This window comes from Argopecten irradians, unplaced genomic scaffold (genome assembly GCF_041381155.1).
Source record: "Argopecten irradians isolate NY unplaced genomic scaffold, Ai_NY scaffold_0327, whole genome shotgun sequence".
Lineage (NCBI taxonomy): Eukaryota > Metazoa > Mollusca > Bivalvia > Pectinida > Pectinidae > Argopecten > Argopecten irradians.
Window position 1 is genome coordinate 1 of NW_027187794.1, and position 62,347 is coordinate 62,347.

The 62,347-nt window shown below is 37.5% G+C and overlaps 2 long non-coding RNA genes across 2 annotated transcripts; one reads left to right on the forward strand and one right to left on the reverse strand.

Annotated features, from left to right (window-relative positions):
• The first annotated feature begins 25,796 nt into the window (after positions 1-25,796).
• Positions 25,797-30,823, forward strand: LOC138312461 (uncharacterized). The gene is made up of 2 exons (XR_011206956.1): positions 25,797-28,884; positions 29,484-30,823. It is a non-coding gene; the product is annotated as an uncharacterized lncRNA (long non-coding RNA).
• Positions 30,824-31,926: 1,103 nt separating this feature from the next.
• Positions 31,927-32,943, reverse strand: LOC138312460 (uncharacterized). The gene is made up of 2 exons (XR_011206955.1): positions 32,543-32,943; positions 31,927-32,121 (listed from the first exon to the last, which is right to left on the reverse strand). It is a non-coding gene; the product is annotated as an uncharacterized lncRNA (long non-coding RNA).
• Between the last annotated feature and the right edge of the window lie 29,404 nt (positions 32,944-62,347).

Sequence of the window (62,347 nt, forward strand, 5' to 3'; positions counted from 1 at the left end):
ATAATTGTAACATTTCAATGTTTAACACATTCAGTCGTTTTTAATACAGAAGTCCTTACATATGCATTCATGCTGTTATGTTACATTTAAGTCTATGTGTTGTAAATTATCCTTTAGGGATTCATCTTAATGAAAACATATCTTGTACTTATATTCTCAGACTGAATGTATATCTGTCATTTTATTATCTTTCATAAAAACTTTAAATGCCGTGCCATTTTAATTGCTTTAATGTTTTTGTATCAATTTGATTTTCAAGACCTTAAGATATCAACGTTTAGATGTATTTGTATCATTCAAACTGATAACCTTGAGCTGATAATGTTTATATCAAATTAATGTCCCAGCAGTACTTAATGTAAGTAATAAATACGGCAGGCTACAAAACAAACAAAAACAAACAGAAAAACAAACAAACTAGTAATAATAAGACTTCATTAAAACAACTGCCCTAGATCATTGATACCCTGATTTTACCTAATATGTAAAAATATCAGGAAGCATTATCTTTTCCTTATCAAACAAATTATGATTCAAATAAGAGAACATCTGTGTCAAGAAATGTTTCATTTAATTTTTTAGGGAAACAAAATTATTAAACTTGAAACTGGAAACTGAAGATTTGAAGTAGAACAGGAGTAAGTAAACAAAGAACACTCGAGCTGTGAGCAGTTGGGTCACTAACTGCTGTGTACAGATGGTACCAGCCAACACTTATCCATCCACGGGAACCCATTTACCAATTTCAAATGGCTTTTTATTCTTGTTGTGGTTTTTTCACTCAATTTAGTATGAGAATTTTCCCAAGCACCTGCAGTATGCATGTTTTACACCAAGCGTGCCTTCCTAGGCAGAGAAATACCCAGAATCTGTGTTTATATTGCACCAGAGTGTGCATCAGAGGCTAATATATAACATTTATCGTATTTGTTGATATAAGCACCCTCTCAGTGTTTCTTTGGATGCCATTATTCAGCAGTACTCAGCTGCAAGCCGTAAACTAGATTACATGTATTCTATATTAACACCACAAAAACTATATTATAAAAGTCTTAAGTCAAAGTAGTAATATTAATACCAAGAAGCTATAGGTAACTATATCTATATTATCTGTTAACACTTTTGCATATTGACTTCATGCATAAGATCTCTTGTCAAGACCTTAATTTTTTATCTCCATGATCATCATGTTGTTTAATATAAATTATGAATACTATACTTCAACTGGGCATAAAATGGTCCGATACCTTACTGGTACCAGTAGCTCTACTGGGCATCAAGTGGTCTGATACCTTACTGGTAACAGGAGCTCTACTGGGCATCAAGTGGTCTGATACCTTACTGGTACCAGTAGCTCTACTGGGCATCAAGTAATCTGATACCTTACTGGTACCAGTAGCTCTATTAGGCATCAAGTGGTCTGATACCTTACGGGTACCAGTAGCTCTACTGGGCATCAAGTGGTCTGACACCTTACTGGTACCAGTAGCTCTACTGGGCATCAAGTGGTCTGATACCTTACTGGTACCAGTAGCTCTACTGGGCATCAAGTAATCTGATACCTTACTGGTACCAGTAGCTCTACTGGGCATCAAGTGGTCTGATACCTTACGGGTACCAGTAGCTCTACTGGGCATCAAGTAATCTGATACCTTACTGGTACCAGTAGCTCCACTGGGCATCAAGTAATCTGATACCTTACTGGTACCAGTAGCTCCACTGGGCATCAAGTGGTCTGATACCTTACTGGTACCAGAAGCTCCACTGGGCATCAAGTGGTCTGATACCTTACTGGTACCAATAGCTCTACTGGGCATCAAGTGGTCTGATACCTTACTGGTACCAATAGCTTTACTGGGCATCAAGTGGTCTGATACCTTACTGGTACCAATAGCTCCACTGGGCATCAAGTGGTCTGATACCTTACTGGTACCAATAGCTCTACTGGACATCAAGTAATCTGATACCTTACTGGTACCAGGAGCTCCACTGGGCATCAAGTAATCTGATACCTTACTGGTACCAGGAGCTCTACTGGGCATCAAGTGGTCTGATACCTTTCTGGTACCAGTAGCTCTACTGGGCATCAAGTGGTCTGATACCTTACTGGTACCAGTAGCTCCACTGGGCATCAAGTAATTTGATACCTTACTGGTACCAGTAGCTTTACTGGGCATCAAGTAATCTGATACCTTACTGGTAACAGGAGCTCTACTGGGCATCAAGTAATCTGATACCTTACTGGTACCAGGAGCTCTATTAGGCATCAAGTGGTCTGATACCTTACTGGTACCAGTAGCTCTACTGGGCATCAAGTGGTCTGATACCTTACTGGTACCAGTAGCTCTACTGGGCATCAAGTGGTCTGATACCTTACTGGTACCAGTAGCTCCACTGGGCATCAAGTAATCTGATACCTTACTGGTACCAGTAGCTTTACTGGGCATCAAGTAATCTGATACCTTACTGGTACCAGGAGCTCTACTGGGCATCAAGTGGTCTGATACCTTACTGGTACCAGTAGCTTTACTGGGCATCAAGTAATCTGATACCTTACTGGTACCAGTAGCTCCACTGGGCATCAAGTAATCTGATACCTTACTGGTACCAGTAGCTCCACTGGGCATCAAGTAATCTGATACCTTACTGGTACCAGGAGCTCTACTGGGCATCAAGTGGTCTGATACCTTACTGGTACCAGTAGCTCTACTGGGCATCAAGTGGTCTGATACCTTACTGGTACCAGTAGCTCCACTGGGCATCAAGTGGTCTGATACCTTACTGGTACCAGAAGCTCCACTGGGCATCAAGTGGTCTGATACCTTACTGGTACCAATAGCTCTACTGGGCATCAAGTGGTCTGATACCTTACTGGTACCAATAGCTTTACTGGGCATCAAGTGGTCTGATACCTTACTGGTACCAATAGCTCCACTGGGCATCAAGTGGTCTGATACCTTACTGGTACCAATAGCTCTACTGGACATCAAGTAATCTGATACCTTACTGGTACCAGGAGCTCCACTGGGCATCAAGTAATCTGATACCTTACTGGTACCAGGAGCTCTACTGGGCATCAAGTGGTCTGATACCTTTCTGGTACCAGTAGCTCTACTGGGCATCAAGTGGTCTGATACCTTACTGGTACCAGTAGCTCCACTGGGCATCAAGTAATTTGATACCTTACTGGTACCAGTAGCTTTACTGGGCATCAAGTAATCTGATACCTTACTGGTAACAGGAGCTCTACTGGGCATCAAGTAATCTGATACCTTACTGGTACCAGGAGCTCTATTAGGCATCAAGTGGTCTGATACCTTACTGGTACCAGTAGCTCTACTGGGCATCAAGTGGTCTGACACCTTACTGGTACCAGTAGCTCTACTGGGCATCAAGTGGTCTGATACCTTAGTGGTACCAGTAGCTCCACTGGGCATCAAGTAATCTGATACCTTACTGGTACCAGTAGCTTTACTGGGCATCAAGTAATCTGATACCTTACTGGTACCAGGAGCTCTACTGGGCATCAAGTGGTCTGATACCTTACTGGTACCAGTAGCTTTACTGGGCATCAAGTAATCTGATACCTTACTGGTACCAGTAGCTCCACTGGGCATCAAGTAATCTGATACCTTACTGGTACCAGTAGCTCCACTGGGCATCAAGTAATCTGATACCTTACTGGTACCAGGAGCTCTACTGGGCATCAAGTGGTCTGATACCTTACTGGTACCAGTAGCTCTACTGGGCATCAAGTGGTCTGATACCTTACTGGTACCAGTAGCTCCACTGGGCATCAAGTTATCTGATACCTTACTGGTACCAGTAGCTTTACTGGGCATCAAGTAATCTGATACCTTACTGGTACCAGTAGCTCTACTGGGCATCAAGTGGTCTGATACCTTACTGGTACCAGTAGCTCTACTGGGCATCAAGTGGTCTGATACCTTACTGGTACCAGTAGCTCCACTGGGCATCAAGTGGTCTGATACCTTACGGGTACCAGTAGCTTTACTGGGCATCAAGTAATCTGATACCTTACTGGTACCAGTAGCTCTACTGGGCATCAAGTGGTCTGATACCTTACTGGTACCAGGAGCTCTACTGGGCATCAAGTGGTCTAATACCTTACTGGTACCAGTAGCTCCACTGGGCATCAAGTAATCTGATACCTTATTGGTACCAGTAGCTCCACTGGGCATCAAGTGGTCTGATGCCTTACTGGTATCAGTAGCTCCACTGGGCATCAAGTGGTCTGATACCTTACGGGTACCAGTAGCTCTACTGGGCATCAAGTGGTCTGATACCTTACTGGTACCAGTAGCTCCACTGGGCATCAAGTGGTCTGATACCTTACTGGTACCAGTAGCTCTACTGGGCATCAAGTGGTCTGATATCTTACACTTGCACACCATATGGTGACTGAAAGGCAGTTATCAAATGCTATGTTGGGCTGGAATCTGAACTGAAATTAGGTAAGTTATCAATTTGTCTAGGGACACCCAACTACTAACAAATGGTTTTGATTCCCGGTGTAGCAGCCATTTCTTTCCCCCTCTGATAGTTTCCCCGGGGAAAGAATTGGCTAGCTGATTTCTTCCCCGGGGAAAAAACTGGCTAGCTGATTTTTTCCCCCGGGGAATGAATAGGCTAGCTGATTCTTTCCCCCCCTAATTACTTTTATCCCCCGGGGAAAGAATTAGCTAGCTGATTCTTTCCCCCCTCTTGATTAGTTTTAGGGGGAAAACCATTGACTAGCTGATTCTTTCCCCCCTCTCGAACTTGTTCCAGGGGGTGGGGAGACTATTTGCTAGCTGATTATTCCCCCCTCTTGATTAATTCTAGGGGGAAATAATTGGCTAGCTGATTCATTCCCCCTCTCGATTATATCTAAGGGGGAAACTTATTGGCTAGCTGATTCATTCCCCCCTCACAAATTATATCTAGGGGAGAAACTATTGGCTAGCTGATTCTTTCCCCCCTCTCGATTATATCTAGGGGAGAAACTGTTGGCTAGCTGATTCATTCCCCCCTCTCGATTTATTTCCAGTGGGTGGGGGAAACTATTGGCTAGCTGATTATTCCCCCTCTTGATTATATCTACGGGGAAACTATTGGCTAGCTGATTCTTTCCCCCCTCTCGAATTATTTCCAGGGGGTGGGGGAAACTATTGGCTAGCTGATTATCCCCCCCCCCTCTTGATTGATTCTAGAGGGAAACTATTGGCTAGCTTATTCTTTCTCCCCTCTTGATTAATTCTAGGGGGAAACTATATATATATATATTGGCTAGCTGATTTTTCCTCCCCTCTTGATTATATCTAGGGGGGAAACTATTGGCTAGCTGATTATTCCCCCTTCTTGATTATATCTAGGGGGGGAAACTATTGGCTAGCTGATTCTTTCCCCCCTCTTGATTAATTCAAGGGGGAAACTATTGGCTAGCTGATTCTTTCCCCCCTCTCGATTAATTCTAGGGGGAAACTATTGGCTAGCTGATTATTCCCCCCTCTTGATTATATCTAGGGGGGGAAACTAGTGGCTAGCTGATTCTTTCCCACCTCTCGATTAATTCTAGGGGGAAACTATTGGCTAGCTAATTATTCCCCCCTCTTGATTATATCTAGGGGGGAAACTATTGGCGAGCTGATTCTTTCCCCCCCCCCCTCTCGATTAATTCTAGGGGGGAAACTATTGGCTAGCTGATTCTTTCCCCCCTATTGATTATATCTAGGGGGGAAACTATTAGCTAGCTGATTCTTTCTCCCCTCTTGATTAATTCTAGGGGGAAACTATTGGCTATAGCTGATTTTTTCTCCCCTCTTGATTATATCAAGGGGGAAACTATTGGCTAGCTGATTCTTTCCCCCCTCTCGATTAATTCTAGGGGGAAACTATTGGCTAGCTGATTCTTTCTCCCCTCTTGATTAATTCTAGGGGGAAACTATTGGCTATAGCTGATTTTTTTTCTCCCCATCTCTGATACTTAAGTGAGAGATGTCACCCTTCCATCTCTGATACTAATGTTAGAGATATCACCCTTCCATCTCTGATACTAATGTTAGAGATGTCACCCTCCCGTCTCTGATACTAATGTTAGATATGTCATCCTCCCATCTCTGATACTTATGTTAGAGATATCATCCTTCCATCTCTGATACTAATGTTAGAGATGTCACCCTCCCATCTCTGATACTAATGTTAGAGATGTCACCCTCCCATCTCTGATACTAATGTTAGAGATGTCACCCTCCCATCTCTGATACTAATGTTAGAGATGTGACCCTCCCATCTCTGATACTAATGTTAGAGATGTCACCCTCCCATCTCTGATACTAATGTTAGAGACGTCACCCTTCCATCTCTGATACTAATGTTAGAGATGTCACCCTCCCATCTCTGATATTAATGTTAGAGATATCATCCTCCCAATTCTGATACTAATGTTAGAGATATCATCCTCCCAATTCTGATACTAATGTTAGAGATGTCACCCTCCCATCTCTGATACTAATGTTAGAGATGTCACCCTCCCATCTCTGATACTAATGTTAGAGATGTCACCCTTCCATCTCTGATACTAATGTTAGAGATGTCACCCTCCCATCTCTGATACTAATGTAAGAGATGTCACCCTTCCATCTCTGATACTAATGTTAGAGATATCATCCTCCCAATTCTGATACTAATGTAAGAGATGTCACCCTCCCATCTCTAATACTTATGTTAGATACGTCACCCTCCCATCTCTGATACTTAAGTGAGAGAGACGTCACCCTTCCATCTCTGATACAAATGTTAGAGATGTCACCCTTCCATCTCTGATACTAATGTTAGAGATGTCACCCTCCCATCTCTGAAACTAATGTTAGAGATGTCACCCTCCCATCTCAAATACTTATGTTAGAGATATCACCCTCCCATCTCTGATACTAATGTTAGAGATGTCACCCTCCCATCTCTGATACTAATGTTAGAGATGTCACCCTCCCATCTCTGATACTAATGTTAGAGATGTCAACCTCCCATCTCTGAAACTAATGTTAGAGATGTCACCCTCCCATCTCAAATACTTATGTTAGAGATATCACCCTCCCATCTCTGATACTAATGTTAGAGATGTCACCCTTCCATCTCTGATACTAATGTTAGAGATGTCACCCTCCCATCTCTGATACTAATGTTAGAGATGTCACCCTCCCATCTCTGATACTAATGTAAGAGATATCATCCGCCCATCTCTGATAAATGTTAGAGATGTCATCCTCCCAATTCTGATACTAATGTAAGAGATGTCACCCTCCTATCTTTAATACTTATGTTAGAGACGTCACCCTTCAATCTCTGATACTAATGTTAGAGATGTCACCCTCCATCTCTGATACTTAAGTGAGAGACGTCACCCTCCCATCTCTGATACTAATGTTAGAGATGTCACCCTTCCATCTCTGATACTAATGTTAGAGATGTCACCCTTTCATCTCTGATAAATGTTAGAGATGTCACACTTCCATCTCTGATACTTAAGTGAGAGACGTCACCCTTTCATCTCTGATAAATGTTAGAGATGTCACCCTTCCATCTCTGATACTTAAGTGAGAGACGTCACAATTCCATCTCTGATACTTAAGTGAGAGACGTCACCCTTTCATCTTTGATAAATGTTAGAGATGTCACCCTTCCATCTCTGATACTTAAGTGAGAGACGTCACCCTTCCATCTCTGATACTAATGTTAGAGATGTCACCCTCCCATCTCTGATACTAATGTTAGAGATGTCACCCTCCCATCTCTGATACTAATGTTAGAGATGTCATCCTCCCATCTCTGATACTAATGTTAGAGATATCATCCTCCCATCTCTGATAAATGTTAGAGATGTCATCCTCCCAATTCTGATACTAATGTAAGAGATGTCACCCTCCCATCTCTAATACTTATGTTAAGTGAGAGACGTCACCCTTCCATCTCTGATACTAATGTTAGAGATGTCACCATCCCATCTCTGATACTTATGTTAGAGATGTCACCCTCCCATCTCTGATACTAATGTTAGAGATATCATCCTCCCATCTCTGATACTAATGTTAGAGATGTCATCCTCCCAATTCTGATACTTATGTAAGGGATATCATCCTCCCATCTCTGATAAATGTTAGAGATGTCATCCTCCCAATTCTGATACTAATGTAAGAGATGTCACCCTCCCATCTCTGATACTTAAGTGAGAGACGTCACCCTTCCATCTCTGATACTAATGTTAGAGATATCATCCTCCCATCTCTGATACTTAAGTGAGAGACGTCACCCTTCCATCTCTGATACTAATAATAGAGATGTCACCCTTCCAATCTCTGATACTAATGTTAGAGACGTCACCCTTCCATCTCTGATACTAATGTTAGAGATGTCACCTCCCATCTCTGATACTAATGTTAGAGATTTTACACTCCCATTTCTGATACTAATTTTAGGGATTTTACACTCCCATCTCTGATACTAATGTTAGAGATTTTACACTCCCATCTCTGATACTAATGTTAGAGATTTTACACTCCCATCTCTGATTCTAATGTTAGGGATGTCATGTTTCTGTTTGATCAATTGTTTCATACAATTTTAACATATTTGCAATTCACAGGAAAATATGCTGGTGGTCATCTAGGAAGAGACAAAACATACCAAAAGTGTCTGCAAGGATATTACTGGAAAGGCATGAAAGAGGATGTAACTTCGTTTGTTAGAGACTGTGATCAGTGTTGTAGAGTCAATCTTGGACCAGTAAAAAATGCTCCTCCACTTAATTCTATATCAGTGCCTTCCAAAGTTTGGAGCCTTGTTGGAATTGACATTGTTGGACCTTTACCAATAACGGATACTGGCAATAAATACATTGTGGCTGCAACAGACCATTTCTCAAAGTGGTCAGAAGCACGTGCCATTGGCGAGAAAACTGCTGAGAATGTGGGAAAGTTCATATTGGACTGTGTCTGTAGACTAGGACCAATGGATTCTATAATCACAGACCAAGGAAAGGAGTTCACCAACAAAGTTGTAGACTTTTTAACAGATGAACTTCAAATTGACCACAGAATTTCCTCTGCCTACCATCCACAGACAAATGGACAGCGAGAACGTGACAACAGAACTTTGAAAGAAATGTTAAGTAAAGTAACAAATGAAAATGCGACCGATTGGGATGTGTTGCTTCAGAGCGCATTGTTTGCCTACAGAACAAGTGTTCATTCATCTACAAAATGTACACCATTTGAGGTGATGTATGGACGAAAGGCAAGGATTATTCCAAACTCTGGGAAGAAGCCAACACTAGAATCATGTAAATTTGCAGATAGTGTCTTAACTAATATTGCAGATCAAAGAAAAGAGATCAACGAATGTGTCAAAAACAATATTGAGACAGCACAAGAACGCCAGAAGAAAAATTATGATCGACTTCACCAATCACACAGCTCTTATCCAGTAGGATCTTCTGTTCTGATGAAAAACACGAGCAAAATTAGGAGGTTTGGATGCAAGCTTGCACCAAGGTGGGTAGGACCATACAGAGTCATTGAAACTTTAGACAAAGGACGGGTTAGACTACAGAATGCCAAAAGTAAGAAGACACTTTCAAACATCTACCATAGCACCCACCTCAAGCTGTACACACCTGATACACAGACATCACATTGCCAGACTCCCACCAGTACTCCAAAGCGCACATTAAAGACAACAAAGAGAGCACCTCTGACTCCAAAACAAACAAGAAAGCAGACCAAGACAACATCACAAAGGCAATCACAACAGCATCATGTGAACATCACAAAGGAAACACCTGCAAAATGTATTTTCAAAACACTTCCAGCTTCAGCCCTCCCTACATTGTGCAATAGGATGAACATTAAGTTTCTCAAGTGCCCAAATTATGGAAATGACAAGGAATCAGCAGGAAAGCCATCAGAAATACACAGCATCAGAGGAGACGGCAACTGCTTGTTTCGTGCGATTAGTTTTGCACTCTCTGGGACAGAAAATGGACATAAATCATGCAGAGACAGTATTGTTGCCCATATGAGGAATTCTAGTGTGACCACAAAACTAAGCAAATATTTGGACACAAATGTAAATGAATATTTAGAGGAGAGCAATATGGATTGCAACTCAGTGTGGGCAACAGATGCAGAAATTTTGGGTGCAGCGTCTCTACTAGATACAGATATTTGTGTGTTTTCTAAATGTGGAACAGACAGTAGGGGTGTGACCAAATTTAACTGGCTTAGGTACCCAGCTTCTCTCTCACTGGACAAAAAATCAAAGTATGCTATTTATTTGAACAATCTAACAAATGAACATTTCAATGTTGTATTGAGGTGTTAGACAAGACACTTGTTCCTACCTAAGCTGTAGTAGATGAAGAACTGTTTAATTAATGTTTTCAACCCGTTAAGCATCCTGGAGCCATTAACTGGAGCCATTAAATATCAGTAATAGTTAACGGTGCTTACTAATAGGACCTCCTTTTATTTCCGCAAGACATTTGAAAAGACTGTGCATTTATACCCCTTTGCATCATAAACTGGTAGCAAGTTTATTTATTTAACCAGAAGGGAGTTGTAATGAATATGATGTATCTACATATATGTGTAAACTTGCTAAAAACAACATTTGCACCCATACACAAAAGTTTAAAAACTTTTATTTTGTTTTAAATGTATGAGTTGGTAACTGGGTCAATTGTCTGCAAGAGATCATGGAGAATAGCAAGGAAGGGGGCATAACTCTTTTTTGCTTCATCCAATCATACTTTGAGGGAAATTCGTTAATTAATGCCAAACTTGGTTTTAACCATGTTCTTTCTCTCTTGGAAATACTGGGGGAAAATCCATATACAAATATTTTTGTTTAGCAATACAAACTGAATCTATTTTTAAAATACATGTACAACCATAGTGAAAAAATTGGTTCCATGAATTTGAGAAAATGAGAAGCAGCAAAAAAGCTGGTTTATGGTACTTTTTCAAATCATCTTTATCTATGTATTTTGATATTTAGTGAACGTTGATGTTTTTGTTAATGTATAAAGTACTTTAAACACTTCAAGCACAGACTTTAAAGGGAAGTCATTGTACTTATTTGTTTTATTCAATGCTTATTTTACTGAATTGCTAATGTAATAATTATGATAATGATTTTTATGGAATACACACTACAGACTTGATCAGGACAATTTAGGACAACAAGTAATATGAAAGAAGGAATCTCTGTATATGTACTTAAACTATGAATAAATTATTTATTAAGAATTCTAACATATGTATTTATTTTGTTTTTAGCTTAGTGAGATGATTAATCAAAGTTATGGTTTTCAAAATCAAAATTCATAACTTCATAATTATGGAAATTCATTGTATGAATATTAATTGCCTACAATTGAAAACGTAATTTTGATAAATCATCTACAAAAGGCAAAGAAATTTTGATAATACAAAGCCATTTGTGTAGGATTCTCTTATAATATTAATGGCATTTGTTACAGCGAAAATGTTACTTGTGTGATTATCTGTTCAAATGGGAAGCTTCGTTCTACATTAATGCCGCTGATGAAACTATACAAACTGTAAACCAACTTATTTTGTGAGAATTTAATTAATTTTGTAACATATTGCCTGACTTATTCACAATAATTAACACATTTTGAAAGTACAAAAAAAGTTGAAACTTTATATTTTTTTAAAATTCAAATATTACATGTGTGTACTCATGAAATACACCAATTTCAATATGAAAATAAGTTGGTTTTAGTTTAATGACTTCATCAAGTCTATTTGACTTTAATAATACTTATCTATTATGGCCTGGTTAAGAGGGCACTATTCTATCCCTCGACAATTCTATGAGCCAATAGTGCCCTCATAACCAGCTGGCCATAAAGGGATGCCTCGAAATGCTATATCCATTGCATTTCCTTACCATGCTGTTACATTATAAGACCAACATATATATTATTGCAGAAATCTGTTTCTTTAAACGAGATTCTGTTTCATGAAGATTGAAAGTAGAGCAATATAGAACCAGTTCCTTCCCGTACACCACAACCTGACCACCATCTTGACGTATTGGTCAAAGCGCAAAGATATAATGATCTCATGTACTAGTGATGTCATAATAGATTCACATTTGATCTAACATCGCTTCCTCTGGCACTATTGGAAATTGTACCCATATGTGAAGCTAATCAGAATCCAGTATTATGTCACATGAAGTACAAACAGACTTCATGAGTTATCTGATGATATAGACTTTACAGTACATATTGAAAACTGAAGTACACAATTTATAAGGAAAGGACTAAAACATCATGCTAACTGCTAACCCTGAATAATCCCCCTCCCCATTGCCATATGTTTCCACCTAGAAATAAATATAGAGGGAATGGGTGGGAGAAAAGAATCAGCTACTCAAGTTGAATTTGATATAGATGAAAGGGGGGAAGAATCAGCTAGTCAATATAGACAGGGAAGGGGGGGAAATCAGCTAGCTAATAGTTTCCTTCTTATAGAAATAAATATAGAGGGAAGGGGGAAAGAATCAGCTAGCCAATAGTTTACCCCCTTATAGAAATAAATATAGAGGGAAGGGGGGAAAGAATCAGCTAGCCAATAGTTTCCCCCCTTATAAATATACAGTGAAGGGGGGAAAGAATCAGCTAGTCAATAGTTCCCCCCCCCCTTATAAATATACAGTGAAGGGGGGAAAGAATCAGCTAGCCAATAGTTTCCCCCATATAGAAATAAATAGACAGGGAAGGGGGGAAAGAATCAGCTAGCCAATAGTTTCCCCCATATAGAAATAAATATACAGGGAAGGGGGAAAGAATCAGCTAGCCAATAGTTTCCCCCATATAGAAATAAATAGACAGGGAAGGGGGGAAAGAATCAGCTAGTCAATAGTTTCCCCCATATAGAAATAAATAGACAGGGAAGGGGGAAAGAATCAGCTAGTCAATAGTTTCCCCCATATAGAAATAAATAGACAGGGAAGGGGGGAAAGAATCAGCTAGCCAATAGTTCCCCCCCTTATAAATATACAGTGAAGGAGGGAAAGAATCAGCTAGTCAATAGTTTCCCCCATATAGAAATAAATAGACAGGGAAGGGGGGAAAGAATCAGCTAGCCAATAGTTTCCCCCATATAGAAATAAATAGACAGGGAAGGGGGGAAAGAATCAGCTAGCCAATAGTTTCCCCCATATAGAAATAAATAGACAGGGAAGGGGGGAAAGAATCAGCTAGCCAATAGTTTCCCCCCTTATAAATATACAGTGAAGGGGGGAAAGAATCAGCTAGCCAATAGTTTCCCCCCTTATAAATATACAGTGAAGGGGGAAAGAATCAGCTAGTCAATAGTTTCCCCCCTTATAAATATACAGGGAAGGGGGAAAGAATCAGCTAGCCAATAGTTTCCCCCCTTATAAATATACAGTGAAGGGGGGAAAGAATCAGCTAGCCAATAGTTTCCCCCCTTATAAATATACAGTGAAGGGGGGAAAGAATCAGCTAGTCAATAGTTTCCCCCCTTATAAATATACAGTGAAGGGGGGAAAGAATCAGCTAGTCAATAGTTTCCCCCATATAGAAATAAATAGACAGGGAAGGGGGGAAAGAATCAGCTAGCCAATAGTTTCCCCCCTTATAAATATACAGTGAAGGGGGGAAAGAATCAGCTAGCCAATAGTTTCCCCCCCTTATAATAAATAGACAGGGAAGGGGGGAAAGAATCAGCTAGCCAATAGTTTCCCCCATATAGAAATAAATAGACAGGGAAGGGGGGAAAGAATCAGCTAGCCAATAGTTTCCCCCCTTATAAATATACAGTGAAGGAGGGAAAGAATCAGCTAGTCAATAGTTTCCCCCATATAGAAATAAATAGACAGGGAAGGGGGGGGGAAAGAATCAGCTAGCCAATAGTTTTCCCCATATAGAAATAAATAGACAGGGAAGGGGGGAAAGAATCAGCTAGTCAATAGTTTTCCCCATATAGAAATAAATATACAGTGAAGGAGGGAAAGAATCAGCTAGCCAATAGTTTTCCCCATATAGAAATAAATAGACAGGGAAGGGGGGAAAGAATCAGCTAGTCAATAGTTTTCCCCATATAGAAATAAATAGACAGGGAAGGGGGGAAAGAATCAGCTAGTCAATAGTTTCCCCCATATAGAAATAAATAGACAGGGAAGGGGGGAAAGAATCAGCTAGCCAATAGTTTTCCCCCTTATAAATATAAATTGAAGGGGGGAAAGAATCAGCTAGCCAATATTTCCCCCATAAATTGAAGTGGGGGAAAGAATCAGCTAGCCAATATTTCCCCCTGAGACTGGGGAAAGGATCAGCTAGCCAATAGTTTCCCCCCTCTGAAAATAATTCGAGAGGGGGGAAAGAATCAAGCTAGCCATTAGTTCCCAACTAGAAATAAAGAGACAGGAAATGGGGACATCATCAGCTACCCAATATTTCCCCCTAAAATTAATCAGGAGGGGGGGGGGATAATCAGCTAGCCAATAGTCTCTCCCACCCCCTTGAAATAATTCCAGAGGGGGGAAAGAATCAGTTAGCCAATAGTTTCCCACCTAGAAATAAATCGAGAGGGGGGAAAGAATCAGCTTGCCAATAGTTTCCCACCTAGAAATAAATCGAGAGGGGGGAAAGAATCAGCTAGCTAATTCTTTCCCCGGGGGAAAAAAATAACTAGGGGGGGAAAGAATCAGCTAGCCTATTCTTTCCCCGGGGAAACTTTCAGCTAGCTGATTCTTTCCCCGGGGAAACTTTCAGCAGGGGGGAAAGAATTGGCTGCTACCCGGGAATAGGGCACCAGTGTAATACAAGTTGTAAAATGTCAGATTCATCTTACCAAATGTCATGATAAATCCATCCATAATCAGCTATTTGAGCTGAGTCATGGCCACCACCTTATCTACAATAAAATGTTGAAATGCATGTTTCAGTGAAAGCATATTTCTGTATTAAATTATCCAATAGGATCATTAACAGCAAATACAGAAACACATGTTTCACTTTGACAGAGGCACTGACTGACTGATTCATGAAATAAGTTATTTTCAAACATATCAATAAACTTAATATTATTTGTCCCAATTGACAGACATAAATAACATTTCCATTAAGATTTTGATCATCACATTGCTTAAGATGATTCTCAACCTCACATAGTTAACAAGCAATGGAAGAGATCTGCACGTGCCAATCATGAGACAGTCATGGCAACTATTGGCATTTTGTAAGGGAGAAAATAATGCCTCCCTAGACTCCATAGATAGACTTCCTGTCATATTAGTGAAAGAATGGATATTTAGGTTTCAATATTAATTTCTGGTACATATAGTGTTACCTATTATGAGGACAGATCGTAAGGACTCAGCACAAAAAAGAAGCACCTTTATATCATCATGCAATGGACGGATCACCAGCTGTCAATCATTAACCATTCGGGTACCGCATAAGAATTCGCACTTTGTGTTGTGTATGCTACGACATTTGCCATGATATTGAATACATACATGTGCATGTAGGGGGCAGGAGGTGAGGCTGCGTACAAAGAAGAAAAATTAAATTGGATTGAATGTACAAATATAAATGCATCTATTTTCAAACGTATTTAATTAACTAAAATGATAATGATGATCATTAAAGTAAATTGAATCTTCAGCAATATTTCAAATGCCATTTGATTAATTTCTGGCACTTACATGTCCAAATGGGTGTTCCACATGATATTGGAGGTCAGGAATCTGAATAGCTGATGAAACAAACTTGTCAAATGTACCATGTAACCTCTGCTAAATGAAACAGACACATGAAATGTGTAACTACGTCAGGTGTCCCTGGTGCTGTCGCCCTGCCAGACACCTTACCTAATTACCTCCTGTGAATGTACTGACCTACAAAACGTGCACTATAATGCCCCCAACGTGATTACCTTCATTGTAAAGTTAGGAGAAACCTGCATTTAATACTACTTACCATGTAGCATTTCCTTTTGGACTTAAATCAAATTTTAACGTCTAGACATTGAAGTTCAACCACAATCATTAGTTTGTAGCCTTGACCTTCTGAAACAGATATTAGCGTTTAACTTTGACCCCTGACAGAGACATCAGTGTGTAACTTTTATTCCAGATATAAATATAAGTCTAAACTTGATCATCTGAAACAAATATCAGCATATAACCTTGAATGTTTAACCCTTGACAAAAACATCCATTGCAACCTGGACCTTCTAACAGACTTAATAGTGTGACCTTGACCTCTGCAGGCATATATCAGCCTTTATCTTAAAACTTCTAACAGAATCATAACAGACTGTAATTTTTTAACTTCTAATATAAACACCAGACTTGATCTCCTAATAGACATCTACAGTGTTACCTTGACCTCTTGACATACATCAGAACGTAACCTTGACCTCTTGACATGCATCAGACTGTAACCGTGACCTCATGACATACATCAGACTGTAACCTTGACCTTCTGACAGACATTAGACTGTAACCTTGACCTCCTGACAGACATCAGACTGTAACCTTGACCTCCTAAAAGACATCAGAATGTAACATTGACCTCATGGAATACATCAGACTGTAAACTTGACCTCCTGGCATACATCAGACTGTAACCTTGACCTCCTGGCATACATCATACTGTAACCTTGACCTCCTAACAGACATCAGAATGTAACCTTGACATCATGGATACATCATACTGTAACCTTGACCTCCTGTCATACATCAGACTGTAACCTTGACCTCCTGTCATACATCAGACTGTAACCTTGACCTCCTTGCATACATCAGACTGTAACCATGTCCTCCTCACAGACATCAGAATGTAACCTTGACCTCCTGGCATACATTAGACTGTAACCTTGACCTTCTGGAATATATTAGATTATAATCTTGACCTCCTAACAGACTGTAACCTTGGCACTTTATTACAAAAACCAATCAGTGCCATTAATTGCCACCCTAACACATAGTCAGAAATGAGCAACATCTATGTATATTGACCCCACAACCTCAGGTTCTACAGAATTAACAAACTAATTTTAGTCTGACAACTCTGAATCCTCACCCAACAGCTGTATCCCACACTAAAAAACAGCATTGGTTCATCTGAATAAGTGAGTAAAAAACAATACCACTTTTCCTACTGACTGAAATATATATATATATGCTGCTAACTTTTGACATTAGGCACCGTGTCAGAAAATGCTAAATTACCAACAAGTGTTAGTACAAAAATCCTCATGACCTTTAAAAATCAATTTGCTCTTTACCCCATTTCTTCCACTTGTATAATTAAAGAAAAAAAAGGTTTGCATAACAAATCAGAAGTGAATTCGTCGGTACCAGTCTATAAACCGAATCAGGTTATGAATATAAGCATTAAGCGTCATAAAGACTGATCAAATCAAATTTGTTAAATGTCAAAGGGTCGCTCGAATCCTCCTACACAATTCCCTTCATTGTGTTGGAGCTGAACTGGAGCAAGAAAAGTGGTTCTATTGAGGTGATAAAACAACCCACCCGCAGGAACCTTTAAACAAATCTTAACAAACAACTGTCATACCTGCTGGGGACAAAAAATTTAAATTCTTGTCAAACAAAAATTCTAAACCTTGTAGATGAGCTGTACTGAAATACCAGTAAACAGTCAATGCGGGATCAGGTGAGCATTTACAAAGTCTGTCAGAGCGAGAATTAACTTTTGCCACTTATATGTGGTCTAGTGTACTTACCACATCAAGGTCAAGATCTAGGAACAGTTCAGTCTCACACAATACATCTGATTGTAACATTTCAATGTTTAAAGTACCTGTCCATTAGTTTGTTTCTTCTTTTCTCATGGCATCTGTCGATCCATTTGTCTATATGGAACACATACATACATATATACCCAATATTATTAAATGGCTAATTGTTATCTTAACAAATACATTCTCATTTTACAAAATTAGGTTGTTTTTGATAAGATAAGCTTTCAATCACTATCTTAAAGTAAAGTTTTTGAAATGTTATCAAAACACATTTTCCGACATATGCACTGATTTTATTCAACCAACTTGCATCTTCAATGCTTTCCTATTATCAGAAACTCTAGAGACCATTTTGATGTTTGTAAATTCTCATGAGTTTGGATCATGATACTATCCATGTCTGAACTAGGACTGCCATAGTATATCTCGAACAAACGTCATCATTCAAGAGGAAGGTCCAATTTTCTTTCTTTATGATATATAAAAGACTATGTGAAATTGTTTAAAAGATCTATGCATACGTCTGATCCTTATTAGAGCTGTTATTTAAGAACCAAATGATTTTGTGTGGCTTTCAGAGAATTTTTTAGTTATGTCCCTTTCATCATATATATGCAACCAATAACATGGAGGTATACTAGATATCAGCTGATATCTATTGGAAAACTACTCAGATTGCATGCCTCAATCAATTCCACAATCACAATTTATATCCAAATCTAAATTTATAATTTATATGCAGATTTTAACCTCAATTTGAAAAATATAATAAACTGGTTTTTTTTTGTGTGACATTGATTGGCTAATGTTGAGGTTGAACTACAGTTTTCATATTATTATATTTTCAAATTAAATTGTTATTGTTTTCATGCAATCTATTCAAACAGCAAAGTGTATGGATGATATGACTTGATCCAAAGAGAAATAAAGAAAGAGGAAGTCCTGTCATAAAACATACACAGATTTTTTATGCCCACTTTACCCTGTGCAAAATAACCAATAATATTGAAAAGAAATTAAAAATTGCGATATCAAAGCAAACTAGCCTAATTTGTTTTATTTATGCTTTAAGTTGCTGTGATACCCGGCCATAAATGGTCACTATAATCCTGGCGGAGACTGGTCCTGATAGTAGTCTGTACGGTATATACACCATGAGAAGTAGGCCACAAAAGAGAATCTACTGATTTTAAGTCAGAGGTCAAGTGTCCATAGGAATGCACATCTATAGTGATAATCTCAAGGTCAAGCACTTCTACAAAGATACTCTTATATAAATATAGCTACAATGAAACACTAAAGAACATTGCCCCTCATTACAGGAAGTTTAGAGTGTGTTTGTGCATATAATATAATTATATACAGCAAAATTGCCATGAGTTATGATTCAGTGGCTACAGGTCTGTGTACATAAATGTGCATTAAAATAGTAAACAAACAAATATCTACTAAACTTTATAAAACAGCTATAAAGCCATGCAAATGAACAAGTCTAAACAAGGATGAGGGGCCCCTGCAAAGTTTTATGTATTGCATTACAGTCCATGAATATTCATAAGATAGTAAGCAAAAAATGTCTAAACAGGGATGAAGGAGCCATGTTTAAATGTGTATTGATCAGAGAACTATTATTGTCCAATAAGTAACAAGAGATCCCCGAGAGATATTAGTGCCCATCATAGAGTGATTTATGTCAGTCAAAAGATAGAAGTATTGTTTCTTTGGTTTTACTAAGTTCTTTCCCTCATCCTTTGAATGATTTGATACACAGAAAAAAGTATGCTTGATGTCTTCATAGCAACAAATCACTTTAATTATTAACATCAGGGATAGCTAATACAATACCCATAACCCTTAAACTAGACTCCAAGGGGAAACCACATATAAAATTTTATTACAATCACTTCAGTACATTCATTCTGAAACATAGCGATAACAACCTTAATTACAAACATCCAAAATGGTGGAGTGTCCGCTTAATCTTTGACCAAAACAGTTCCAAAATGCATAACCCAAGGCACCAATTAGGAAAAAGCTAAATATGACACATGAGAAGGAGCTTCTCAGTACTTTCTGTGAAATTATGATTTTAAGAATTTTTTTACAGACGGATGGACCACAGATGTTTTGAATAGTCCAATATCAGATGTTGGTCAAAAAGTAAATCTTCAGGAAATGTTTTTTTTTTTTGGCCTACAAATGGCATTTGATGTCTAAATGATAACCTCAAATGGAATTTATGTAGACTTAATCACATGGACTGAATCAAACATCTTTGTGTATGATATGTCATTGCGATTTAGTAATCTTTAAAACATGACCAAGGAAATATCTTGCAATTGATGTGTTTTAATCATTTCTATACTGTACACCATGAAATATTTGTGTGTACTTTGTTTTGTGGTTTGGAGCTATTCATCAGGTTAACAGCCAATCGATCAATATAATGACTACTGTAAACAATAATTTTTTATTCACGGCTATAAAATTTTGTGATTTTTATCTCAAAACAAGTACGCAAAGATTACTATTCGCCAATTTAACAATTGACTAATAATGTCTATCAATGCAGATATTAATTCGCTGAAATAAATTTAACTTTCGCCAATTTACTTGGATCGGGAAAGTAAATCACACGCAAAGAAAATTTGGTTTACAGTATGCTATATAAAACTTTGTTATGTTTATATTCGTGGTTCCACAGCAACAATAAAAACAACAAATGTTCCTACACAACGAAAGATTCATGCTATAGTGTACATATTTTTGGTCAATTTCCTCATTTCAGTCTATAGAGTATATATTTTTGGTTAATTTCCTATCATGTTCACCTAAGAACTTTCACAGCTTAAGTACAGCTAGGGTAGAGACTGCATTTCTTTGTCACCAAGTAATCAATGTAATAAGAGGCATGTCTGATTAGCGAGATTGTGTTTAGTTCTGAACAGTAATGGCATGTATTTACATAATACAGCGGTGTACAAAGGCAGCAATATGCACAAAGCTAAACCTAAAACAAGTAATCAATGTAATAAGAGGCATGTCTGATTAGCGAGATTGTGTTTAGTTCTGAACAGTAATGGCATGTATTTACATAATACAGCAGTGTACAAAGGCAGCAATATGCACAAAGCTAAACCTAAAACATGTATGCTTTAAACACAACAATTATTAATGTTTTCCCACTTGGTTCTTTATCGTCATGAAAACAAATATAATCCTTAATATAGATCTCAGCCTTGAGTTTTTTCTGAACCACAGTCTAGACATGCAAACACACACAAACAAAGTGGTCAGTTTGATTTTACAATTTAGTTTGCGTTATGTAATTGTTGCTCTCATCTTAGCTGTTTTACTATCTATTATATAAAGGATGTGCCACTAAACTGGTTTAGGAGGTGGATCAGGAAAACCAGAGGGCACAGACAAAAACCACTGACTTTAAAGTGAACAGTCGGGCAAGGATAGCTAAAGTTGGTAAAAATGATGTGAATGTATCCTGTATGATTTCTTATGAAATAGAAAAATAAAATCTCTCGTCAAAATCTGTCTGCGTACGAAGAAATTAATTTAAAGTACCGGCATCCTAAAACGTCCTCTCGGCTGACTAAGTCCGTGGTTACATTTCCATGCAGCCTCTCTTTCAATGCTTTCAACTTTTCTTTATTTCAATGGTCAGAACTGGGAAACTAAGCAGAACTTGACCGTCATATTAATATGTGAGAACTTTTCAGGGGCGTAGCTTGCTCTATAAAAAAAAGCCCGGGCTTGCACATAAAAAAAATCCTTAGTATGAGTTATTCATGGTCTTGATGATTTATCTAAAGTTAATGATACTGAAATATACCCGTGCAGTTTTGGAAGTCCTGAAGTACGATCAACCTACGGGTTCTGGGTGTTTATAGTGCTTGTGTTGTTTGGTGCGTTAATATGAAGAAGACACAATTAACGACAAGTATGCTTTTTTAAACTTAAACCGAAATATCGAAAAGTGACACTCGCTCGCAAATTATAGTGACACAGAATAGATTCTACTTAGATAGTCCGCTAAAACCTGCCTATATTATTAGGCTTTTTATTTACATTGTATTTATTTATTTATTGCCTAATATAAAGTCTATATATTAGGCAAAAAAAAACAAAAAAAAACAACCTTATAATATAGGCAGGTTTAGCGGACTAGATTCTATTCAGTCAACTAAATAGGATAAGGCCACCTTATCTAGATATGGGATTATTGTTCCAAAATCCCAACCCAGAGTAAATGTACAATCTACTGACACATACATGTACTCTTGTTGGAGCGATATAGAGAAATAGAATTTCCCGTCAAGATAGACTTTAAGAAGACAAAATTTCGTATACTGTATTTTTCTATCAATGCGACTTTTTATGCTTTATGATATGAGGCGCTGTTTTTATATTCATTCACTTTTTTCACATATATGTATAATTCGATTTTTACATATGAAAACAAAAATCGTAACGTAAGAAAATTCTGTCAAACCATCCTCGAATCCCCTTAGAGTCACTCAAGATACATGTAGGACTTATGAGATTTTCATACACTTTGTACTAAAAATTAACGCATAATAATCGGGTACAGGTAGAAAACAGACCTATACTTTTGATTTTAATAAATCTAGTTTAGCAATACCAAGCATTATCAAACACCATTTTCGGGGCTAAACAATTTCTTAAAACCATTTTCCGTCGGGAGGCTTCGCCCCCCTGAACCCCCCAACCAGGGCGCTGCCCTGGACCCGCTGGGGGCCTAAGCTTCCCCAGACCCCTCGCCTGGGCTTGCACATGTAAAAGCCTCTAGCTACGCCCCTGCTTTTGTAAGGCCAATGAACGCATTTAAACTGGGTTTCTTTGTCCGACTATTCACTTTAACAATTGCCCCAAGTGATTTGTTCAAATTCAAGACCCAGGGGTGCAGGGCCTAAAGTTATAATTTGTCAGAGCAGACCTTTTAATTTGCAGCCTGTCAACTTTATAGGTATAAGACTATAAATAATATGATATACTTTAGTGAGCTGATGCAGATATGAATTTTATAGCATTTGTTCATTAGTGCAATGGCATGATGTATGTTTTAAATCTGAAAAAAATAAAAATGAACTATTTTGAGATATGTAGACCTAAGTTATGAGTATGTGTAGTAATGACCCCTTAAGTACCAGGTACATACAACATGCATTTTCTCCAACAGTAATGGATGTCTAACCATTGTTGATGCACTTTAGTTTTGCCACCATTTGTGTCGCATATGGTAAATATGAGTTGCATGTGGTATGGATAATATCAGTGAATTAAAGAGGCAATTAGCACAGAAGGAAAACACACTAATGTTGTTCACACATCCTGGAGTGAGACAAAGCCTTCACAAGGGCTGCCTGAGTCACAAAGCAACAGTGGAATTGTTTTCACTTAGCTTTGCTAAAATGTTTTTAAGAAATTTTAAATAATATTCCTTTATAATGATAAAAATCTGGTAGCTAAAACTTTTAAAAATAAACATATACCAAGAATTAAGAGCCATCCTTTTGTTTTAGTGTTTATTTCAAACAATTAAAGCTCAAAGTACATGTATAAACCAATTATAAGATGCCTTAATTGCTAGATTGGATAACAATGTATTCTGTAAATAATTTTAGTCTCTTTAGCAGGACAACAATGTTGCATACTTTCTCTTAAAGGGATAATTGTACAGTATTTTCTATCATCTGTATTCTGATTTAAATTCAAAATACAAACAATAGTTTCACCAAAGTCCAATTTGATTTCCCCAACCAAGTCCTGAATCAAACAATAACAGGTTTAGAGTTCACCACTGTAGAACATAACACTGAAACAAATTCACTGATTTTATAACTATTTTCAACCCTGACTTTTGGAAACAAATAAGCAATACCAAGGCAAACAAACAATTTGGTAAAGAAGCTTATTAAGTCTGTATGAAGTTTGAGCTTAATTGGCCCTAGCGAATACAAGTTTTATTGCACTTCTGAAAGAGAAGCCTGGACTGTCTTTACCCCGATGGAACTTTCTCACTGAAGCTCTAGATCTGTGACAATGCCAATTGCAGATGCCATTGACACCTGGTCCAAATGTCAGAGGACTCTAACATGGTGGTCGACACCTTAGTTTTGTCACATACTTTTTTCCCCCTTAATTTTAGAGAGATTTATAAAAAGGTCTTAAATAGTATAAATAGTCTTGTAACTATGGATAATGGGGATTCTTTGAATAAATCACTAATATGATGCCCATACATATGTTTTCACTATTCTTGAGAGCCTTCTTCAGTCTATCTTCGGTTGAGAATAGAAATATAGAGACACTGTGTTTGGGGTGTAATACATGACAAAGCCTATAACTTGTGTATTCCCTTTTCAAAAATGATACTCCATAATCCAAGATCTCCAACATTAATTTAATTTGCATATACATATGTCAATTATAAAATACAATTTCAGCGTTTTTGGCCCCTGTTCTATCCGTTTTCTTTAACGCTTGCCTTTTGCTAGTGCTACAACTTTAATTGTATTGACTATTCTTCTAATTATGTATCTAAGAAAATTACGAAAATATCTTATCTATTTCTTCTGTCTTTATTGTTTGCTAATCTTAATTGAAAATTTGACAGATTTTATTTTAGTGAAAAGCAAGAATAAAAGTAAACAAAGGACCTCTTTCACGAACAATAGAAATTTGCCCACGAACCAATTTTATTAAAACTAAATGTTACATGTAGCAACATTAATGCAAACCCTTGAAATACGTTTAAAAAATTCAAAAGGTCCCAGGGGCCTGTGCTGTGGCCAGATTAATGTTGTCCAATAGAGGTGTATGACAGGGTTCCCTTTTTGATCCAAAAAGTTATCAAAATAATGTTTTATGTCATAAAACTGTATTATTTTCTGAAGAGTATAAATAATTACATATTATGATCACAAATATGTAGGCAAAATGGGACGAATAAAATTTTGGCTAAATTTTAAAGACAGAAAATATCGAAATTTTGGGTATTATTTTCGGCCATGTCAATTATAACAATGGTGATTCACCAACTTCCAGTATATTGAATCACAATAACGAAGTATTTCGGAATTTTTAGGGCATTATCATTCACTTTTCAAGCTAGATGATGATTGCAACTGCATTCTCAGAAATATTATTTTTTTTTTACAGCTGAAAAGCATATAAAGTAAAATAATAACAAAATCTAGAAAAAAATGGGTGGGAGTTGATTATTATGTAAGAGAATAAAGTTTTTACCAATTTTCACACATCCCGTATATTAGTGCATATATGTATAATGTTGTTTTTTCAAAATATTGTGCTTTCAAAGTGTTGGCAATGGCATCAAATCAAACCATTACAAGTTTTTGTTTCAAAAAACATAGACAAATTGATATATGATTTTATTTTCGTTCAAAAATGTATTAATTTTACTATATAAGTATTTCTTAGCAGTTTAAGGTAGGTCCATACTTTTGAAAATCGCGCCATTCATATGACGCTATACCGGAAGTTGCGGAGGTTGTTTTGAATTCCAGAATGGTTTCCGATACGCCACGACATCACACTTGGATATTTTTTCAATGGGTGAAAATTGTCTACATATAATATTGAATGTTTAAAATCATTAAATAAATCAAATAAAAGCAGTGAAGTGAAAAATTATATGCTATCTCTGTGGTTTTTGCGGTCCCTGTCGTAAATGGGAATGGATTTTTAAACACCGGAAGTGCCGTTCGTCGCTATAATTCATAAGAGGGGACACCGGCCGGACCGAAATTCCGGATTCTAAACAAAATCGCATACGGATTTCCTTTAAACACACAATTTGGAGAAAATCATAAAAACAAACAGACATAAACCAGATATAATATCACAAAAACGTATGAACTGATGTGAAATGTTTTTTTGTGGCATGATTTTCAAAAAATAGTCAAATACAGTACCCGAAGGGTGATTTGGGAGTAAATAGCTCCGCGGGCGAAAAATCGCTCGAGCTTTCGCTTGGAATTTGAGCGGGATCGCGGCGAGGTTGGAGCGGAATCGCGGCGGGACGGGAGGATGATCCATCGCTCACAGAGCGGATCCGCCCGCTGTCCTCCCCGCTCTACGAGCGGGTTCGCCCGCTCGTAGAGCGAGTTCGGCTGCTCGTTCCTAGAGCGGATTCGCCCGCTCATGGAGCGAGACCGCTCGCCCTCAGAGCGGATTCGCCCGCCGATCATATCTGTCTCGGAGCGGGAACAGTTACTAGTACGATATTTAAGCAGTTTCGAAAAGTCATGGCATGGTAAGTCTTATACAATGTATATCATTTTCTTTTTTCATATTCATAATCTATTTTAACAAAATGGAAAAGAATCGACAACAAGACTATATGTGCACATAAATGAATTGTTTACAGGAAGATGTTAGAATTACGCTGAATGTTCACGGTAAGTACAAATTCCTTTTGTAGTATCTTGTAGTTGAATAAGGTCATTGTGACATTTATTTGGAACAGACATATACAAGTACAGAGTGAAATATCGGGAAATCATATTATCTATTATACAAAATAACGATTCCGGAAGAATGAAAGAGCCTTTACTCTTACATCCATACCATGTACGTTTCAATTACGTAAGTGTAATTTAACAACGTGAAGTTAACGCGGAGACTTTCATGTACTTTGTATAGTTGCATTGCCAACCGTATACCAGGATCAAGGATTATGTTGTTTTGATTACACATGTCCCTGTTGATAATGACATTTTTTAAAAACAAGCTATAATTTTCAAATATATAGCAGAACAAAATACTCGGAAAACATATATAAATAGTCTTAAATCTGACATGGATTCCAAACGTACGTTGGTGAAATTACTTAATGATCAATAATCATGTGTACTACTTGGTACGCTTTATATTTTCTAATAAAACTAAATAGATCTATGCACAACTATCTGCATCTAGATTTTAACCCTTTAACAATTTTGTCCCAAAATTTAGCAGATGAATACATGTGTCATAATGACATTCACACGCTGATGGTCTTGCTTTTTATATCTTTATAATGACACAAACACGAATAAGCAGTGATTCCATGATCAGAATTAATAAACTGACCTCGTTGACATCATTTGGTTACTTCTGTCTGGCTTACGAGGTCTAAATCATAAAACAAAATTTCTAGTTTCATTTGTATTTTAAATCTTTTGATAGTCTATCTCTACCGGAAGTCACGGGGTATATAGGATTGAACCAGAAATATATATTTCGAACGCAGTTATATTGAAATCATCGGGAAAGGAAGACATTGTGACCGACATTATTATCCAGATATACATTTATGTACATGACGTATACACAATATCGCATAGTTAATTGATATTGCGTCATTAGTTTTAACTGATGATATTTTCAGCGATATACATGTAATTTCAAAGTTTCTCAGAAGCTCTTACCCTCTTTTGTCGTATAATTACCAACAGTTCTCCTATAGACGCAAGTATCACATTGTTCCAAACCTCTTACGATCGTGTTTCAGTGTTAGAATAAATAAACCATTTTGAGAATGTCGATATATGTTTATGGTCAGAAGAATAGAAGTTTTGACATTAGTTTGACAGCTGACAGAAACTGAGTTCAATAGGCCTTTGAACATATCATGTGTAGAAGTTTCTGAACATACATAAAATTTAAACATTCAAACGATTTTATTACAGCTTTATTACAAACCAGATTGGATGGATTATTAGGCAAATTTGTTTGAATTGTCTACGGTGTAGATATACATGTAGGTAAGTCATCACCAATATGTTGATGGTATTATAATGATAGGAAAGGACTTTTTCAGTAAATCACGAAAACATGCTTTTAAAATTAAAATATACGTATCATCTAAAGCCCACGGCGGCGTATTAGGGCCACTATGTCATTTTATTTATCTTATACATATAAGGTGTTATCTTGTACGTACATGTACAAGCCATAGATACTGAGTTGTACGTTCATGATACATGTACTTTCTTGTACGTATAATATATATATTAAGTTGTACGTACAAGATAAATAAAATGATATAATGGCCCTAATACAGATAGTATATATTTATACTATGCAAAAAGTATGCACAGAGCGGGCAATAAATTGATACTTTGATAATAAGGAAACAGACTATTCATGAATACGGGTTACTTTAATAATAAGCGATACAAATCCATTCTAAGCAGAAATCAGTTTGGATTAAACAAAACAATGAGAAGTAGAAATGTTTCCTTACTATTGATTTCGCATGTTGTTCATAATACAAGCTTACTAAGCACCTTACGGTGTTCCAAGCGCACGGCAGCCATATGCATTATACAGTGTCTAAATCTCGAATTTCGTCCAGTTTCCAGAGTCAAAAAGTTAGTATTTTGAATATTTTTTTCGTCAGATGTTTTGAGATTCACTTTATGATATGCAAAATAGTCAATTGATAGTTACATTTCATCATATTTTAAGCAACACTTTTAAGTATTTTAGGATTCTCGATACCATATGTAATGTGTTCTGGTTGGCATTTTCAACGATAAATAACTATTCAAACATAACTTACATATGTATTCAGGCTCTTTAGAACGACATGCAAATATAAATGTTGAACAAGGAACTTGAGATATATGTTGTAACTATTAATATGTGGTCTGCACTAGCGTACATACATATGTACGTATACGATTTTAAGTGCTTGGTTCATGTGAGGTCTCGAAATTGAATACGAAACTTACTATTCTAGTTTTATTCTAGCTTTGCTTTTTGCGTACAATAACCAAATAACTGGCCGCGTGCACGTGGTAGTCCTACCGCTCCAATGTTGCACTTTAAATTGTTCATCATTCACATCATATTCTCAGGTGTCCGGTGTAATTATGTAACATAGCCTTCACACCTGTACTACGCCCCAGGACAAGGCATGGGACAACCATTGACACGGGTGTGTATTTCACGGTTGGTTGATCAGACCTACCTGTGACATCCCTGTATGGACTCCCTTGTATACCTGTAGGTTGGTATCCCAGTGGAATTGATATCAATCAATCGACTCAATCAAATTGTTTTATTTCATATAGAGATTTAGATAGCTATTTATACCATTTATGTCTCAAGAAATAATATATGTTTCTTATGTCTCGGATATAAGTGACCTACCTTACCTGGCAGAAAACAGCGAGTGTTCACAGTTCTTATCATGTAATCATGAGTAAATAATCAATGGTCTATCCTTTCGCAGAGATTTAGATAGTATACTATGTATGTCTCTGTCGTGGTGTAATATACCGAATGTAAAATGTGATTTAACCTTGATTAATAATAGAACTCTGCTTATCTGCTTATGGAATTAAGTTTCCATCACCAACTTATTTGATTGAAAACATAGCTTTTTTAACGTAGACCGTGTGTGTGCACAGTGGTCACTGTCGTTACTAGCAGTACTTAAAACTAAACCTGGTACTCATTCTTGAAAATTATTTTCTTCGTGTTGACATATAAAACTGGATAATAGTTAAGGCCATGACAACAGAGTCACCGACTGATGAGCGGGCATTGTTTTGATTGGTCGTAGTATCAGTTTGAGTGACACTTTCCAGGTACTTTGTTTTCCAGTTACAACCAGAGGATCAGCTCGCGTGTCACTCTTACCTGTATGGATGGAGATGGACCCCCTGTGGTCAGCGAAAGCTACAGGATGTTTCCCACGACTTCCAATTACCCATAATTATGTTGTTAATAAGTCGGTTAATGGTCAAGTGTTGTGACACCTGCGGATTGTAGTGGTCTATACAGTAGGCTAAAATACACTTGTATAAGCAGTCTAAAGGCATCATCTTGTGCAGAGATTTTAATAATGAAATTATCATTATCTCTGCCTTGCGTAAACTTTTAAACATGCACGGCTCGGTATCTTTTTACTAGAAATCTAATCTCTGTTTTAACAAATTACTTAATTATCAAACTTCGAGAATATTCAATTTTCACTATGTAATTTAAAAGGAGAAGAATTCGGAAAAAAATGGTCATATTTAATCATCCATTTGAACATGTTTCTGTATATAATCAAGAACCAATTCAACATAACGAAAAGAAACAAAATATGTATATAATGTATTTCGTTGTTCAATACACGCAGATCATAGACAAAAATTAGGGCGGGGGGTTAAAAAAAAAAAAAAAAACTTGCGAGTTTGAATTATATAATACACAATTCATTTATAGTTGTAAACGTGTTTCTCTTCTTTTTAAGCAATCTTCAACAGTACATTTATTGGTCATATAGATTATCATTATTGGTTAAGAATTGGATACCGAAATCTAGCAACTATCAGAAATGTTAAATTCCTGACATTGTGCATTACATTTGCATTGTTCTTTCTCGACATGCCATTTGTAAATAATTTTGCAGTTTCTGGTATAAAAATACATATACATGTAACCAGAAACATATATCTTCATGTACAAATGCATACATGGGTGTTTCTGAAGTGCATACATGGGTGTTTCTGAAGTAAATACATGTAGTGCTTGATACACTTGTTACATTTGTATATGTTATGTACGAACGGTATATTTTACTGTAAACCAATGACTTATAATTGTTTACGAATATGACATTATACGGCAATTACATGATGGTCCATCTATAACTTACCTGTGGACTGATATTTTGACACGTGATGTGTGCTAATCAACAAAGCGTGACAGGTCACTAAACACCCTTCTTACATAATCTGGTTAGCCCCCTAATTAGCCAGGGTTGACCACGCGTTTTAGTTACAGCAGTATACAGGTATAGAGATTAACGCAGCACGACATTGGCTATATTCGGAAGTATTCTGATTTCAATACTTGATATCTGCTATTGGTATAAGACATTGACATTTTCAGCCTCATTTTTTTCGTCTGATCCGTGTATGTTTTATTTTCAAGTAAAGACATTAATGAATGAACTTGAGCGAAATATCAACAAGTCGTCGGATGTACTGTATTATATGAAAGCTGAATTTATTTCATCAAAACCAAATTGGTCGAAAAATACCACTCCTGATAAATTATAAATATTTGTGATATGACGGTTCTCAAAAACTTGTTATATAGAATTAGAACCGCCAAATTACAGTAGAATTAAATGACAAAGATATATACTGGTGATTAGCAATATAATAATCGTGTACATGTATATGTAGTTCTAAACACCGCGGATATACTTATTATGTACATTTTATTGTGTATAATTATGCAGAGATGGCAATTCATCTACGATAGGTACATCAATATATGTATGGTATAAATCCCTATTTCCAAGTGTATTCCGAACTATATCTGTGATTGAGAATATATTAAACATGTATCGGACATGTACACAGGTATTTGTGCCTTACAAATCGATGTTCAGATTCAGATTCTTTATTTTGTTTAAGTGTTACAACTTATCGCAACATAATGCATAAGGTTAACACTTAGCCAACATTCTGAATATTTAGGTATACAGGTAAGGTATTTTGTTGGCCAATGGAGACTACGTGTGAAAGACAGAACAATAGGAGATAATTACAGGTGAGGCTATAGGCTGTTTCATGAAACTTTCAAGTTTTATAGGTATGTACTTTATGTGATACCCCACTTTATGTAAAGGGAAAAAACCGCTTGATATTTTGTATTATATGTATTTTAAATAATAAACACACGTTGTATATCAGAATGCATACATCCAGTAGTAGATTTTGAATATAGCTGCTACTTTCAAATAATTTCATTTTTAATGAATATATATCATAATGGACACAAAAAGTTATTACATTTTGAACATATAGCTACTACTTTAGAGTCTGTAGAGTCCTCATGACGTCACAGGTCAGGGCTCAAAGCTTGGGGCTTCAGGTGTGTTCTAAGAAAAGTCGCATTATCTCTAATACCGTAATGGAAATCGTACTTTGTCCATTCTAAATTTTATCCAATGGTGCGTTTTGCAAGTTTTATACATCAAACCATTCCGTGTACACTAAAACGGAGAGAGAGAAGTACAGAAGTGAAAAAAAAAAATAAAAATCAGTAAGATGATTATAACAATTATGTGTTACTTATTCCAGCTGTCTTTAGAAATTGCAAAAGTAAGAAATCTAAACGAAAGTTGTATCTCATTAAATATACATAATCCTCTATCTTCAGCCAGCCTCCGTATCCAGGTAAAATTGTACAGGTTTAGGTCGTTCATCGCAGTTGGTCCCTCATTGATTGGCATTTTTAACTGAAAAGCATATAAGAAAACGGTAGTTCAAGACAAATTTATTTATAAGAAAAAAAAAACCGTTCCAGAAAACAAATCGGCAAAATAACCATTGTTCTCCCTTAAATAATTTTTCCTGCTGGTCCTAAGGACCGGCTGACCCTAAAAGTTACTGGTCCTTACAAAGTTACAATTCATCTCTATAGCTTACATAATTACTAGCAAAGTAATAGTTTTACTAACAAAATATATCTGCATATCCGGATTAGTATCGTAGGCTCTTAACAAAATTGGCCGAAAACCAGAATATTACCAAAATTTGTTTTGTACAGTTTGATCTTCAACCTTTCTTCAATTCTACTGCCATTTATGTTTTTTATATCTTCTATCTGGACCAAAAGTTGCCTGTCAAAGGACCAGCTACATTATACAAATTGTCTACCTGACTATAAAATTGCCGGTCAAGGGCAGATGGACAGGCGTTAATTTTGAACGCTGAAAATAACGATCCCCGATGGCGTCTCCTCCGGCGTATCTGGATCCGTATCTGCACGAGAACGTAAATGTGCAAAGTATCGCATTTTAATAATGAGAATTATACAAAGAATGGTAATCGCATAACATGTAAAAATTGAAATTATTTAATATTAAACGTTGCTACTCATCCTATATTTCCAAGGGGACACAACAATTTCGTAAACCTTATTATATATATACATGTATATTTTAATCATCCTCATGATTAATTCTTATTATCTTACTTAGAACGACGAATTTTGTCGAACAAGTAGTTAAAACACCTTAAGATAAATGAACAAATAAATAAACAGTAATGATATTTTTTCTGGGTTTTGTCTTTTTCTTGCATAAAGCATCCGAATGCGACATACATGTAGTGTGTATATCATGATATGTATATGAGTGTAAGTTGACCAATAATGGTTATGAAACGGGTTTTGAAAATCACAGGTAGGCGCACAGGGACTTGTAACGTAGGTTGTGAGAAAGTCTGCTGTGTATACATGTGTACTATATACTATATAAAAGGACCTCCCTGTGGGTATATGTACACATGTATATACTATATCACAACCTACGTTACAAGTCCCTGTGGGTAGGCGTGTCGGGCGCTGTATGCAAATATTGATAGTGATGAGCTGCGGGTCGATTACGTCACGCACCAAATAAGTCTCGTTACCACAATATATATTCTGATACCAAAAGGCGGATATCTTAGGAGTCCGACAACTGTTAACTAATAACTGATATTTTAGAAGCGATCTTTATAATTGTGTTTTTAATTTTAATCCTCATTTCTTTGAACTTGATGATAATCATAACTTACAGTCCGCCCATACAAAACATGCTAGGTAAATATTACATGTACCTTATAAAATATGTGTTTTAACTTCATATAATTGACAGATCGCCAGCTGTCAGTCAAGTCGCACATGACTTTGCATTTTGTATTGTGTGTGCTACGATGTATGCTCCGACATTGAAAAGAAACACGTGCGTTTGTGAGCACGAGACGTGTTTATATTACACATGGCGATCGGTCAATTCATTTTCAGTTTTACTTCTTTTACCCGTTTCGGTGTGACATAATTGTGTATGTGTGTGTTTTTTTCTTTTTTACTTCAAATTAGTGTCTCATAAGTCAGTTTGTGTGGATATCATTATATCATAATATTTTCATATGTACTAGTACTCTGATGAAAACTCGGTTGTTTTTATGTGATTTTAATATGTGACTCTCAAATAAAATAAAATGTACTGATACTCCAAGTGATCGCGTCTAGATCTTGAAAGGAGTACTCACTTCATTTTAGCGTGAACAATTGCAAAGTCAAAAATCGCTGCACTATTCTTTTGATAGTTGAGAATATTTTTCCTTTACATGACATCTCACTATGCCATTCTCCAATAAAGTTCCAGGGTTCATGGTACATCGTTTTAGCTAGTAACAGCAAAGATGGCGGTCCTACAAAATGCTGATTTATGCTGATTTATCAGCACTAGTGAAGAAGGTATCGAAAAAATGAATATAATGACAGGCACTTACCGTTTTGGCTGGAATATGCGAAGTTGGTATTTTTACATTGAACAGGCATATTCAACGTATTTTGTTTCCCCGCTGGTCGATTTCAGGTCTTTCCAGATAAATATATATTGCACAGTGAAGATATCGAGTAACAAGTAACAACATCCAGTCAATTGTTTTATTTTTATCTTAGTGTCAAACAATTTGCATCGTATAAAACACTTCATACAAATAATATTTTCATCAAACGTTAGGTATGTCCAGCTAATGATGGCGTACTTAGACAATTTACATAATAAATAAACTACATACATATACATGTAATTACATGAAGCAAAGCATTCTATAACGTTGCATGGTAAAAGTAAATAAGGATTTTGAGAGGAATTATCTGACATTAATTTGAATTGGTTAAAAATATCTACTGTATATATTCTGAGTATAAACAAAAAGAGGCAATATCGTAAAAACATCATTCAGATGGTAAAAAATACCAGTTAGTTAAAGACATTTGAATTACAGGCCATATGCATATTGTTTGAATTTGTCTTCACAACCATTATTATGTCATCATGCCAAAACGGGGTATTTTGATAAAAACGACGAAACAATACGACACATTCTAATAATAGATCAGTATATATCAAATCTTGAATTAGTGTCAAATTTTGGAAAGACAACACATGAACATATACTGTATATATTATCAATAGTATATTTTATTAAATACTGAATAGGATTGATTCACAAAGCACGTGTTAACACATCATTCTATTTTAAAACAATTTCTTCATAGTTTCCGATGAGCAAGTTGAAGAAGGTAAGTTCGTTAGCTAACTATACTCTTCCCTTTAGTTTTAGATTGTGTCATGCTAAGTAATCATCGCGGCATGTTTGTCAAAGCTGAAACGATGTCAATATCTACCAACAGATCGCTTGGTGACAAATCGATGCCGAAGTGTATCATATCGCTACCGAAGCAGATCATATCGCTGTCGGAGCGGGATCGCTGCCGGAGTGGATGATCTCGCTGCCGGAGCGGGATCGCTACCGGAGCGGATGATCTCGCTGCCAGCGGGATCGCTGCTGGAGCGAGCATTAAATCGCTTGCGGAGCGGGACCGCCGCGGGAGCGATCTCGCTTGCGCGGATCCGCAGCGAGTTCCGGGCGAGTTCGCTCGATTGTCGCTCGTCGCTCGCGGCGCGATTTAGTGCCGAATCACCCTTCGGGTAGTGTATATTGTAAACATCGTATAATATTTTTGTATATTGTTCTATCGTAAGAAATTTAGGACAAAAAATCAACAGGATCGAGACTATATTCACCCTAATATTACAGAAACATAATTTTACGAATTTTTCTATTTTCGGTCAGCAAATTTGCATGGATGGTATATTTCAAGCTCAAATATCTCAAAAAGTAGTTCGAGAACACCCATTTATCTTTTCAGATTTGAAATCTACATGAAAAATGCAAGAAAATAAGACCTGTTAGAAAAAAATGACATGGGTTTTACCAAAAGTATGGAGCTACCTTAATATTTAGATTGTTCAGAACATTTTGTGATCAATCAACTGAAGTTTGATTTGGAGTTTTTTTTAATTTTCTTTAGAATTTTCATGAATTCCATAAAAGTTAACTAAGAATTTTTTTTCAGTTAAAAAAATAACAGCATCTTTTATGGTTAATACAACAGTCAAAAGTTTTTGAGGTCCACAGTTTTATTTTTCATAATTAGCTTTGTGTATCGTAAACACATCATACTATCAATCAAAATGGCATAAGGTTTATCATTTCAGGTAAAAAAAATTGATTTTATAAGAAATTTGGTTATCACAACATGAATTATACATGTCAGGGGGATCCAAATAAATAAATTTATACGTAACACAAAGCTAAGTAACATAAAGTATATGCAATACACTGCATTTAAATGATTTCCAGTTTGATCAGACACTCTCATTTCCTATTTGACTGTTTCTCCATTATCTGTACGATTAATACCATATCCGCCAATTAAGATTTTTAGAGATGTTTTTGTCCATACAGATTACTTTACAATTACTTATTAAACTCATATAATTCTAAACTCAAAGTCAGTTTATATAGTATTGAATAAAACAGTTTCATCGCCACACACTCTTTACCACGGGGATATACACCATGTTCATGTACCGTGATCGAAGCCTTTCTTTTGTGTCTATTACTCAGTAAAGCTGTTTAATTTTCTAATTATATAATAATACTAACATGGAATTCAAACATGATTATTGACAATAAAGATAAATCAAGTTTTGATGATCTACTTACAGGTAATGTCTATTTTCATTATTAAAACTGCTACATTCATTAGTTATTTTGCAAATAATTGAACTACTGTAGGTTTGTAACATGACCCGTGTAACCTGGTAACTCTTCCCTCTCAAACCACACAGTTACAGAATCCCATTTTAATCACTCTCTTCACTGTAAATATGCTCTATAATTACAAAATAAATCATTAAAACAGGACATATTAGTGAAGCTACTTCAAATGCAAAACAGCTTATTGTGGTCATAAAACACCCAAATGTTTTGTAATTTTCATTATGTAAAACTTAATTTTTCTACAAAGTATCACTAAATAAATCAATTTGAAATCATATCAAGCGTTACAGATGAGTATTGGATTATACATTAATGTTGTACAAACAAACACCGAAAGATTCGAGATAAACTGATCCAAAATAAGCATGAAGTATTAACATATATATAACGTTACTGAAAAATAAACCCATGCTATAGATATAAATCTTTAAACAACCAAATCTCTAACCGTTACCACATTTTATCTTGAAAATTTCATTGAATATTATACTTCAGGGTACAAGATCCAACTTTTGTAGAAGAAAGATTAATTTTTGGTTGCACTCAAACTGGTAAGTTGGAGTATCACCAGTTTTTAACAATAGGCCCAGAGGGCCTGTATCGCTCACCTGGTTTTTTGTTAGTAATTATCACAAGACTCTGACAATTAGAAAAATAAGCAAAATTGACTCCCAAAGTTTAATTTTGAATCACAACCATACAATGATGCTAATTGATACCATACAAATATGCTATCCAATACATAGGTTCAGAGACAAAGTAATTTATATGAAAGTAGTAGCCTAATTGACCTTTTTGACCTCGCATCTATTGCCGTATAAGGCCCCAGGGGTCAGCCCTATCATTTGTACAATTTCAAATCCCAACCCTATAAGGATGCTACCATTGCATTATAAGTGCTCTTCCATTCTTAGTTGCAGAGAAGAAGTCGTTTATATGGAAATAGCTTAATTAACCCCTTTTGACCCCACCCTTCAGGCCCCCGGGGGGTCAGCCACATCATTTGCAAAATTTTTGAATCCAAACCCTATAAGGATGTAACCATTGCATTATGAGCGTAATCCCATGTTTAAGTTGCAGAGAAAAAGTCATTTATATGGAAATTGACCCCTTTTGACCCCGCCCCTCAGACCCCCGGGGGTCAGCCCTATCATTTGCACAATTTGGAATCCCCACCCTATAAGGATGCTACCATTGCATTATGGGTGCTATACCATGCTTAGTTGCGGAGAAGAAGTCATTCATATGGAAATAGCCAAATTGACCCTTTTGACCCCACCCCTCAGGCCCCCCGGGGGTCAGCCCTATCATTTGCACAATTTTGAATCCCCACACTATAAGGATGCTACCATTGTATTATGGGTGCTATACCATGCTTAGTTTCAGAGAAGAAGTCGTTTATATGGAAATAGCCAAATTGGCCCCTTTTGACCCCGCCCCTCAGGACCCCGGGAGGTCAGCCCCATCATTTGTACAATTTTGAATCCCCACCCTATAAGGATGCTACCATTGCATTATGGGTGCTATCCAATGCTTGGTTTCAGAGAAGAAGTTGTTTATATGGAAATAGCCAAATTGACCCCTTTTGACCCCGCCCCCTCAGGCCCCTCGGGGGGTCAGCCCTATCATTTGCACAATTTTGAATCCCCACACTATAAGGATGCTACCATTGTATTATGGGTGCTATACCATGCTTAGTTTCAGAGAAGAAGTCGTTTATATGGAAATAGACAAATTGGCCCCTTTTGACCCCCGCCCCTCAGGCCCCCGGGGTGGTCAGCCCCATCATTTGCACAATCTGGAATCCCCACCCTATAAGGATGCTACCATTGCATTATGGGTGCTATACCACGCTTAGTTGCAGAGAAGAAGTCATTTTATATGGAAAAAGCCAAATTGACACCCCTTTTGACCCCGCCCCCTCAAGCCCCCGGGGGGGTCAGCCCTATCATTTGCACAATTTTGAATCCCCACCCTATAAGGATGCTACCATTGCATTATGGGTGCTATACCATGCTTAGTTTCAGAGAAGAAGTCGTTTATATGGAAATAGCCAAATTGGCCCCTTTTGACCCCCGCCCCTCAGGACCCCGGGAGGTCAGCCCCATCATTTGTACAATTTTTGAATCCCCACCCTATAAGGATGCTACCATTGCATTAAGGATGCTAATCTAATGCTTGGTTTCAGAGAAGAAGTTGTTTATATGGAAATAGCCAAAATTGACCCCTTTTGACCCCGCCCCTCAGGCCCCCTCGGGGGGTCAGCCCCATCATTTGTACAAATTTTGAATCCCCACCCTATAACGATACTACCATTGCATTATGAGTGCTATCCAATGCTTGGTTTCAGAGAAGAAGTCGTTTATATGGAAATAGCCAAATTGACCCCTTTTGACCCCGCCCCCCTCAGGCCCCCCGGGTGATCAGCCCCATCATTTGTACAATTTTCAGTTAATAGCCCATAAGGATGCTACCAGTCAAATTTTGTTGAAATCCGACCAGCGGTTATGGAGAAGAAGTCGATTGTTGACGGACGCCGCCGGACGCTGCGGTATCCCATAAGCTCACCTTGGTCCTTCGGACCAGGTGAGCTAATAATTGACATGGCCGAAAATAACACCCAAAATTTCGATATTTTCTGTCTATAAAATGTAGACAAAATTTTTATTTGTCACATTTCGCCTACATATTTTGTGATCATTATATGTAATTATTTATATACTCTTCAGAAAATAATACAGTTTTATGACATAAAACATTATTTTTATACCATTTTGGATCATCAAAAAGGGAACCCTGTCATAAACCTCTACTGGGCAACATTAATTTGGCCATAGCACAGGCCCCCTGGAACCTTTTGAATTTTTTAAACCTATTTCAAGGGTTTGCATTTAAATTGCTACTCTTGCTACATATTACATTTAATTTAAATAAAAATTGGTTCGTGGGCAAATTTCCATTGTTCGTGAAAGAGGTCCTTTAAAGGAATTATTGTTTTGCCAAATTATGTTTTTCCTTTATTTATATTTGACAATAATGATGAAGGTTTTAATCAATTAAAAATCATATTTGTTGACTAATATAAGAGAAGTATTTCTGGATACTTAAGAATGTCAGATGTTTAATGATAGAAGATAGTACAAACAATACAGACATCTTGTTAGTAATTCTATCTTCGGTCTGACTTACATCAAAAGGCTCATTGATAAAGGTAATGTACCAATGATGAATTCAGCCCTTGTTGATTCTCCCTGTGTCAAAACACAACTCCCCAAACACACACTACTCATCTTTGTGTGGGGAGGCGAGACAAATACACAATAATTACAGGGATTGTGACGTATACTGAAAAAGTTCCGCTGACATCATCTCCGCAGGACAACAACTCAAAAACAGGGAGCGGTAACTTGAAAGTTTTTTGTTGGGTTGATGATATCATGAATAGTTAAGTTCCTTTTCAGACAGGGCTGAGTTGTAGAAGCTGGTGGCAACCTCACAGAACAATAGAATTCAGGAGACCTGTCTTAACCTGACATCCAGAGCAACTTAGGTAATAAGGGTTTTAATAATGATGGAGACCAATCACATCACAGAAAGAACTTCCAGGATACTAGAACACAACAGCACAGACCAAACCTTTTATCAGCAACCAAAAATGCAATATAAAATGTACAGTGTGAAATGCCAGAATTTAGAGTACTGAACCAGTTGACCTTGAATACGTGATACAGTAAACAAACTTATTTTTGCAGCGACTGCAAATTTATTTTGTGTTTTCATGTGAACTTATTTTTTTATTCTATCAGTATTGTTTTAACATTTTTTGCAGGATTTCCAATATCCCTGAAAATATGTTAAAGCTAATCCCATGCAAAAATAGCTTTGTTTACAGTTCCCTAATCAAATTATGACGATACATGTTAATTTTTTTTTAAAGCTACCTACCTATTCGAATACAGATTCACATCTTTGTGTGAACTGCAATTTAGTTTGCTACCTGTATCTAAATATGGGGGTTGAGCTTATAAACAAACAAAAAAAAACAAATTAAAAAGTTTTCTTTCACTACTGTAAACAAATAATTTCATGCTATATTAGGCACAGCTCTCTTCATGTATGCGTTATAAATGTGTTTAGCTGTGCCATTGAGTCACACAGGTGTATACAGGTGCACTTTTGATTGTGTTGGAGGATGTTACCTGGCCAGGTTGATAAGCTGCTGCACCGTCACTGGCGTTTCATCTGTCAGTTATGGGGTTATTGGAAACACCTTCATACATTTATCAACAGAATCCATTAACTACGGTAACCATGAGGATACAACTTACTGAGCCAGTCACAAACTCGTCATTCCATCTCCTCCCATCACACTTCCTCAACTGATAAACCTGTCAGAATAAAACAAAACTTATCCATTTTACAGAACTTTTGCAAAATGCCTGAAACATGAGATCATCCACTGCATGTAGATATGCTGATAATCATGGCTAAACTACACAGAATACATATTGTAATAAAGCTAGAGTTTGATATCTTCTTGTCATTTGACACAAATAGGACGGGATTATGACAGTTGGGGTTTGTAATTACTGGGATGTTCCCTATATAATATGTATGTTAGAGCTATATAGCTACATAATTGGTGGACGGATAGTAACTAGCGTTTGGGGGTGACGCAACATGGAGGTCGGAATTAAGGATTAATAGTTAGACACACGAATAGTAGCACAAGTAGAGGTTGGAATTTAGGATTTATAGTGGCAGTTGGATGGGAGAATACTAAGGACAAGTAGAAGTTGGAATTTAGGATTTATAGTGGCAGTTGGATGGGAGAATAGTAGCACAAGTACAGGTTGGTATATGGGATTTATAGTGGCAGTTGGATGGGAGAATAGTAGCACAAGTAGAGGTTGGACTATAGAATTTAAAGTGGCAGTTGGATGGGAGAATAGTAGCACAAGTAGAGGTTGGAATTTAGGATTTATAGTGGCAGTTGAATGGGAGAATACTAGGACAAGTAGAGGTTGGAATTTAGGATTTATAGTGGCAGTTCAATGGGAGAAAAGTAGCACAAGTAGAGGTTGGACTATAGGATTTATAGTGGCAGTTGGATGGGAGAATACTAAGGACAAGTAGAGGTTGGAATTTAGGATTTATAGTGGCAGTTGGATGGGAGAATAGTAGCACAAGTAGAGGTTGGACTATAGGATTTATAGTGGCAGTTGGATGGGAGAAAACTAGGACAAGTAGAGGTTGGAATTTAGGATTTATAGTGGCAGTTCAATGGGAGAAAAGTACCACAAGTAGAGGTTGGACTATAGGATTTATAGTGGCAGTTGGATGGGAGAATACTAAGGACAAGTAGAGGTTGGAATTTAGGATTTATAGTGGCAGTTGGATGGGAGAATAGTAGCACAAGTAGAGGTTGAAATATAGGATTTATAGTGGCAGTTGGATGGGGAGAAAAGTAGCACAAGTAGAGGTTGGACTATAGAATTTATAGTGGCAGTTGGATGGGAGAATACTAGGACAAGTAGAGGTTGGAATTTAGGATTTATAGTGGCAGTTGGATGGGAGAATAGTAGCACAAGTAGAGGTTGAAATATAGGATTTATAGTGGCAGTTGGATGGGAGAATAGTAGCACAAGTACAGGTTGGTATATGGGGATTTATAGTGGCAGTTGGATGGGAGATTAGTAGCACAAGTAGAGGTTGGTATATGGGATTTATAGTGGCAGTTGGATGGGAGAATACTAAGGACAAGTAGAGGTTGGAATTTAGGATTTATAGTGGCAGTTGGATGGGAGAATTTCTAAGGACACAAGTAGAGGTTGAAATATAGGATTTATAGTGGCAGTTGGATGGGAGAATACTAAGGACAAGTAGAGGTTGGAATTTAGGATTTATAGTGGCAGTTGGATGGGAGAATACTAGGACAAGTAGAGGTTGGAATTTAGGATTTATAGTGGCAGTTCAATGGGAGAAAAGTACCACAAGTAGAGGTTGGACTATAGGATTTATAGTGGCAGTTGGATGGGAGAATACTAAGGACAAGTAGAGGTTGGAATTTAGGATTTATAGTGGCAGTTGGATGGGAGAAAAGTAGCACAAGTAGAGGTTGGACTATAGAATTTATAGTGGCAGTTGGATGGGAGAATACTAGGACAAGTAGAGGTTGGAATTTAGGATTTATAAGTGGCAGTTCAATGGGAGAATAGTAGCACAAGTAGAGGTTGGACTATAGGATTTATAGTGGCAGTTGGATGGGAGAATACTAGGACAAGTAGAGGTTGGAATATAGGATTTATAGTGGCAGTTGGATGGGAGAATAGTAGCACAAGTAGAGGTTGGTATATGGGATTTATAGTGGCAGTTGGATGGGAGAATAGTAGCACAAGTAGAGGTTGGTATATGGGATTTATAGTGGCAGTTGGATGGGAGAATACTAAGGACAAGTAGAGGTTGGAATTTAGAATTTATAGTGGCAGTTGGATGGGAGAATACTAGGACAAGTAGCATATGTTCCCCAACTATTCAGGAAGTCAGCTTTATATTGGGAGGTTGAGGTAGAGTGGTAGATTATAGGATATACAGCATGAACAGACATTTTGACTTATCATGCATCAAGACAAATTGTGTGAAGAAGTTGTTCAATAGAAAAAGTTTCCGTCAACTGGGAACTGTCTGTCAAAGAGCCGTTATGGCATCGTTTATTGCCATTTTCTTTTCTAATATGGCATATAAATTCACTTGTCTTTTAGATGGCTGGTATGGCATCAGTTCATTTGCCCTTTTGAAAGTTCACACATACTTTGGAAAGCTGATAACATTAAGCTCACTTTCCCTTTAATATGACTCAGAAGTTCACTTTATTTGCCATATTGAGAGCTAATGGCATATCAGCTCACTTGCCTTTTGCAGGACACACGACAGGTTTATCTTGCTCTTATTGACATATAAGTTCATCTTATATTTGCCCTTAAAGAACTAATGGCAGCAGTTTATTTGCATTTTGGATAGCTTATTAATGGTAGAAATTTACTGGCTCTTGAGAGCCAAGGTAAAACTGCGACTCGATATACACTGACTGGTAGCTATTTTAAAAGGTGTTCACTTTGTTGCGAGTATAAGCAGAGTTCTTTAAAGTAATTAACCCTTGAAAGTGGTTTATAGAATCTTATGTATACATGTTCTCAACAGTGTTAGAGATCAGATAATTGAAAAATCCTCTTATGTCAATAGTAAGTAAACATGGAGAGAAAGCTGGGATTGCTCACGTCATTCTGTTGACCTATATTTCTATTTCGGTTATAGAAAACAACAGAAGAAAGTGATCTTATTGTTGGAGTCATAATATCTGCTTCACATGGGTGACCGTTTATTTTCGTAAAGACGTCACAGAATTTCTATCAAAGTTTAACCACCCCCACCAAATTATGTACACAAATACAAGTAATTTGCCGACCGTCAGGAATAACGGGTATATTTAGTGACAAGGACGTCAGCAAATTATTGTTATAGACATTCGGTTTTTAAGATCTCTAATTGTATTCCTTATACAAATAAAAGTCACACCTGAACAGCCAAGTCTAAAGAGGTCATCTTATGAAACAGTTCTAAATCCAATCATATAGACTTCTGCATTTTACAGGGGTCAGGAAATGTAACACCTGGCAGAACCACAAGACTGCATTGGAAGATCATTGAAATATCTACAATCTCTTTTGGTTCCAGTTGTTAAGAGCTGGTCTAAGATATGGGACATACAAGGTACAAAATATTGTACTTAAGAATATACATATGACAATTAGAAGGTTGAAAAAGCAAGTGCATGCAGGGTGTAAAAGATATACAAGATGCAAGAGACATACAAGATGCAAGAGACATAAAAGACACAAAAGACATGTAAAGTACAAGACAAAGTGCAAAAGCCATATTAAGTCCAAAAGACATACAGAATGCAAACGATATATACAAGGTGCAAAAGACATGCAAAGTACAGGACAAACAAAGTGAAAAAGACACAAAATGTGGAAATGACATAAATAATGTAATGTTCAAAAGACACACACAAGGTACAAAAGATGGAGCACAGGTGCAAATGACATACATGGGTTACCAAAAGACACACAAAGGTATACAAGGTGCAGGAGACATACAAGGAATCACAGACAATCAAGGTCCCATATAACTGCCATTCCTGACTGAGTGAGTGAGGCCAGGTATTAAACTGATATATGTAGACTTATTACACTGCAGACGGCCAGGCTCTGTGGTAGGGTGTACATTTATTATTATTCTAAGTGATAAGGATCATTATCAGGGAGATCATCTCAGTAAATAAATAATTAAGATTGTAACAGGTTTTATCCCCAGGTGTTTGGCCATGTAAAATATGTATGTGTGTTTGTATTAATTTGCTGGGAATGCCTCCCATCACTATGTATAATAGATCAGCAGGCCTACTGGCGACTGGACCTATAAATCCTCTTGACCATCACCTCATCCCAGAATCCTCTGCCAGGTCACCAGACATTTTGGCCAACACACTGGTCATAATCAGCCTTCATCAGGACAGGAGCCACTTACACTGACATAAGGCCACACCAGCATGTGTCTCCTGTAAATAGGGAGAATACCACATATCGCTTCACCACCAGGTGTAAGGTCTAGGGCCCTGTAACAATAGTCTAATCTTCACCACAAGATGTAAAGGTCAGGCCCCATCACAATGGTCTAGTCTTCACCACCAGGTGTAAGGGTCTAGGCCCTGTAACAATGGTCTAGTCTTCACCACCAGGTGTATAAGGTCTAGGCCCTGTAACAATGGTCTAGTCTTCACCACCAGGTGTAAAGGTCAGGCCCCCTGTCACAATGGTCTAGTCTTCACCACAAGGTGTAAGGGTCTAGGCCCTGTCACAATGGTCTAGTCTTCACACCAGGTGTAAAGGTCAGGCCCTGTCATAATGGTCTAGTCTTCACCACCAGGTGTAAAGGTGCAGGCCCTGTCATAATGGTCTAGTCTTACCCACAGGTTGTAAGGTCTAGGGCCGCTGTAGTCGACAATGGTCCTAATCTTCACCACAAGGTGTAAAGGTCAGGGCCCTGTCACAATGGTCTAGTCTTCACCACAAGGTGTAAAGGGTCTAGGCCCTGTAACAATGGTCTAGTCTTCACCACAGGTGTAAGGGTCTAGGCACAGGTTGGTCTAAGTAAACAAATGGTTAGTCTTCACACCAAGGTGTAAAGGTCTAGGCCCTGGTCACAATTGGTAGGTCTAGTATCTGGTCTTTCACCACTTCACCAACAAGGTCAGGCCCTGTCACAATGGTCTAGTCTTCACAACCATGGGTGTAAAGGTTCAGGCCCTGTCACAATGGTCTAGTCTTCACCACCAGGTGTAAAAGGTCATGGCCCTGTCACTAATGGTCTAGTCTTCACCACTCTAGGTGTTAAGGGTCAATCTACCCTGTCACACAATGGTCTAGTCTTCAACACCAGGTGTAAAAGATCAGGCTCTGTAGGCCACAATGGTCTAGTCTCACCACCAGGTGTAAGGGTCTAGGCCCTGTAACAATGGTCTAGTCTTCACCACCAGGTGTAAGAGTCTAGGCCCCTATCACAATGGTCTAGTCTTCACCACCAGGTATATGGGGTATAGGCCCTGCAATCAATGGTCTAGTCTTTACCACCACACCAGGTGTAAGAAAACAGGTGTAAGAGGTCCAGGACACGCGTCACAATGGTCTAGTCTTCCACCACCAGGTTTATAGAGTCTGAACACGTCACAATTGGTCTAGTCTTACACAACAGATGTTAGGTTATAGGGCCCTGTAACAAATGGTCTAGTCACCATCAGGAGGTAAGAGGATGGGACCAGTCAGTCAGGGTATTGGTTCTACAAAGGGTAACAATGGTCTAGTCTTACACCATAAGGTGTAGGGTCTAGGCCCTGTAATGAGTCTAGGCCACAGGAGTAAGGTCAATGGTCTAGTCTTCACCACCAGGTGTAAGGGTCTAGGCACTGTCACAATGGTCTAGTCTTCATCACTAGGTGTTAGGGTCTAGACCCTGTCACAATGGTCTAGTCTTCATCACTAGGGTTGAGTAATTGTCTAGGCCCCATCACAATGGTCTAGTCTTCACCACCAGGTGTAAGGGTCTAGGCCCTGTCACAATTGGGTCTAGTCTTCATAATTGTCTACTATGGTGTTATTTAATGGCCCTGTCTACGGGCCCTAGGTCACAATGGTCTAGTCTTCACACAACAAGTTTCTTACAAATCTTTGTGCTGGATGCATAGGTTGTCTGTGAGTAAATACTGTTTAACCTCATTCAACCCTGAAAATTTCATAATGGACCTGGTCTAGTCTTTGATTAGGAATAGTCTAAATTTGTCTTCAGGGGTGAATATGTTTTTGAAGATGGTTGTGAATGTGGTAATTTGACCGTCAAAATAAAAAAGGTTAAGATTATTTTCTACCAAAGAACACAACCACAATATGACAGTCTGGTACATTTCTCAACTTCCTGAGGAAAATAAACTGCAAATGGAAGAGAGCTATAAAGATATAGACCCCAAAAGTTAAAATCATATTTTAAGACTTCATTTAATCAAAAATCCAATATTGCTAGATCTCTTTTTATTTTCTAAATATGAGAAACATTTGATCTGTTTACAGGTTGAAATGTTATTCTAAAATGAGGTCACAGAGTAAGGATAAACAGTTCTTGTTGGTCAAGTAGATAAGACTTGACTTTATAAAGATACAGGTACGTGCTACGAAAGTAATCAACAAGATATGTATTATCTGTATCAATAAAGTTTCGTAAACACTGATACATCGTGACCTATATATGTCTGAAAGTCGATAATGAAATGCACATATCGGAATTATTGCTGAGTAAATATATGAAACACTCCTTCTGGGCTTAATACACTTTGTTTAGAAATGCATAGAAAGAATTCTAAAAAAAAATGGAGGGGAAAATACTGGCCTTTTGTCTTTAATCTGTTTTTGAATTGAACTTAGCACTAACCTTTGATTCTGAAACCCACAAATCCTGGCTTACCAATGAATTATGAATAAATAAGAGAGCAAGATAGATAAGGATAATATCATCTATTAAACACAAGAGAAAACATGAAAGCAATATGTACTAAAACAAAAGTAGAGACTAGATCTTAGTGGAAGATGAACAATTAACTTACAATGCAGGAATGATATAACAGTGACCGATTGGTCCAGTGGAAAGTTTGTTTCTATAGACTGTACAGAGAAGTGTTGTCAATTCTTTTATCTGGTTGTAGAGGACCAGCTTACAAATGTTTTTAATGTTCGATCAGAAAATACATTTTTTCATATCTAGATTTCCCATCATTATCAGATCTGTATCATTGTATAAAGATGTAGGTTTTAAATGGAGTGAAAATTACAGAACTATAGGATAGTGATTTATATAAAGACATGTTGTTATCTTCACAAAGGGATGGATACATCATTTATGTCAGAGATACCAGTCGGTTATATCCAATAAAATGTTCTACTATATATCACAGATAGGTATAATAAACTTCCTAAACCTTGATTTTTGTGTCAGTAGGAGGGTATCATCAACAACTCTATTATTGAGGCATTGTATATATTAGTAGAGGTTTGTACATATAGATCATCAACAACTCTATTATTGAGGCATTGTATATATTAGTAGAGGTCATACTTATGTGTTTAATATCTCTCTATCAAAGGGTTACCGGGTACCTTCATATCAGTTCAGTCTGAACAGGGTGTCAAAAATTATATTTGGCTTAGTTTAAGGACAGGCCAGATTGTGTTATTGAACGTGTAAAGCTGGAGTACACCGGGTAAAACCTCCAGCCTATCGCTAATACCTGACACCTAGCTGTTTCATTTTTTATTTTTAGCCTGCCATCATACACATAAAACTTGATGCACAATGAAAGAATGGTTTTCAGACTTTAGATAACCATAGGACTTCAGTTACAAAAATTCTTTCGTTGAAAAACATTCGATTGGAAAGTAATACAGAATTTAAGGGGGAAATCTGAAGTTAATAACTTTCCAATTCTAGTTCATTAATAAGGAATTTTAAAAGAACATCAGTCAGAACTTGAATCATGTCATTCTTTCCATATAGCTTTTTTGAGTAAAGCAATTCTAGTTACTTAATGAAGAATATTAAAAGAACATCAGTAAGAACTAACTTAAAAATTATGAATCTTTGCACATACGAATAAATAGAAATTTTCCTAAAACTTCTGGTAAAACACTTCCTGGAGATATGCCTCACCAAATGTGCAAATATTTCGAGTCATTGTAGAGTGATTCAACCACTTACTCATAAATAACAAGCATACTGGAGAGTGTTGCATGTGAAAGTAGGCATTACAAAATCCCATGTGGAGGCATGTCTGTGCACACTGTGTGTGCAGGCAGTGGCGTGACCACCCCCCCCCCCCCCCCACACCACCCCACACCCCCCCCCCCCCCCCCCCCACCCCCCCCCCCCCCCCCCCCCCACACCCCCCCCCCCCCCCCCCCCCCCCCCCCCACCAACACCCCCACCCCCACCCCCCACCCCACCCCCTCCCCCCCCCCACCCCCCCCCCCACACACCCCCCCCCCGCCCCCCCACCCCACCCCCCCCCCCCCCCCACCCCCTCCCCCCAACCCCCCCCCCCCCCCCCACCCCCCCCCCCCCCCCCCCCCCCCCCCCCCCCCCCCAAAATGTTTATGGTCCGTGAAACTGTCATTGGTGACTGTGGTTCTGTAATCACCGTCCAATGTCAGCCAGGTTTGGAGTTCCGTGTCTGTAATAACATAGTCCACAACAGTAATTACTACTAAATGTGGTAAATGCTCCCCAAATCAAACCAATTTTATCTATTTGTTTTATAACGATTACTGCAATCACAGTAATTCGATAGTTTCCATATGGACTGTTTGCAGTGTATCACGAACTGTAGAAAGCATTTCTGCTTCGCCATGTCTTATGTAAAGTAACCGGTAGCTCTTTCTGCTAAATTAAGGTCAGGAAATGGGACAGGAAATTATTGGCCTTTTCCTTTAAAGAAAATTGCATTAATGCCATCAATATGATGCTTAAATTCAAGATTTTAGCTTTTACTTTTATGCATTAATCTCAAAGTGAATGCAGTCCTGCATTTTCCTGCTTCACTGCATTTTAATATCATATAGTCTTTATCCCTCAATTTCCAGGCATGACAGTCGCTATTTAATGATAAACTTTATGGCTTTATAACATGACCTATTTAGATTTAAGGTAACCATGACATCTAGATTTGGGTAGAAAACCATTTTCTATATATATGTTGTATGCATGCACATGGCATTGTGTGAAAAAGACCTCAATAAATATCAAGACATATAGTTGTATCATTCTTGATTAAGATATCAATTACAATTACAATAGTACTTAATTTAAAGCATTCTGCAAATTAATCACTTATCAATCTAGCAAGAAAAACTATTTACAACAATCAAGAAGGAGAATACTTAACAATCTTAGACCAAGTGGCTATCAACAATCTACCAAGTGGCTTATCAACAATCTACCAGGTGGCTATCAACAATCTACCCAAGTGGCTATCAAACAATCTAACAAGTGGCTATCAACAATCTACCAAGTTGACTTCATCAAACAATCTACTCAGTGGCTATCAAACAATCTACCAAGTGGCTATCAACAATCACACCAATTGACTATCAAACAAATCTAACCAAGTGGCTATCAACAATCCACCAAGTGGCTATCAACAATCTACCAAAGTGGCTATCAACAATCTACTACCAAGTGACTATCAACTATCTATCACAAGTGGCTATCAACAATCTACAAGTGACTATGATCAATCTACCAAGTGGCTATGAACAATGTACCAAGTGGCTATCAACAATCTAACAAGTTGGCTATCAACAATCTACCAAGTGGCTATCAACAATCTACCAAGTGACTATGAACAATATACCAAGTGACTTTGAACAATGTACCAAGTGGCTATCAACTATCTACCAAGTGGCTATCAACAATCTACCAGGTGGCTGGTCATCAACAATCTACCAAGTGGCCATCAACAAATCTACCAAGTGGCTATCAACAATGTACCCTACTATGATCAAGTGGCTATCAAACAACAATGTACCAATCTACCAAGTGACTATCAACAATCTACCAAGTGGCTATCAAACAATCTACCAAGTGGCTAACAACCAAGATGCTATTCAAAATCTAACAAGTGGCTATCAACAATCTACCAAGTGACTATCAACAATGTTACCATCTAAGTGTGCTTGTATCAAACAATGGACTACCAAGTGGCCACTTATCAACAATGTACCAAGTGGCTATCAACAATCTACCAAGTGTGACTATCAACAATCTACCAAGTGACTATCAACAATCTTTCCCAAGTGGCTATCACAATTCTACCAAGTGACTATCAACAATCTAACAAGTGGCTATCAATCAACGAATCTACCATGGACTATCAACAATCTTACCAAGTGACTGCTTCAACAATCTAACAAGTGGCTATCAACAATCTACCAAGTGATTGTCAACAACTAACCAAGTGGCAATCAACAATCTACCAAGTGGCCTATCAACAATCTAACAAGTGGCTATAAACAATCTACCAAGCCTACAACAATCTACCAGTGACTATCCACAATCTACCAAGTGTACAATCAACAATCTAACAAGTGGACTATCAAAACAATCTACCAAGTGACTATCAACAATCTACCAAGTGACTATCAACAATCTACCAAGTGGCTATCAACAATCTACCAAGTGACTATCAAACAATCTAACAAGTGGCAATCAACAATCTAACAAGTGACTATCAAACAATCTAACAAGTGGCTATCAACAATCTACCAATTGGCTATCAAACAATCTACCAATGGTCTATCAACAATCTAACAAGTGGCTATCAAACAATCTTCACAAGGTGGTATCAACAATCTACCAAGTGTCTATCAAAAATCTTCACAAGTGACTTACAACAATGAACAATCTAACAAGTGGCTATCAACAAGGCTACCAAGTGACTTATCAACAATCTAACAACTAGCTTTCAACAATCTACCAAGTGTCTATCAACAATCATACCAAGTGGACATCAACAATCTATACCAATGTGACTGTCAACAATCTACCAAGTGGCTATCAACAATCTACCAAGTGATTATCAAACAATCTACCAAGTGACTATCAATTAATCTACCAAGTGGCTATTAATTCGAATCTTCCAAGTGGCTATCAACAATTCTACTAGTGTGCTATCAACAATCCTACCAAGTGACCTATGCAACAATGTACCTCGGCTGATATCACAACAAGCAACCAAGTGGCTATCAACAATCTACCAAGTGGCTATCAACAATCTACCCAAGTGACTATCAACAATCTACCAAGTGGCTATCAATAAACTAACCAAAGTGGCTATCAACAATCTACCAAGTGGCTATCAAACAATCTACCCAAGTGACTATCAACAATCTACCAAGTGACAATCAACAATCTACCAAGTGGCTATTACAACAATCTAACAAGTGGGTCTCATGATCAATCTAACAATGTGACTCAAGAACAATACAACCAAGTGTGACTATGAAACAATTATACCAAGTGGACTTTGTACAATTGTAACAATCTTATTTAACAATTGTACCAATGGTCAATCATACAATCTTCCAAGTGGCTATCAACAATCTACCAAGTGACTATCAACAATCTACCAAGTGGGCTATCAACAATCTAACCAAGTTGAGCTATCAACAACAATCTACTAAAGTGGGCTATCAACAATCTACCAAGTGGCTTATGAACCAATCTAAATTGGGCTATGAATCTATACTACCAAGTGGCTATTAACCCAATGTAATCAACGCTATCAACAATCTAACAAGTGACTATCAACAATCTACCAAGTGGCTATCAACAATCTACCAAGTGACGATTCAAACAATGTTCCTAGTGGACAAGCAAGAAACTATTAGCAGTCTAGCAAGAGACTATCAACAATCGAACAAGTGACTATCAACAATCTACCAAGTGGCTATCAACAATCTACCAAGTGACTATCAACAATCTATTAAGTGGCTATCAACGATCTACTACATGGCTATCTACCAAGTGGCTATCAACAATCTACCAAGTGACTATCAACAATCTATTAAGTGGCTATCAACAATCTACTACATGGCTATCTACCAAGTGACTATCAACAACTACCATCTAGCTATCAACAACCCAGCAGCAATCCAGTGGTTATTAATAATCAAGCAAGAAACTATTAGCAGTCTAGCAAGAGACTATCAACAATCTACCAATTGGCTATCAAGAAACTTTCAATATAATGGCAGTGTTATTCCCATTATTACTTCCAACAAAACATTGGCATCAATGACACTTCAATTTGTATGCCAGTATTTTCCCACAGATCTACTCAAGGAACTTCATCGATGACAACACAAATCAAGCCAAGACATGGTACCATTGACAACATACAAGTTAAGCCAGGGAACTTTTATAATTAAGCCATGAAATTTAATTCATAGTATAGCATAAATTTGCATGCTAAGTTACTATAAATTGGCAACAAAATTCATGTTCAAATTATCAATGGCAACACAAGTTAAGCCAAGAAGCTTTGTCCATGACAACACAATTGTCCACCAATTAAGCCAATAAATTTTATCAAATTGAAAATAGACAATAGCTGCCCAAAGAAGAAAAAGAAACTTATCATTGGTAATACAGATTGATTGGCCGAATTTACTTTATCAGTGACAATACAATGCTGGACAAAAAGACATTCTAAAATACACTTAAATACTCATTCAAGTCTTAATGGCAACAAATATCAAAAGGAGGGAAATTCTAAATGATGTGTTTTCACCTGGGATTTACACTGGACTAAAGAGGTGAAAGTCTTGTTACATTCTTTAGGCTTGCTACCATACTTTATTGTGACATGAAACATCTTGAACAAAATCAGTTTCTGTTTAAACAACACATCAATTTAAAATTTGGATTTTTTAAATTTAAAGGCACAGCTGTTATCTAAGAGAGCGCATCAACCACAATTAATTGTTAAACCAACAAAAAGTTGGTCACAGATGATACACTATATGAAATTGTATATACCTAATAAGATGTTATTAGGTTAAGAGGATACCTGATAAGTAGGCATTAAACTTCTTGTCATACCTGTAGGTACTACACAGGTATATATAAAGTTGTCTAAACCTGTGCATCACAAAGATGTATATGAATCCTTAATTGAATTGTAAAAGTAAATACAATTAGACCAATTTAACTATTCAAAACAGTTGCATTTAATAGGTCATGTACAATCAGAACCTTTAAACCGACTTTTAAGACTAGTTCTCAGGCAAGACAATCAAATCATCAGAACTTGACAGAATAACACATGATTGTAATTTATTTAAATATAGAGTTTACCATAAAAGATATTTCACTTTTAATTTTTGATATCAAATTAATGATAATTAACTAGAAATTCTTAATAAGTCGCCTCTATATCAATGCGGGGGATAAGATGTGGCTGGATGGACATTAAGTTATAGTGGGTAACTATATTACGTACACTCCCAATTTTCTAGCATGAAAATTAAACATAAGTTTGTACCTTGATGAGACGGACTCTTCCCTTTCATATAATATCTTTAACATTCAGGGGTGGTGAAGTCTGTGTTGATAAAGGAGTAGGGATATTGTCTCAGTAGAATTTGCAACCACAATCTTGAATTAACAAAACAACCAACAAGTCAAGCGTTGTTACCTTATTAGAATTTGTGACTTTAACCAAGGTTTTGTCTATATTGGTAGATCTTATCAGAGACACGTACTTGCTCTTCAGAACCATCTGGTTCTATAATCTGCTTCAATGGAGACTTAATCAGTGCAATATTTGTACTAGCTTTGTCAGTCATTTCTGTAAAAATCATTATTTCAAATATTTGTTTAATTAATGAATTTTTGTTTTTGAATTGTTGACCTTTGTATTGTGTCAGTATTATTTATTTTTAAACATTTCACATATGAGATAAAGCACTATAATGATCAAGAACATGTGTGGGTATTATACTGAGTTACAGAAACAGGCACTCAAAGGCTTTCAAATCAACAGCATAGAACAAATAACTCGATATCATATATTTTTTTTTGTGAAACCAATATGTATGAAACTGCCCCTATTTTTGGATAAGAAATAACAGGTATGCTTAATTCGTGAACATTGAATATAAAGCAAAGAACGTTGACATTATTTCTGGATTATGTTCAGAAACAATAAGTCAGTCATAGAACACAAACAAAAAAGAACTTGAAATTTTAAACTGTGAAAGTACTTTTTAAATGTTACTGCGTGGGCGAAAAGGTCACGTAATTTAACAATATTGTACAACATGACACCTCACAAAAACAAAGTGATATGGCACTACCATCACATGAGAATAACTTATATTTATTTGTACACGACAATAACACAGCATTGTACAAAAAATTATGGACAATATGTTATCTTGTTTTGTAATTGCATGCCCCCAAATGAAACAGAAAACTGGTTTTTGATATAGCACAGAAATCTGTCAGGAATTATATATTACAAATCTATGTACAAATTCGAAACAGAGTTTAGTGATAAATATCTCATGATGTAATTTTAGATAAACAACATAGAACTTTCATGGTTAATTAACTATGGTAGATCTTATCAACAGATCCCTCACAACTGGACCTAACATCACATATGAGAATGGTTATATAGAGTAATCATACATACTATTGGCTTCATCTACATATTAAAGAGGGCAAGACAAAATCAGAGTTAAAAGTGAAGACTTAATCAAGACAGCAAAGAGGACTGATTTACATAATACAATGGTTTTTTATGGGATAAGAATGGGGGAAAAAAATTAAAAAGGGACAGAGCTTATCAGACTTTAATGATGCCATTACAGGATTTCATCAGGGTATCAAAGTGGACAAGGCTTCGTCAGTGTATCAGAGGGGACAAGGCTTCATCAGGGTATCAAAGGGGACAAGGCTTCATCAGGGTATCAAGGGGACAAGGACTTCATCAGGGTATTCAAACGGGACAAGGCTTCCTCAGGATAACAAAGTGGACAAGACTTTATCAGAGTATCAAAGGGGACAGGCTTCATCAGGGTATCAAATGGGACAAGGCTTCATCATGGTGTCAAAGGGGGACAAGACTTAATTAGTGTATCAAAGGGGACAAGACTTCATCAGGATATCAAAGGTGACAAGGCTTCATCAGGATAACAAAGGGGACAAGACTTAATCAGGATAACAACGGGACAAGACTTAATCATGGTATCAAAGGGGACAAGGCTTCATCAGGATGACAAAGGGGGGCAAGACTTCATCAGAGTATCAAAGGGGACAGGTTTCATTCAAGGTATCAAATTGGGACAAGACTTCATCATGGTGTCAAATGGGGACAAGACTTCATTAGTGTATCAAAGGAAACAAGACTTCATCAGTTGTATAAAGGGGACAAGACTTCATCAGGGTATCAAAGGGGACAAGGCTTTATCAGGATAACAAAGGGGACAAGACTTAATTAGGATAACAAGGGGGGACAAGGCTTAATCATGGTATCAAAGGGGACAAGGCTTCATCAGGATGACAAAGGGGGCAAGACTTCATCAGGGTGTCAAGAGGACAAGGCTTCATTTAGGGTATCAAAGGGGACAAGACTTCATCAGGATAACAAAGGGGACAAGGCTTCTTCAGTGTATCAAAGGGGACAAGACTTCATCAGGATAACAAAGAGGACAAGGGTTCATCATGGTATCAAAGGGGACAAGACTTCATTAGTGTATCAAATGGGACAAGGCTTCATCAGGGTATCAAATGGAACAAGGTTTCATCAGGGTATCAAAGGGACAAGGCTTCATCAGGATAACAAAGGAGACAAGGCTTTATCAGGGTATCAAAGGGGACAAGGCTTTATCAGGGTATCAAAGGGGACAAGGATTCATCAGTGTGTGTATCAAAGGGGACAAGGCTTATATCCTTATGTAGCCTTGTCCCCTTTGATACCCTGATGAAGCCTTTTTTTTTCCATTTGATACCCTGATGAAGCCTTGTCCCTTTGATACCCCTGATGTATCAAAGGTGACAAGGCTACATAAGGATAACAAAGGGGACAAGGGTTCGACAGGGTATCAAGGGGACAAGGGGTTTTTTTGAGTATCAAAGGGCACAAGGCTTCATAAGGGTATCAAAGGGGACAAGGCTTCATCGGTGTATCAAAGGGGACAAGGCTTCATCAGTGTGTCAAGGGGACAAGGGTTTATTGGAATATCAAAGGGCACAAGGCTTCATAAGGGTATCAAAGGGGACAGGCTTCATCGGTGTATCAAAGAGGACAAGGCTTCATCAGTGTATCAAGGGGACAAGGGTTTATTGGAGTATCAAAGGAAACAAGGCTTCATCGTGGTATCAAAGGGGACAAGGCTTCATCATGGTATCAAAGGGGACAAGGCTTCATCGGTGTATCAAAGAGCACAAGGCTTCATCAGAGTATCAAAGGGAAAGGGAAAGGCTTTATCAGGGTATCAAAGGGACAAGGGCTTCATCAGTGTATCAAGGGGACAAGGGTTTATTGGAGTATCAAAGGAAACAAGGCTTTATCAGGGTATCAAAGGAGACAAGGCTTCATCATAGGTATCAAACAGGCAAGGCTTCATCAGGATATCAAAGGGCACAACACAAGGCTTCATCAGGGTATCAAAGGGCACAACTTAAGACTTCATCAGGTTATGAAAGGGGACAAGACTTCATCAAGTGACTAACCATTACAAGGCTTTAATAATGATTCAAAATAGAAAACAAAGTTGTGCAGAATTTATGAAACAAATTAGTTTGACACCTAGCTCGGTACTTTAACCTAAAATTATTTTTTCCTTTAGTGGTTTTTTTCAATGATTTAGTTTGCTTTTGCTTTTCTTTAAGGAAACATTAAAAAGTCATTATCATCAAAAGCGTAACATGTGAGATTTGGGTCAAAATATTAGATCAAGCATAAGTTATATTCATTTATAATAATATTATAACAAATAGAAACAAAATTTGTCAATAACTTAACTTTGAGCATGTAACAGGAGGCCCAGAGGGCCTGTATCGCTCACCTGGTTTGTAATGCCAAGTAATGTTCTGAATACAGGTTCATTGTTTCTTTTCTGAAGGAATTTTAATATTAACCTCTAAATCCCCTATTGGGTCCCACCCCTCCTGCCCCCAGGGGGTCAGAGCCAAAATCTATACAAGTTCTGTTCCCCTTCCCATAAGGATGTTTATGGCCAAATTTGGTCACAATCCAAGCAAAACTCTAGGACAACTAGCATTTAATAGGATTTACCCCTATTTCCCCTATTGGGCCCCACCCGTTCTGCCCGCGGGGGGCCAGAGACAAATTTTATACAAGTTCTGTTCCCCTTCCAAAAAGGATGTTTGTGGCCAAATTTGGTTACATGCCATGCAGAACTCTATGACTAGTAGCGATTTAAAGGATTTACCTCTATTTCCCCTATTGGGCGCCCCCCCCCCCCCCCCCCCCCCCCCCCCCCTGACTCCCCTGTCCCCGGAGGGTCAGAGCCAAAATTTATACAAGTTCTGTTCTCCTACCCCCAAGGATATTTATGGCCAAATTTGGTTACAATCCATGCAGAACTCTAGGACAAGTATCGATTTATAGGATTTACCTATAATTCCCCTATTGGGCCCCGCCCCTCCTGCCCCCCGGGACCAGAGCCAAAATTTATACAAACTCAGTTCATATTCTCCCAAGGATATTTCTAGCCAAATTTGGTTACATTCCATGCAGAACTCTATGACTAGTAGCGATTTAAAGGATTTACCTCTATTTCCCCTATTGGGCCCAACCCCTCCTGCCCCCAAGGGGCCAGAGCCAAAATTTATACAAGTTCTGTTCCCCTTCCCCCAAGGATGTTTGTGGCAAAATTTGGTTACAATCCATGCAGAACTCTATGACTAGTAGCGATTTAAAGGAAATGTTGACAGACGGACGACGGACGGACGGACGACGGACGGACAGATGACGGACGGACGGACGGAGGACAGACGACAGACGACGACGGGCGCCGCGCCATGACATAAGCTCACCGGCCCTTCGGGCCAGGTGAGCTAATAATGACTAATGAGGACAAATCATCAATATTAAACGACACAATGTACATGTAATGGTCAGTATACAATTGAGGAGAAAATGTAGCAGCCAGATCAGAGATCAAAACCTGGACCTCTACTTCTAAGTATTACCTTGTCCAGAATGAGTGACCCAGTCCCATTCTAAGTCTTCACACACATATGTTCCCTGCTATGCATTCACCCAATGTTTGAATCAGGGGTTGTTAAGCTCACCAATTTTTGTAACAGGAAAGGAGAAAATGCAGCGACCAAACCGGGGTTTTAAACCCAGAACTTCTAACCACTAGCCAGATGATCTACTGATTGAGATACCTGCTCATAAATGATTGATCAAGACCAATTCTGCAACACCCATATTGTATACAGTAAAGATGGACTAAGTCTCAAAAATAATTTGTTTTTGAGAACAAGACTACATACCTCCCCATTTAAGATTTCAATGCAATGTGTTAATTTCAATATTTGAAAGATTTAGACGTTCCACCATAGGGGTATAGAAGATGGTGCTATACTCTATGTCTCTGTCACATCTTATAAGATGATTTTGGCCCTGCAGGTAAGGCGTTAGAATTGTACCTGCTGCCCCTATTGTATGATCATAAAAGGCGACTAAATTTAGGATCTTATCTTTTCTCTTCTTCCTAACTAACTTCATCTTTCCTAATGCCTCCCTTGGTACCGCCTCACTTCTGACCTTGAGTTGAGTGTTCGCCCCTGTGAGGAAGGCTCTGGGTTCTGTCCCCTTGCCGAGACACACCAAAGTTTATAAAAGCGGTAGTTCCTGCTTCTGTTTAGCGCTCAGCATACAAGGAGTGGGACGACTGGTTCGCCCGTTGTCAGTATAATGTGACCGGGTGGGGTGTGTTGCTTGGTGTCTTTGGCGGTATGCTTCAGTGATATAGCACTATCAAATGGGCAACAGGTCCACTATACAAGATGACCAAAATCTAGTTCACTGCAGGTTGACTTTAGGTAATACTAGTATGCTGCAAATTTTGTCAAGATACCTTCAAAAGTATCGAAAACATGACAAAAATTATTGAAACTGCCAAAAGACAAATTGTATGAACTAGCAGGGCATTTATGAGAAAACAATACACATTTAGAAAAAGACAAATTCCCTCTCAGATTTAAAACGACCATCTTTTTGTGCATTATCCATGTATTATTTTGTCCCTGAGTTTCAGTACTATACTTAGCACAGCATAAAACTGACTACTGCACAGGATTCAAGATAATCAGAAGCTAACTTCAATAATTCACTACAAAATTATCTATATAAAGTATCTATATAAAGTATGAAATTATACTAGCAGCCAAACCCTTTGCTTTAGGGATTATTTATAACTTTGGACTGCCCCTGAACATTGTTTTGAATACCATGAAGGGTGGAGTATTACCAGGGTGCAATTATAATCCAATTTTTTCACCATCATTAATTACATAGCACAATTTATAGCTGAAATAAATCTACAGTAAATTGTCATTTGCCAATGTTTTTCCTACCAAGTAAGTAGAAATTATCTGTGTACGACAAACATTAACACCTTTGTGTCATGAGCAATTGTTCTCAGAATCATTCCATGCATGTACTCTGTGCTTCAATCTTCATATTGTACTTTATTTGTGTTTGCTATATTTGTCTAGATCATTTTTTATGTAAACATCTGAATAAATATGGGACACATTCTATGGGTATTGCAAAACACATTTGAACATTACAAACTTTCATGCATAATGCTTATAATTCCATTGCTATGAATTGACTACAGGGCTACAGTGGTTATTATATCTGACTTATTACTTTAGCAAATGTCATCATCAGACAGTACATTATATTTTCAATAGTTCACTTTCAGTTTCAATTACTTGCTCAAATATGATAGAGTGCTGGTAACAGGACTGGTCGAATACAACAAAGGATCAATTGTTCTCATGCACTGCGTGTACAAAATGTTAATACTGACATGTACAGTAGCATCAACTTTCATAACCAAATAAATATCAAAATGTCAGCCCACAGCATTGAGTTCACAATGTCACAGATTGACGAGTACCCTATGACACTCTAATAACACTATCTGTGAAACAAAAACATTCCAACACCTCCTAAGTACACCCAAACTCGCCATAATGTGTGTTATTGTATTGTGATTGGTCTGTAACGTCAGGGAATTGTTATGAGAATCTTACATGGTTGTATTTATAAGAATATACTAAGCTCTATTCACGTCAAAGATTTTGGTTGGTCGACAGCATAGGCTTGATGACCGCTGACCAGCAAAAATATTTCTCACAGGTTAGGTTGTTTGATGCACCAACATTACAGGAACCCTTATTATATGCTGCAATACTGATGATGGCATTGAGAATGTCTGTTACACTGCACAGAATAATGTGCTTAACGTCTTTGCTCTGGTTAAAATGGAGCCTGGAACACAGTATGCTGTTACACTGCACAGATTGATGATGTAATATAAATGACCAGTGTGTGTCAGACACATCCCTGTAACAAGTAAAACTATTTTTTCTGTAGCAATCACTGGATAACACTGTGAAGTTTATTAAAACTTAAATCTGTATCCAAGTGCTTAAAAAGTGTTTCCTGAATAATGAGGAAAGATTATAATGTATACCAAGAAATACACAAAATATCACATCTATAATATTGAGATTGCTGAGAATAAATTGGACTGAACTAGTTTAAAAGCAAAATGATCAAAATCTTTGAAATTATAGCAAACGATGTTCACAAATACCTAAATTATCAATTTTGTGAATATTTTAAAATAATAAAGATAAAGTTCTTTGTGATGTCTTGAAAATTTTTTCTTCATTTTTATAAAGTTTTCAATTTTCGTCAAGTCATTTATTTGAACATTTGTAAGCCTTACACCCAAGAATGCTACAGACCTATATATATCAGGTCTTTCACTCGCATGGCCTTATGGTTTATGAAAGGAAGTTGCTGAAATGAATTTGTTGACAGCCAATGAAATAACAATTGATGATCTCTGGAGTTTCCATTGAGCAGGAGAGCCGAGATAATAGTTAACTGCTGATACAATATTATCTCTGTGATTTTCAAACGTTAAGATCAAATAATAAAAATGTTGATGGATCCAGCATTCAGTTAGCTATGAAATGGTTACAAATATCCCGAAGATTGTCCCTAAATGTAAGCAGACTTAAGACAGCTAGGCTGCCATATGATAAAATAGTGAGTGATACCTAAATAACCTTGTAGACCTTACATCTTAATCTAGCAGTAAAACAAAGGATTATCTAACATCTTTAAACACCTATATATAGGCGCGATGGCTTCCTCTCAGGACTGTATATAGACCTGGGGTTATCTGAGAGCTTTACAGGCTAAAGATTGTGGTGGAATTTAACAAACATGTAAACATGTAAGGTTAGGTGGAGTTTAACCTTTCAGTACCAATGTTACTCAATCTGTGTATTAAAGGATCCTTACAAACTCTAAATTAGGAATCTACAACTCTACCAGCTCTATAAACAAAATATTTTCAACACTGCTGTACATTGCGATGTAAAATAATG